At 47.6% G+C, this 71553-nt stretch overlaps 2 protein-coding genes across 9 annotated transcripts in view; both read left to right on the plus strand.

Moving 5' to 3' along the window:
• The window catches only part of brd4 (bromodomain containing 4), a 216360-nt gene extending 209115 nt beyond the window's left edge, over nucleotides 1-7245 (plus strand). For all 6 annotated transcript variants that reach the window (XM_038784571.1, XM_038784573.1, XM_038784572.1 and 3 more), the window contains 3 exons: nucleotides 3659-3885; nucleotides 4720-4906; nucleotides 6936-7245. In XM_038784571.1, the coding sequence (XP_038640499.1) occupies nucleotides 3659-3885; nucleotides 4720-4906; nucleotides 6936-7004 (483 nt within the window). In that variant the 3' untranslated portion in view covers nucleotides 7005-7245. The remainder of the gene's footprint in view (nucleotides 1-3658; nucleotides 3886-4719; nucleotides 4907-6935) is intronic.
• Nucleotides 7246-22641: 15396 nt separating this feature from the next.
• Nucleotides 22642-54087, plus strand: LOC119957043 (epoxide hydrolase 4-like). Of its 3 annotated transcripts, XM_038784637.1 has the most exons (8): nucleotides 22644-22918; nucleotides 24361-24446; nucleotides 28477-28634; nucleotides 29075-29203; nucleotides 31228-31325; nucleotides 32126-32274; nucleotides 37225-37489; nucleotides 42724-43871. In XM_038784637.1, the coding sequence occupies exons 1-7, from the start codon at nucleotides 22676-22678 to the stop codon at nucleotides 37445-37447; spliced, it is 1086 nt and encodes a 361-aa protein (XP_038640565.1). In that variant the 5' UTR covers nucleotides 22644-22675; the 3' UTR covers nucleotides 37448-37489; nucleotides 42724-43871. The 3 variants fall into 3 exon arrangements, with proteins under 3 accessions (XP_038640566.1, XP_038640565.1, XP_038640564.1); XM_038784638.1 differs by lacking the exons at nucleotides 37225-37489; nucleotides 42724-43871 and adding an exon at nucleotides 50886-54087 and having other exon boundaries at nucleotides 22642-22918; XM_038784636.1 differs by lacking the exon at nucleotides 42724-43871 and having other exon boundaries at nucleotides 37225-37712.
• The last annotated feature ends 17466 nt before the right edge of the window (nucleotides 54088-71553 follow it).

Raw genomic sequence — 71553 nt, forward strand, 5'->3', positions numbered from 1 at the left:
AAGTGATGGCTGACTTGACCATTCTTCAGACGAGTCTGGCCTGATTATGATCGCCCACAAAGGACTTTCTGACCCAGAATAGCATTACACTAAGATGCCTTTTGTCACTGCAATTTTCATTTACCTTCTGATATGCATTTTCATTTCTCATTTGTCTCGCTTGGTTTTCTTCTCCATCCCAACCAGTTAGATCTGTGCATTAATGAATGAAATACAGTAGTCCCCCTTTATAACACGGGTGTTGGGGTCCAAGACCCCAACCCGCGTTGTAACCGAGCCGCGGATATCCATGATGGGGGTTTTAAATTTATTTTAAAATCTATGCTAGCGCTTCCCATTGTGAGTCTAGGGGGGGGGGGGGGGGGCGGGGGCGGGGGGAGAGGTCAGACCCCCGTAGACTCTCAATGGGAAGCGCTAGCATAGATTTTAAAATAAATTTAAAACCCCCATTGTGGATCCAATTAAAATTTCAGCGGCCGGCTCACTTTGATCCGGAGAGGGAAGCTGTTCTCACTGAAATCAGCCGGCCGCTGAAATTGACACTGCCCGCTGCTCTCTCCCTCCAATCCAACTTTTAAGTTTTAATGTTTCTGATTGGAGGGAGAGAGCAGCCGGCAGTGTCAATTTCTTTTTTTTTCCTCCGGCTCGCCCCCTCTCCCCCCACATCCTCCAACTAGACCCCTCTCCCCGCACACCCTCCGACTCGCCCCCTCTCCCCCCCAACACCCTCCGGCTCGCCCCCTCTCCCCCCACACCCTCCGGCTCGCCCCCTCTCCCCCAACACCCACTGGGCTCTGTCTCCTCCTCCTCTCCCCCCCCCAACACCCGCCCCTCCCTCCTCTCCCCCCCAACACCCGCCCCCCCTCCTCCCCCCAACACCCGCCCCCCCTCCTCTCCCCCCAACACCCGCCCCCCCTCCTCTCCCCCCAACACCCGCCCCCCTCTTTTCCCCCCAACACCCCGCCCCCCTCTTCTCCCCCCCAACACCCGCCCCCCCTCTTCCCCCCAACACCCGCCCCCCCAACACCCGCCCCCCCTTCTCCCCCCAAACACCCGCCCCCCCCTCTTCTCCCCCCCTCCTCCCCCCCAAACACCCGCCCCCCTCTCTTCCCCCTCTCTTCCCCCCTCTTCTCCCCCCCTTCTCCCCCCCCTTCTTCTCCCCCCCCTCTTCTCCCCCCTCTTCTCCCCCCCCCCTCTTCTCTCCCCCCCCCTCTTCTCCTCCCCCCCTCTTCTCTCCCTCCCCCCCCTCTTCTCCCCCCCCCCCCTCTTCTCCCCCCCCCCCTCTTCTCCCCCCCCCTCTTCTCCCCTCCTCAACACCCGCCCCCCCTCGGCAGTGTCAATTTCAGCGGCCAGCTGATTGTTTCAATGAGAGAGCAGCTTCCCTCTCTGGATCAAAGTGAGCCGGCCGCTGAAATTGACACTGCCGGCTGTTCTCTCCCTCCAATCCAACTTTTAAGTTTTAATGTTTCTGATTGGAGGGAGAGAGCAGCCGGCAGTGTCAATATCAGCGGCCGGCTCACTTTGATCCGGAGAGGGAAGCTGCTCTCTCACTGAAACAATCAGCTGGCCGCTGAAATTGACACTGCCGGCTGCTCTCTCCATCTAATCAGAAACATTAAAACTTAAAAGTTGGATTGGAGGGAGAGAGCAGCGGGCAGTGTTAATTTCAGCGGCCGGCTGATTGTTTCAGTGAGAGAGCAGCTTCCTTCTCCGGATCAAAGTGAGCCGGCCGCTGAAATTGACACAACTGACAGTTGGGGTCCATCAGCCCCCCCGCGGTATATCGCGAACCGCGGTATTGCGGAGCGCGGTATAACGGGGGACTACTGTATATTGTTGTCGGAGTGAACGATTATTTCCTGATTTAAAAAAATATATAGATTTAGAGTAGTTTTTCTTTTGCAATTTAGCGTGGCCAATGAGAAGGTGACCAATCAGGTGGACGAGGGTAAAGCAGTTGATGTGGTGTATATGGATTTCAGTAAAGCGTTTGATAAGGTTCCCCACGATAGGCTATTGCAGAAAATACGGAGGCATGGGATTCGGGGTGATTTAGCAGTTTGGATCAGAAATTGGCTCGCTGTAAGAACACAGAGGGTGGTGGTTGATAGGAAATGTTCAGCCTGGAGTTCAGTAACTAGTGGTGTACCACAAGGATCTGTTGTGGGACCACTGCTGTTTCTCATTTTTATAAATGACCTGGAGGAGGGCGTAGAAGGAGGGGCTGGTTTAACTCACCAGGCTAAATCGCTGGCTTTTAAAGCAGACCAAGCAGGCCAGCAGCACGGTTCGATTCCCGTACCAGCCTCCCCGGACAGGCGCCGGAATGTGGCGACTAGGGGCTTTTCACAGTAACTTCATTGAAGCCTACTCGTGACAATAAGCAATTTTCATTTTCATAGAAGGATGGGTGAGTAAATTTGCAGATGACACTAAAGTCTGTGGAGTTGTGGACAGTGCGGAAGGATGTTGCAGGTTACAGAGGGACATCGATAAGCTGCAGAGCTGGGCTGAGAGGTGGCAAATAGAGTTTAATGCAGAAAAGTGTCAGGTGATTCATTTTGGAAGGAGTAACAGGAATACAGAGTACTGGGCTAATGGTAAGATTCTTGGTAGTATGGATGAGCAGAGAGATCTCCGTGTCCATGTACATAGATCCCTGAAAGTTGCCACCCAGGTTGATGGGGTTGTTAAGAAGACATACGGTGTGTTAGCGTTTATTGGCAGAGGGATTGAGTTTCGGCGCCATGAGGTCATGTTGCTGCTGTACAAAACACTGGTGCGGCCACATTTGGAGTATTGCGTGCAGTTCTGGTCGCTGCATTATAGGAAGGATGTGGAAGCATTGGAAAGGGTGCAGAGGAGATTTACCAGGATGGCTGGTATGGAGGGAAGATCTTATGAGGAAAGGCTGAGGGACTTGAGGCTGTTTTTGTTAGAGAGAAGAAGGTTAAGAGGTGACTTATTTGAGGCATACAAGATGATCAGAGGATTAGATAGGGTGGACAGTGAGAGCCTTTTTCCTCGGATGGTGATGGCTAGCACGAGGGGGCATAGCTTTAAATTGAGGGGAGATAGATATAGGACAGTTGTCAGAGGTAGGTTCTTTACTCAGAGTAGTAAGGGCGTGGAATAACCTGCCTGCAACAATAGTGGACTCGCCAACATTAAGGGCATTTAAATGGTCATTGGATAAACATATGGATGATAAAGGAATAGTGTAGATGGGCTTTAGTGGTTTCACAGGTCAGCGCAACATTGAGGGCCGAAGGGCCTGTACTGCGCTGTAATTTTCTATGATCTAATCCACCTAACCAGCACATCTTTGGGTTGTGGGAATGAAACCCATGCAGACATGGGGAGAATGTGCAAACTCCACACGGACAGTGACCCAGGGCCTGGATTCGAACCGGGTCCTCAGCACCACAGTCCCAGTGCTAACCACTGCGCCACATGCCGCCCTAGTGTTCCGATTTTTAAAGAAAAATGCTTGAAAACATAATTTCAGCTTTTTAGCATTTCTCCTCTTTAGTATATTTAAATTGAATAAAAACGCCTAGTTTTTCTTGCCTTTAGTTTTTCGTTACTGTTAGGTGCCTCTGGTTACTCATGAATGCTGCATGGGGTTCCATTTTCTTTGTTGGTCTCTGTGCTTTAGGATCTCAAGATCAAGAACATGGGCTCTTGGGCAAGTCTGGTTAAGAAGACTCCTTCTACCCCCTCATCCACAGCTAAATCATCGAGCGATAGCTTTGAGCAATTTAGACGGGCAGCACGCGAGAAGGAGGAACGGGAAAAAGCACTGAAAGCACAGGAGGAGTTCCGTAAAATGCAACAGGAGGCAGCTGAAAAAGAACGTGTCCGGATGGAGCAGGAGAGGCAAAGGCAAGTCTAGCTCTTGGTTTTGTCGAGTTATCAAACCTGTGTTTTGCAGCAGTGACGTTGCCAAATATAAACAATACCCGATGTGGTAGTGCCTACCGTTGGCCGTCAGTGCTTATTTCCAATGTTTGCGGCACCCAAATTTACACCTGTCACCTGCCTTGGGCACCTACTAGCGCACTCTGGTGAACAGATGAATCTTTAGCACTACCTAGTGCCAGGAAGGCTTACAGATCAGAAGGGAAAGTCTTGATGGTGCTGAGGGGCATCAAGCAACAGCAATTGAGAGGAAGAAAGATCGGTTTCATCAGCGTCCTTTCCTGCCATGTGCTAAGAAGTCCTCACTGACACCTTGAATTGCCCCTTCGAGTCCAGTGCTGACCTATATAGCCCTTTACCAGAGAGTGCAGCTGAGAGATTTGGAATATGTTGGCCCAGATTTTCCTGTCAAAATAACGGTGAGGCTAATGGTTCTCTAGGCACAAGGGGTACAGCAACTTCAGGCAAGGCGTCAGACGTATGGCTAAACTCAAAAGTGCTTCTCTGAGCTGTGCCACTGTTAGCTTAAGGAGCAATGCTGTTTGCCTTGCCATTGAATAGTACGAAGCTGCAGCATTTGTGGTATCAGCTCATGTTTTTAGTTGCCTGCCACACTGAAACGAAACCCAAATATGCTATGGCAAGTCTGACGGCAGGCCCTGTGGATCTCGCTGCAGCAAACCCTGGGCCGTTAGTTACACTGTTGGTTGGGTATGTGTTAATCTGATAGCCACAGCAACTGTTTCAACCAACATGAATGAGAACTCTGCTTTGACCAAGTTTCGCTCCTGATTGCAGAGGTCGAGATGAAGAAGATGCTTTGGAGTGCGCACGGAGAGCTCACGAGGAGGTGAGGAGGCAGCAGCAACATCAGCAACAGCAGCAGCAACAGCAACAGAGCTCTCAGCCGACCTCACAGTCTATGCTGGATCAGCAGCGAGAGCTAGCAAGGAAACGAGAGCAGGAACGAAGGCGGAAGGAAGCGGTAAGTTTCCAATGCATCTTCCTGCCATGCCTGACTTAGCTTTTTGGAGCCAGGTTTGATTGTTGTCAGTTTTTACGGACTTGGTTTCAGGGAGGGTGTAGTTAAGCCAACTGCAGTCAGGACATGTGCGCCTCTGGGCTAGGAAATGGGATAAAAATTGTCCTGCGTTCCTGTTCCTGATTATCTGTTGACCCCCCTCCTGTGAAGTGTGGAATCTGGACATTAGTCTGGAACAGGATTTGACTTTCCCACCATCTCCATTGCCAAATAGCTTTTCAGCACTGACCAGAACACTAACCACTGAGGAAAGGAACCTGATGGGCTCCTGGCACCCGGTGAAATAGTAACTTTGAGAGTGTCCGTACCTGTAAAAGGTGAAGAAAATTTTTCAAAGGTTAGTTTTTAAATTGGCTGTTGCTCTCACATATTCTTCATATGCATCAAAATCTAAATTTCAGCTTGGCCAAGCATAACCTGTTAATGTCTTTTGGGGTAGCATTTTTGAGTTTTAAAATGAAATATTAATCCTGTAGAACAATGTAGCCAAGCTTGGAGAATCTGGAGAAGGAAGGTGTGAAATTATTCTTTAGAATTGTGCCAAAGGCTTATGTCTTCCGTGACATAAAACCTTCATTCCATTTTCATGCAAGCTTGCAGTGGTTTCAAATTTCCACAATTTCCCCTTAATGGTTCATTTTCAAACTGGAGCTATAGGCAGAATGCGCGCACAATTTTTTTTCAGGGTGTGGAACAAATTACCACAACTTTATTTAACTGCAGCAGCCCCTCGGAGGCTCATTCTTGCACAGCAGCTGTAGCAACACCGTGAGCAATAGTGTGTGGTGGGAAGAGTTCACACCTGCACTATCCCATTAAATTAACCTGTCTAACCAAGAGTATGGATTACAAAGCTGTGCCTGATTTTAAAAATTGATCTGCATAGTAGGCCAGGAGTGCGATACATAAAATAAAAAATAATAATAATAATTCCAATTAAAGGGCAAATTAGCCAGTCCACATCCCCTGCACATCTTTGGGTTGTGGGGGATGAGATCCAGGCAGACACGGGGGAGAATGTGGAAATGCCACACGGACCCGTAGCCAGGATCGAACTCGGCGCCGTGAGGCCACTGAACCACCAAACCGTCCGCAGGAGTGTGATACTTCAATAGGCTGATGGTGTGAGGATTTAATTTTTAAGATGGATGGGATCGTGCTTCTATTCTAAGTCACCGACCGGGTTTGTGTTTATTATGTTCATTGAAATGAGCGGGCATATTTTTTCTTGCTAGAGTTAAGGAGGTTTTAATGGACATTATCTAGCAATCTGATTGCTTAATCTGTCACACTGACAAATCTGCATAAAATGTAGGACATTTGAGACCGTTTCATAATAAATGACTCATGTTAGCAAAAGAATTTGGTCTTCCCTGGAGCCATCAGTTGTGGTGTTATGTTGAGAAAATGACCATTGCTCAGGTTGTTGAAAGTACTTTTTGCATCTTGTCAGGAGTTTAACACCCCCCCCCCCCCCCCCCCCCCCCACCTCTTTCAGTCTCAATTCACCCAAATTATTCTCGGGTGGATTTCTTCCATTGGGTGCTCTTGAGCTTGCAACAGCAGTGTGGAGTAACCTGAATCACCTGCTCCTGGTGCACCTTCTCCCAAAAGCAACATGCCCCAGATTGTGGAATTGCTGCACGACTAGGTGACTCCTGCACCATTTAGGAACCAGTTATGTTGCCCCTTGACCATTCAGTGCGATCAAGTTGAATACTTGACCTAACCAGCCTCGAGGAGAATTGCCAATAAGCAATAGATGCTGGCCTTGCCACCAATATCCATGTCCCTAGAATTAATAAAACAATCTCTATATATCTGACTATAGCCATCATACTTGACAAAAAATTGGCTTTGGTGTACCATTGCAATATGCTATTGTATGAAATTTTGGGGAAAATGTTGGTTTTAAATTGAATGGAACAATGTAAACTAATGTTGGCTGTATATCTTCTTTACTGTGATCTAGATGGCGGCTACAATTGACATGAATTTTCAGAGCGACTTAATGGCAATATTTGAAGAGAATCTCTTCTGAGGAGGGCTCCAGATGCTAGATATCCTGACTCTTGAAAGTACTACGAAACTGTTTTCCATGAGTTACGTGGCACCGTAGTGTTTCGGCCAGGTTCTTGGTGCACGGTCTTTCTGCATGTGTGACCCAGTGAGTGAGCGAATCGTTCAGTCAATGCCTTGAATGGATGGACGAACACGGATGGACAGAAGTCTGCCTTACATTTAACCCACAATATAGGAATGAACAAATAGACAAAAAAAAACTTATCTATGTTGTTTAGAAAACACGTGCACAAGTGTGCGTCCAGCTTTCCGAATGATACTACTGTAAAGGGGGTGGGGGGTGGGTGGGGTGGGTGGGGTGGGTGGGGGGTGTGTGTACCCATTAGCTGCAAGGCTGTCCTCGCCAAACTCCTTCACTATGTAAGAAAAGACACAGTAACATTCTGATGTATCCGATCAAACAGGGTTTCACTGTTGCCGTGTGAGGGCCCTGTTTGCTGAACGGTTTCTCTGCGTTGGTTCTATAAATCTAGTGAGTCTCCTTCAGTGTTAATGAGGAGAACAGGGCGATGCCATGATAAATTAAACAAACATTGGGTGAATTCCCCTGTAACCGGGAAAACTGGGCCCTTCACTTAAGTCACAACAGTATAATCTGGATGGACTATTTAAGCAGTGCGACTTTGTGTTCATTACTTTTTTTTTTACAGTGCATAGTGCTGTCTGCGGATTTTGTTTATCTACAGAGTTTCCAGTTACTAGGCTCCGTGTGTTCTGAAAAGCCATGTGATGGTTATGACAATACAAAAAAAGGGAAAAAATAATCGTATGTCGGAGGTTATGAGTTTAAACAGCAGTCCCATCTAAAACGTTTTTGTTTTTTTTTCCTGTTTTAATTTCTTTTCTGCAGTGTTTGGGATCAAAGCTGGACTACCAACCAAAGTAGGTGAAATTGTTTGTCTCGTTACCTCAGGAGATACGAATGTTGAATGGCACTGCTGAAACTGTTTTTGTACTGTTGTCCCTCTGAATAGTAGAGATACGAGAGCTGACTTTCTTTTCTGCGAATAGCCAGAGGTCACAGCCGCCCTTGAATAGTGTTCGACCGATGCTGTATAGTGGGTATGGTTGGTGTGCGACACTTAAAACTTGTTGAATGTTTTCTGTAATTAAACACTCACTTTATTCATGTAGCAGACTTTTCAATACACTTCGGAGGCCCAGGTGCGTGAATTTTATCTTAAATGGTCGATTCCGGAACTTCCCGTTTTTTCTTCTTCAGAGGGGTGTACAAAATATACATGCTGTTTCTGTGCAAGTGTCTCATTCGTGTTTGCTAAAAGCACCAAGTGAAGTGCTGGCTCTCCTAGTTAAACTCCGCAGCAAGAATTAGACGAGTGATTGTTTTATTATTATATGGCAAGATTTAAATTAATATACCATTCCTCGTCTTTGCCTTTAAATATAATTTTATTTTTTCAGCTGTTTTTAACCCTTTTCCCCTTTTTTTTTTAAATGAACATTTTAATGTGCCAAAATACCCACTATACAGTACCAGCGATTCCAGTGTTGGCAATTACCTCGGGTTAAAGTCGGTTTTACTGAGAGGCAGAAAAATTGCATTTGGTCTGTATCGATTATTGAATAAACACACCTTTTATACAATACGCTGGTGTCTGTTCTTTAAACCAGAGATGGAATTCAGTGGTGTTGTAATTGTCACCATTGGAGTGCGTGTCGATGGTTGCTTGCCATAAGGATGGCACGTCTTGAATAAAGGCAAGAAGACGTTTTTGGGAGAAAAATACATTACCTAGAATTGAGTTTTTACGCAACTCCCTGCAAATAGTCTGGCCATGCACCTTTTGTTTGGCGACTGTGGCTTTCAGGTAATTGCCTGCGGAACAATCAGCTGTGAGTTGCTTGATTTGAATGGACAAAAAAAGCCAAATTGGCAGAAGAAAGAATAGAGTCACCCTGGACCCTGCAATATTTTCAAAAAATTATCTTTTGTTTACGGAATTTCTCTGCCTTCTGATGTGAAATACAGTGAGTATTGGAGTCAACTCAGCTATAGTAAACTGCAGATGCCTTTTTGGGGGGGAGGATCTTTGGGAGCTCTGTGGCTATAAGGACAAGGATGGTATGCTTTAAAATGGCCTGCTCCATTTCATAAAAGTAGATGGCACTCAAAAACTCCTGATTGCCTGTAGAGAAACAAGTAGAGAAAGATATGCTTGTCAAGGTGAGTGAGAAATTTAGAATTTGTTTTGGATTAGTCAAGAGTTAAATCAAATCATGATGGGCTGAGTGGCCACATTTCTACTCCTGAACTATGGTTCAGTGGATTCTGAGAAGAGGATAGTTAGTGAAATGAAGGCATTGGTCATCTGAATTCTCTTCCAATTGTCTGAATGCTATTGCAACAGATGTATGACAGTATCCAGTTGGAGAAGCGTAGTTTTTACTGGTGAAGGAACCAAAGAACCCACCCGAACATCCTGAGCAATTAAAAATAAAATCGCCATAGTCCCAGATGACCATGGGCTGCTTTCCCCTTTGAGAGGGGTGTGCTGACTGGTGGTGATTTTAATCTGAGGATCGCCACACGTTGATTGAGGGGAAAGGTTGAGAAGGCAGGCCCTTCACGAATAACCTGAGCAATTACCATTGCACCAGTCTCTCTTCAGGGCCTTGTATAATCCCTGTGCACCAATTTAACAATGTATTTCTGCATTGATAAACTGCCTTTTTCAATGATGTTCCTTGGGAGCAGTAAATAGACTTAGGGATTTGAAAGACTTGTTGAGTGGCTAACTACACAGGAGGTGGCACTAGTTTTTTCCAAACTCTTGGTCGTGTTTCGGCTGCTTCCATAGAATTGAATTATCAACTTTTTGGTTGCATTAGCTGTGTACGTAGCTTGGAGTTGAACTTGTATAGTGACAAAGTTTCCGGAATCCTTCATTTTAGGAACCGAGCATCAAAAGTTTGATCGAAGTATGTTTTGATGTTTTAAAAAAAAAAAGCTTGTTAACATTATCCCTTGATTCCCAACCACCACTCTTTCTCCTCCAGGAGTAGTGTTGACTCGCATTGGACCACTGCAAAGTAGCACAGTGGTTAGCACAGCTGCTTCACAGTGCCAGGGACCCGGGTTCGATTCCCGGCTTGGGTCATTGTCTGTGCGGAGTCTGCACGTTCTCCCCGTGTCTGCGTGTGTTTCCTCCCACAAGTCCCGAAAGACTTGCTTGTTAGGTGAATTGGACATTCTGAATTCTCCCTCAGTGTACCCGAACAGGCACCCTAATGCGGCAACTAGGGGCTTTTCACAGTAACCTCATTGCAGTGTTAATGTAAGCCTACTTGTGACACGAATAAAGATTGTTATTTACAATTGACCAAATTAGTGTTAATGGTGTGAAATAGGATTACTCTGTGGCAGACAAGTGAAATGAATGAAATGAAATGAAATTACTTATTGTCACAAGTAGGCTTCAAATGAAGTTACTGTGAAAAACCCTTAGTCGCCACATTCTGGCGCCTGTTCGGGAGGCTGGTATGGGAATTGAACCGTGCTGCTGTCCTGCCTTGGTCTGCTTTAAAAGCCAGCTATTTAGCCCAGTGTGCTAAACCAGCCCCTAGTTAAATATTGTGAAATAAGTGAAATATTGACCATAGTCAGTTATTGAAGCTACTTGATTCTGAATATTACCCACCTGTGAGATTAGATTACAACGTTTGCTGAAGTTAATTTGACTGGATTTGTGGGCTTTAGTTTTGTAAAACTTCAGAAGTGGCTACCCCCTTGCAAGGCATCATGTAAATATAAAAATGTATTTTTCCTCTGTCGCCTGAACACATTTTATACAATCTTCTCATCCGTGACTTATTATTTGTAACAGCCCTGCATGACCATCCATTCTTATTCAAAGGCCAACACACTAAAACAAGTAATTAGCACTTGTTGAGGTGGTGGTTTGCATTGCACTGTCAGTTATATTGCTTCAGTGGGTAAACCACAAAATAGAACAAGACCTATTATAACTTTCCATCTTGATGGCGAATCTAGCCTCCCCTTTCACCTCGCTCACAGTGGGGTCGGCCCAGAGCATTTCAAGAGTGGAATTAAATATCTGCGCCACTTTCTGGGGCCATCTGAGGAAGCTGAGGTGGTGGAGGAAATGAGGACTTGTGTGCTCGTCTCTGAGCAGCAGTTGCACATATTGCCAGAAGTCGCCAGTGATACTTGGGACTTCACGGGGCAATTAGTGAGCAAGCAGTTAGACTGCTACTGTTCGAAGTGGCTTCAGCCCTGATTACTGGAGCTGGCTGAATCCTATCTTAAGTTTCCAATTAGTTTGGTTTGAAAAAATATTATTGCCCGTTCTCTGTTTAACCAGTTATTGGCCAAACTGAGATGCTTCTTGTGTTTAAGCTGAATATTTTTGGTTTGTAAAACCTTTTGTGTTTTGGCTTTAAAAAAAAAAAGAAAAAAATCAAGTAGCTAATGAAAAATGGTTTGTAATTGCGGGTTCTGGAAACCTGGACTGGTCAACTGCAGCAATGTTGCATGTTAGCCCCTGTGCACCTATACACTTTGTGATGACGACGTCATTTCTCCAATGAAGGAATTTGTTTTGAGTACAGTATGCAGTGCCACTATTGCATTGCATGGTTAATGAATACCATCAAGTTCTGTGAAGCACTTCCAATTTATATTGCCTCTTCATTTTGTGAAATCCCTGAGACAACTTTGATGTTTTAAAAATTTTAGATTAAGAGTACCCAATTCATTTTTTCCAATTAAGGGGCGATTTTAGCGTGGCCAATCCACCTAGCCTGCAGATCTTTGGGTTGTGGGGGCGAAACCCACGCAAACACCGGGAGAATGTGCAAACTCCACACGGACAGTGACCCAGAGCCAGGATCGAACCTGTGACCTTGCCGCCGTGAGCCAGCAGTGCTAACCACTGCGCCACCGTGCTGCCCCCAAACATGCCTGATCTGAGGGCGCCTCTCACTAGCAGTTTCAAATATTGCTTGCAGACACAAGTAGTATTAAGGATTCCAGGGCAATCAGTAAGCTAACGGTTTTGAAAAATGAAGCAATCTCTTCTGCAAGCGATCCTTGCATACGCTACACACACTTATTTAGCAGGTAATTTGTGCACAGTGGTATTGTGAATATGCATATGTTTTTGACCCAGTTACCTCGAAATATCTCTCAATGGATTGCAAGTGGTTTTTAAAAAATTGCAAATCGCGTTGTGTGAAAAATATACAGTATGTACATAAAATCATTTATATATGTATGCAGAGAATAAAATATTTGTATTAAAATATTAGAAACAGTAGGCAAAGATTTGTTCCTCAGTGTTCTAACTTTGCTAAATATTACTCATTGTTTTATGTTAGCGTTTCAACCTCATTCTATTCTGATACACATCTAAAACTTAAATGTTGTACACAAATGTTTACAGATTGTACCCCAGTGCACCTATTTTTTTTCCCCAGCCCTGTGCTTTGATTTATATTTCGTTCCTCAGTTCTTATGTGAGTTTAAATCCCACAGAGTGCACGTTTGGAACCGGGAATAAATGAATTGTTCAGTGAATGCATTTTTGAATACCTGCCAGAGACATTTGCTGTCCTCCCTTCCCCCACCCCTCACGTTTGTGTGCTCTACGTGCAGGGCCTGTTTTACATTGTTTAATGTTTGTTTTGTGGACAACTGGACTTGCAAAGACTGAAAACATTACAGCTTGATGTAAACTAGTAATTAAATGATACAAGTCAGCTTTTTGTAATGTAAATCAAAATGACAATGCCACTCTTACTCGAGTGCCAAAGTTCTCTACTTATGTTGAATATGAAAATGCTTGTATTAAACTCAGATTTGTAGAAAGACATGACTAGATTTTGCCACTTGAATTTCAAAGGTTTTTGACATAAACATTTTTACTGAATATAGAACGAATGCAATTCCAGTTTGGAAAAGAAGCTTGGCAGGAGCTGATATTTGGGATTGCGGTCTCAATTCTACCATTGCGGAAGTGATGTTTGAAAGTTGTACACAGTGGTGGAAGTGGACATTTAATTTATTTCTACTATACATTCGTTCGTTTTCTTGATGGAAAGTTCTTGGTATCGTTGTACATGATTGTTGAATGTGGATGTGGACTATTACACAAAAGTTCTTTGGTTTAGAAATCACAGCTTTCAGTTTACTCCAGAAACGATGTCAGAAAATCCAAGCCTGCTCCTGAACACACTGCACTTCCAGCTGTTGCCACACTTTGTGCTAAAGCACTGACAGTCATTTTCTTCTGCTTCCCGCTGAGCAATTGACATAAAATGTAGGTCCTTCGCAGTTAATTTTTCACAATTTATATTGCTTGGTGTGAATGGATAAAAATCTTAGTGCACCCAAATTCTTCAGCTGCTTGCCTGAATTGAAAAATGAACTTGAGGTTGAATGTCTCCTCATCTAAAAGATATTTTTAAAAATCAAATGAAGGTGAGAGGAAAAGGAATGATGAGTTACATTCCATTGAATACATTATTTGTATTATTTTGAGTGTGGACCCCCCTTCTGTTCCTTCCTGCTGTTCTCCACTGCACTACTGAACTCTAATAAATGTACCTTAAATGCCCTCGGTCCTCGGGGCCTTTTCGTCTGTGAACTTTGACAGGCTATGTGGTTTGGGGACACTATCTAAAGCAAAGCTAGATTCTGGCCTGATTGTATATCTGCCCTGTGTGCAGCAGAGATCACGAGTGATGGGATGGGTTACCTGATTTCAGGACAAGGAAAGGCAGTATCCTCCAATGTTAATTCCCGAAAGACGTGCGTATTAGGTAATTTGGAAGTTCTGAATTCTCCCTCGGTGTACCTGAACAGGCCCCGTAGTGTAGCGACTGGGAATTTTCACAGTAACTGGATTGCAGTGTTTTTTTTCCAGAGTTACAAAGCCAGGGCTTAGGAGTGTGGACCGGGGTGAACCCCAAATCCAGCTTCTTGCCTGCTCCAGAAACCAACTCAAATTCAAATTGAATCCAATTCATGGTCACCACAGGAGAGACGTACCAGATCTGAGCCAAAAGACCGAGAAGCAATTTATTGCAGTGTTAATGTAAGCCTACTTGTGACACTAATAAAGATTATTATTACAATTCTTGAGTACTAGTTCAGGCCTGTACACTTGTGAGAACAGGATCAACTTTGCTCTGATATTCAAGAGTTTTAACTGTCCACTGGTCAGTGTCTAGAGGTGCATGTTAAGCACTGGCCACTTGGACTATGTACTGGAGAGCTGCAACCACCTGTGAAACTTACTCCAGCATGGCCGAGTGTTTAGAGGAGAAAATATACTTGGCGTTGAACCAAGAACAACAACATTGCATGGAAATGTTCAGTACAGATACAAGCTATTTGGCCCAACAGATCTACCCTCGTATACGTGCTCCACACCGACCTGCCTCCACTTGCCTTTGGTTCCATGATCCTGACATTTCTGGTCAAATTCTTGAATTCCTTAACTAATGAGGGTGAGAGGAAAAAGAGGTTGTCAAGAGTAGCATCATTGCCAGAGATGCGAGGGGCAGACCCATCTAGCCCTCTCAGGTAAGTAATACATAAAGCCGATTTAATTAACCATCAAGGATGGGATACGGACAAACTCCCATGAGATATATTCGTAGAGGGGGAGTCGCTGCTAAAGATGATTATGTACAACTGATTGTGAAAATCTCTCCTTCCTCCCTGAAGACTTAAGTTACTATGTATGTAATCTGTTGCAGGTTGTCACTCCTACTCGGGAACTTTGCTCTGGCTTCACTGGTTGTTAATTATTCACATTGATTATAGCATTTGTAGCATTTGATGTATCCTATTATATGTGTCTCCTTTAAGGAAAAATAGAACTTTGAGACTGCAAGTCACAATACTTAGCATGGGGTGATTTTTTTCTTAAATATTTATTGTACAGACTGTAACTTGCATAACCTTGGGCTGCAAAATGTAAACGGAAAATAGCTTTGCCGTTTGAAGGTCTTTGATAAGAATGACTCCATGTTGCTGGCTGTCTGTATCTATGAACTTCATGACTGTTTAAGGCTCCTTGTGATGGCTGAGATCCTCAAACAGGGCAAATGAATGAGATTGAGAAATACGATAAGGTTTTGATTTGTGGATAAAGATGCACCGAGATCCAGATGGGAGGAGAATAAAAGGGGAAGTATAAAGTTTTATTTGCTGACATCCAGGACACCGTATAACAGTGAAGATGCACAAATGATCACGGACAGGAAAAATGAAGACTTTTATCATGTTATCACCCTCAAGAAACAAACAAATATTCAACGTTTTTATCTGTGGTCTCTTCGGAGTGCAACTACCCTCACCTAGGAATGGTTCCATGGGCACTTGGCCGTGCCTAAGTGGCTACTCATGAGCCTAGACAGGATATGGACAGGGCCCCAATACACATGTATGTTACTGCTGGATTTGCAGAAATAGAGATTATTTTCATCCTCTCCCAAGTTCAAGGATTCCAAGGTTAATTATATGGCTGCAGTTGAAGTTGTCAAAATGAGCCGTGAGCGATTCTCCCTGTGTCTGGGTGGGTCTCACCCCCACAATTCAAATATGTGCAAGGTTGGTGGATTGGCCACGCTACATTGCCCCTTAATTCAAAAACAAAAGCTGTTAACAAAGATTGAATCTGGGGCCTATTGATCAAAAGTGTCTTCGTATTATAACAGACAGTGCCAGTAATCTTTTTCCACCTTTTCATTTTCCTCTATTCTCTTGATGGGGGCGTGAAGTCATAGGTCCCTTACCCAGTGTGCAAGTGAAGACCGATGTGCAGCCTGACCAACTGAAGGGGCAATCTTGCTTGACATTGGGGAGGGGCAGGAATGTTGCTGTCCAGTAGGAGGGGGGGGGGGGGGGGGGGGGGGGGGGGGCAGGAGAGCGGGTTAAGCACTGCAAGATCCCAGTGCACCAATGAGGAGGGAGCACGTACTGTGCATGCAAGTGATTTAAAGAATAGAATTAGGGGAGAAAACGCATCCTGGCAGCATTCAATACTGGCACAGGACAATAAAGTAAAATAAGGGAAGGCTGGTCACCCTTCGGTATGTGTGGTTGTCCACATCGTACCTACACATTCCAGAAGGATGATTTTTGCTATAATGACTGGCAAGAACTCAATTAGCTATCCTCAAATGGCTACTATAAGCCCACCGTCTCCTATGGCCACATTGATTATACGGTGTAACACTCACTTTTGTGTTCTCAGTTTCTCCAGCTCTATATCACAAACAACCCCATCAATGGAACCTAAAACTTTAACTTTGTTTTTCTCTTTCCACAGATGCTGCCAGACGAACATTTCCTGGTTTCACTTCAGAAAGCAAAGCTATATTATTCCCCACCTCATGATACTGAGATTATTGTGCTGAGTTTACCTTAGGAATCCAATATGCTCAGCTACCTTCTCAAAGGTCTGTCCCTTGAGTTTGGCAATAAAATCATGCAGTATTACTCTGTGGTCTTGCAAAGGCCAGATATAATTTTAGTTAATTCCTTAGAATCATAGAATTTAGAGAGCAGAAGGAGGCCATTCAGCCCATCAGGTCTGCACCGGCCCTTGGAAAGAGCACCCTACCCAAGCCCAGACCACCCTTCCCCACACCTCCACCCCCTCCCCCACACGACCTCCACCCCCTCCCCCACATGACCTCCACCCCCTCCCCCACACCACCCCCTCCCCCACACCTCCTCCACCCCCTCCCCCACACCTCCTCCACCCCCTCCCCCACACCACCTCCACACCTCCTCCACCCCCTCCCCCACACCTCCTCCACCCCCTCCCCACACCTCCTCCACCCCCTCCCCACACCTCCTCCACCCCCTCCCCCACACCTCCTCCACCCCCTCCCCCACACCTCCTCCACCCCCTCCCCCACACCTCCTCCACCCCCTCCCCCACACCTCCTCCACCCCCTCCCCCACACCTCCTCCACCCCTCCCCCACACCACCTCCACCCCTCCCCCACACCACCTCCACCCCCTCCCCCACACCACCTCCACCCCCTCCCCCACACCTCCACCCCCTCCCCCCACACCTCCACCCCCTCCCCCACACCTCCACCCCCTCCCCCACACCTCCCCCCCCTCCCCCACACCTCCACCCCCCCCCCCCCCACACCTCCTCCTCCACACCTCCTCCACCCCCTCCCCCACACCTCCCCTCCCCCACACCTCCTCCACCCCCTCGCCCACACCTCCTCCTCCACCCCCTCCCCCACACCCCCTCCTCCACCCCCTCCCCCACACCCCCTCCTCCACCCCCTCCCCCACACCTCCACCCCCTCCCCCACACCACCTCCACCCCCTCCCCCACACCTCCTCCACCCCCTCCCCCACACCTCCTCCACCCCGTCCCCCACACCTCTCTCCACCCCCTCCCCCACACCTCCTCCACCCCCTCCCCCACACCTCCTCCACCCCCTCCCCCACACCTCCTCCTCCACCCCCCCCTCCACCCCCTCCCCCACACCCCCTCCTCCACCCCCTCCCCCACACCCCCCTCCACCCCCTCCCCCACACCTCCACCCCCACACCTCCACCCCCTCCCCCACACCACCCCCCTCCCCCACACCACCTCCACCCCCACACCACCTCCACCCCCTCCCCCACTCCACCCCCTCCCCCACACCTCCTCCACCCCCTCCCCCACACCTCCTCCACCCCCTCCCCCACACCTCCTCCACCCCCTCCCCCACACCTCCTCCACCCCCTCCCCCACACCTCCTCCACCCCCTCCCCCACACCTCCTCCACCCCCTCCCCCACACCTCCTCCACCCCCTCCCCCACACCTCCTCCACCCCCTCCCCCACACCTCCTCCACCCCCTCCCCCACCCCCTCCCCCACACCTCCTCCACCCCCTCCCCCACACCCCCCCCTCCCCCACACCTCCTCCACCCCCTCCCCTACACCTCCTCCACCCCCTCCCCCACACCTCCTCCACCCCCTCCCCCACACCTCCTCCTCCACCCCCTCCCCCACACCACCTCCTCCCCCTCCCCTACACCTCCTCCACCCCCTCCCCTACACCTCCTCCACCCCCTCCCCCACACCTCCTCCACCCCCTCCCCCACACCTCCTCCTCCACCCCCTCCCCCACACCACCTCCTCCCCCTCCCCCACACCTCCACCCCCTCCCCCGCACCTCCTCCCCCGCACCTCCACCCCCTCCCCCGCACCTCCACCCCCTCCCCCACACCTCCACCCCCTCCCCCACACCTCCACCCCCTCCCCCACACCTCCACCCCCTCCCCCACACCTCCACCTCCTCCACCCCCTCCCCCACACCTCCTCCACCCCCTCCCCCACACCTCCTCCACCCCCTCCCCCACACCTCCTCCACCCCCTCCCCCACACCTCCTCCACCCCCTCCCCCACACCTCCTCCACCCCCTCCCCCACACCTCCTCCACCCCCTCCCCCACACCTCCTCCACCCCCTCCCCCACACCTCCTCCACCCCCTCCCCCACACCTCCTCCACCCCCTCCCCCACACCTCCTCCACCCCCTCCCCCACACCTTCCCTACCCCCTCCCCCACACCTTCCCTACCTAACCTTTTTTGAACACTAAGGGCAATTTAGCTTAGCCAATTCACCTAACCTGCACATCTTTGGGCTGTGGGAGGAAACCGGAGCACCTGGACATGGGCAGAACGTACGGACTCCACAGACAATGACCCAAGCATGGATTCGAACCTGGGACCTTGGAGCGGTGAAGCAACTATTTCCAAACTCCACGAACATTGCCAATTGTTTTCACCAAGCTATCAAAACTCCCCAAATGTTTCCATTGTGACACTTAAAAGCACATTTCCATTTTAGATGCAATTCACACTTGAAACTCATAATTGGTTTTACCTTGTGTCTGCCACTTTCCTGACCGCAACTCTCCACCCCCCCCCCCCCCCCCCCCTTGATTTGATTACCCATCATTTGCTCTGATTTTGAAGTAATTTGCAGAAACTGTGCCTAACCTCTCAATATCCATCGCTTTGTTCTCTGACCGTTATACAGGCTTTTGGCTGTTTATATCAGCACCCATGTTTTGTTCATGTTCTCCAAAATATGCCTTCCTTTACATTTCCCCCTCTTTTTTTAAATAACTCACTTCTGAACATCGACTCGCACAACTTTCTTGATAATTCACTCCCTAAATGTTTATTTCAGGGGTAAACTGAGCTTGCAACTTCAGTCAGCTTTTTTCGAACATCCCATGATCGTTTCTCATTCTCTGCCCTAATTCCTTTCCTCCCATTTCACTGTGTTTATTCACTAATACTGTCAGCTTTTTTATTTCATCTCTGGAAGGAATGCCACTTGTCACTAGATCCCAGTTGTACTACTTCCTGATGTATTATTCCATGCAATAAGTTGTATATCTATGTAGTACTATCCATCACAGTGACCCTTCTGGGTTGTGAGTGCGGCCCAGACACATTTTGTTGACCATGGCCCACGTGCATTCTACTGATTTCCGTCAGCTGTTGTATTTTTGCTGCTCTGACTGAAGTGATTGGCAGGTGAAGCAAGGGGGCAGTGAGGGGAGTGCTGATTGCTCACAGTGACAGCCGTGATCCTCTCTGGTCAGTGTAAATATTTCTTTTATTTTTCCCATTTGCTTTTTGCCTCAGGACCCTCTCTTCCCCCCCCCCCCCCCCCCTCGCTGTTTTCCTCAGGACCCTCTCTTCCCCCCCCCCCCCCCGGCTGTTTGCATGAGGACCCTCTTCTCCACCCCCTTGCTGTTTGCCTCAGGACCCGACCTGACCCCCCCGTTTGCCTCGGGACCCTCCACCCTCTCTGCTGTTTGCCTCAGGACCCTCCCTCCCCCTGTTGTTTGCCTCAGGACCCTCCCCCCCCCCCGTTTGCCTCAGGATCCTTCCCCCTGTTTACCTCAGGACCCTCCCTCCCCCCGTTTGCCTCAGGACCCGACCCTCCCTCTCTTCCCCCCCTGTTTGCCTCAGGACCCTCCCTCCCCCCTGTTTGCCTCAGGACCTTCCCTCCCCCTGTTTGCCTCAGGACCCTCCCTCCCCCCTGTTTGCCTCAGGACCCTCCCTCCCCCCTTGTTTGCCTCAGGACCCTCCCTCCCCCCCCGTTTGCCTCAGGACCTTCCCCCCCGTTTGCCTCAGGACCCTCCCCCCCCCCCCTCCGTTTGCCTCAGGACCCGACCCTCCCTCTCTCCCCCCCCCCCTGTTTGCCTCAGGACCCTCCCTCCCCCCCTGTTTGCCTCAGGACCTTCCCTCCCCCTGTTTGCCTCAGGACCCTCCCTCCCCCCCTGTTTGCCTCAGGACCCTCCCTCCCCCCCTGTTTGCCTCAGGACCCTCCCTCCCCCCTGTTTGCCTCAGGACCCTCCCTCCCCCCCTGTTTGCCTCAGGACCCTCCCTCCCCCCCCTGTTTGCCTCAGGACCTTCCCCCCCGTTTGCCTCAGGACCCTCCCTCCCCCCTGTTTGCCTCAGGACCTTCCCTCCCCCTGTTTGCCTCAGGACCCTCCCTCCCCCCTGTTTGCCTCAGGACCCTCCCTCCCCCCTTGTTTGCCTCAGGACCCTCCCTCCCCCCCGTTTGCCTCAGGACCTTCCCCCCCCTTTGCCTCAGGACCCTCCCCCCCCCCCCCCGTTTGCCTCAGGACCCGACCCTCCCTCTCCCCCCCCCCCCCCTGTTTGCCTCAGGACCCTCCCTCCCCCCCTGTTTGCCTCAGGACCTTCCCTCCCCCTGTTTGCCTCAGGACCCTCCCTCCCCCCTGTTTGCCTCAGGACCCTCCCTCCCCCCCCTGTTTGCCTCAGGACCCTCCCTCCCCCCCCCCTGTTTGCCTCAGGACCTTCCCCCCCGTTTGCCTCAGGACCCTCCCCCCCCCCTCCGTTTGCCTCAGGACCCGACCCTCCCTCTCTTCCCCCCCCCCCCTGTTTGCCTCAGGACCCTCCCTCCCCCCCTGTTTGCCTCAGGACCTTCCCTCCCCCTGTTTGCCTCAGGACCCTCCCTCCCCCCTGTTTGCCTCAGGACCCTCCCTCCCCCTGTTTGCCTCAGGACCCTCCCCCCCCCCCCTGTTTGCCTCAGGACCCTCCCTCCCCCCCTGTTTGCCTCAGGACCCTCCCTCCCCCCCTGTTTGCCTCAGGACCCTCCCTCCCCCCCCTGTTTGCCTCAGGACCCTCCCTCCCCCCCTGTTTGCCTCAGGACCCTCCCTCCTGTTGTTTGCCTCAGGACCCTCCCCCCTGTTTGCCTCAGGACCCTCCCTCTCCTCCCCCCCGTTTGCCTCAGGACCCTCCCTCCTGTTGTTTGCCTCAGGACCATTCCCCCCTCCCCCTGTTTGCCTCAGGACCCTCCCCCCGTTTGCCTCAGGACCCTTCCCACCCCCTGTTTACCTCAGGACCCTCCCTCCCCCCGTTTGCTTCAGGACCCTCCCTCCCCCCGTTTGCTTCAGGACCCGACCCCCCCTCTACCCCCCCCCCTCCCTCCCCCCGTTTGCCTCAGGACCCTCCCTCTCCCCCTGTTTGCCTCAGGACCCTCCCTCCCCCCCTGTTTGCCTCAGGTCCCTCCCTCCCCCCTCCCCCCCCCCTGTTTGCCTCAGGACCTTTCCTTCCTCCCCCCCTGTTTGCCTCAGGACCTTTCCTTCCTCCCCTCCTGTTTGCCTCAGGACCCTCCCTCTTCCTCCCCCCCGTTTGCCTCAGGACCCTCCCTCTTCCTCCCCCCGTTTGCCTCAGGACCCTCCCTCCCCCCTGTTTGCCTCAGGACCCTCCCTCCCCCCTGTTTGCCTCAGGACCCTCCCTCCCCCCTGTTTGCCTCAGGACCCTCCCTCTCCTCCCCCCCGTTTGCCTCAGGACCCTCCCTCTCCTCCCCCCCGTTTGCCTCAGGACCCTCCCTCCTGTTGTTTGCCTCGGGACCCTCCCCCCGTTTGCTTCAGGACCCTTCCCACCCCCTGTTTACCTCAGGACCCTCCCTCCCCCCGTTTGCTTCAGGACCCGACCCCCCCCCCAACTCTCTTTCCCCCCCCTCTCTCCTCTCCCCCCCCCCCCTGTTTGCCTCAGGACCCTCCCTCCCCCCCTGTTTGCCTCAGGACCCTCCCTCCCCCCCTGTTTGCCTCAGGACCCTCCCTCCCCCCCTGTTTGCCTCAGGACCCTCCCTCCCTCCCCCCCCCTGTTTGCCTCAGGACCCTCCCTCCCCCCCCTGTTTGCCTCAGGACCCTCCCTCCCTCCCCCCCCTGTTTGCCTCAGGTCCCTCCCTCCCCCCCCCCCCCCTGTTTGCCTCAGGACCTTTCCTTCCTCCCCCCCTGTTTGCCTCAGGACCTTTCCTTCCTCCCCTCCTGTTTGCCTCAGGACCCTCCCTCTTCCTCCCCCCCCCCCCCTGTTTGCCTCAGGACCCTCCCTCCCCCCTGTTTGCCTCAGGACCCTCCCTCCCCCCTGTTTGCCTCAGGACCCTCCCTCCCCCCTGTTTGCCTCAGGACCCTCCCCTCGCGCGCGCGTCGCATGTCACACCTGCACCGCCCACGCACCCTTGACCGACAGCCTGGCCACCCAATCGCAGCTCGAGGGCCGTCATTGGCCGAAGCCCATTGGAGTGAGGGGGAAGGGGCGTGGCTTCAGCCGCCGCACCTCCTCGGCCAAGATGGCGAAGCTAGGCTCCCGCCTGCTGGTGCTGCCCAGCCGCCTGGCGCTGGCCGCCGGCGCCGTCGCTTACTGGACTGCCGTCTACTCCCTGACGGTGCTGGCCACCAGCGTGTTCGTGCTGCGGATGGCCTGGGTCGCCGTCAGGAAGCGAGGCCGAGCCTTCCAGTGGCGGCGTCGGGACAGCCCGCCCGCCTGCCTCAGCGACCCGTCCTTGGGGACTCACTGCTTCGTGAGGGTGAAGGTACAGCGCCGCGCGCCGGAGCCGTTGGCTCACCTGCCGGCTTTGAAAATCAATCGGGGTGCGCCCCTCTTGAGTCCGCGCGCGGCGCCCCCTGGGATTTGTAGTCCACTGGCGCATATTGCGCATGCGAACTCCGGAGTGGCAGTGGATCTGTGCCATGTAATGGGACTGGTTCCCCGGTTGTTGGAGAAACGTTTCACCCCATCCATCACTGTTAGGTCTGTGATATCCTCTCCAGTTATTCAGTCTGGATCTGTAAAGACTTACCTGCAAAGACTCGCATTCAAAGTATCGTCTTGCATCATTGACTTTATATATATATATATATATATACATATATATATGTTTCTGGAACCAAAGTCTTCACTCACCTGAGGAAGGAGTGGTGCTCTGAAAGCTAGTGATTCGAAATTAACCTATTGGACTTTAACCTGGTGCTGTAAGACTTCTTACTGTGCTCACCCCCGTCAAACTCTGGCATCTCCACATCGGGTCGGGGGTAGGGTGCGCTTTCGGAGGGTCAGTGCAGACTCGTTGGACCGAAAAGCCTCCTCCTGCACTATGGGGATTCAGTGGAGGTTTTTTTCAACTCATCTAATTCTTGTTTTGATTTATTTTTTTCACAAATGGGTTTATGGGATGCACACATTGCTGGCAAGGCCAACCTTTGGTGCCCATTCCTTTTATAAATTTATTTTTTCTTACAATTTTAAAGTGACCCTGAGTTTGAAAATGACTGATTTAAGATCTCACTGCATCCGTTGAAAAAAAATCAAGACGTTTGTCCTCAAACTTGGTGTGCTGTGTCTTCAAATGCGTCTGAAGTTTAGAGGGTTTTAATCTTTCATCTGCCGGAATATAACACACGTGAAGTTTGCATCCTGATTCGCATAGGCACAATTTATAAACCCGTACCTCAAGAAATCATCTTTATAATGCTTTGTTCCTGTTTTCAGCTTCTCCATGGGTTGACCAGAGGCCCAGGAGTTCACACCAGTACTGCTGGCAGCTACAAAATGGCAGAATCTCTCCCGTGCCCAGAGCATGTGACGTCAATGTGCGGGATGTGTGACCTGCTCTGTATCGCTGCTTCTGGAGAGAAGACTGCATCAATTAAAAAAAAAACAGAATCTGCTCCTGCGTCAGTGCTCTGATGTCAGGAGGAGGCAGTCTGCCTCGCTGGGCTCCGGGCCTGTGCACTGCTGAGGGGGCACTGGTGTGCGGGATGGCGGGCATTCTGAAAGCCAGACATGGCCATTGGGCACTTCTTCCCGTAATTGGGAATGCCGTGACAGATGGCCCGCGAACCTCCCGACAACCACCCATGATCCACCATGTTTACTGGTATTCTCTCAAATTAAGTTGTCAGAGGTGCCGACCTCGCTTTGTAAACCATGACAATGGTACTCCCTTACACTCTGTTTCTCACTCTCGCTCCCCAGGATTCAGGGCTGCGGTTTCATTATGTGGCAGCTGGAGAGAGGAACAAACAATTGATGTTGCTACTTCATGGCTTTCCTGAGTTTTGGTAAATACTGCCCCTTCAGTAGTTTTACTTGAACAATATTTTCTGCCTGTGGTAGGCTACACTGAAGCCAAGTGCTAAACTGGACACTTGTGTGTTTTTTAAACTTTTCTGTAGCTTTAATTTTGTTATTGGCATTCCCATTGATGAAAGCAACTAACTTGAATTGATACAACACCTTTCACATCCTTGGGATGCACTATGGAGTGAGAGGGGCTTGTGTGAGCTTCTCTTGGCTATATTTGTGTTAGTGGGGCACAAAGTGTTGTTTCATCCTTGCCCAATGCTCCCCTTCTGTGCCCAATCTCAATAGTCACACTCTCACCCTCAAGTCAGCAGGCTCAAGTCCAACTCCAGGGTATCAAAGAGACAATTTAGGCTGGCACTCGGCTGGCATTGGGTTGATACTGCACTCTCCAAGGTGGCCCCTTTCGTATGAAAAGTTAAACCCAATCCTTGTCTACCCTCTCAGGTGGACATAAAAGTTCCCTTGCCAACTTTTATCAGAAGAGCAGGGGCGCTCTTCCTGGTGTCCTACCAATATTTATCCCTCAACGAACATTACAAAGCAGTTGGGAGTTCTTTGTCACATAGAAACAAATTAGCTGCCTTGTTTCCTTCACTAGTGTTACACTTCAAAGGTTCCTGCCTGTAAAGTGCTTTGAGATATCTTGAGATTGAAGGGTTCTATATAAATGCAAGTCTTTGTACCATCTTCCTCCTTGTGCAGCCGTATACACACATTCATGCATATATTCCAATCTCAGTCATAGCACGATCAGGGATTGATGCAAATCTGCAGATGACTGCTCATCTGGTTGTTATACTGTTCCTTAACAGTAGGCTATGCCTGGAGATGCCTGTGTCTTGGCTTCAGTTGATGAGAAGCATCATAAACCAGGTGAATAAGCATAGGGTGTTAAATGATGCATATGTTGGTGTCACATTCAGCAAGACAATTCCTGCTGAATGCAGCTCCTTAGTTGCAGGACTGGTTACACTGTCGTTATATTCAAAGCTTGTGCACAGAGGGAGAGTTGGGTGTGATTCACGTGGGGCTGTGCTTGGCAACTGGTGCTGGACCCCAGTCGACCGTTCTATTCGGTCTAGACAACTAGCATTTGCTTTAAATGCTGTTGCTAATGCAGCAAACCACAGTCCCAGAGAACAAAGGAGTTAAGCAGTTCTGATGAAACGTTAACTCTGTTTCTCTCTCCACAGATGTTGCCTGACCTGTTGAACAATGTTCCCTATGCTTACGTACACCGCCTCGCAGCAATCACTAAGGTACTGCGCAGGCCGCTCACAAACTGCCCCCATTAACGTCAAGTGCAAAAAAAAAAGACACAGAGCACTTAGATAGTAAATAAACTGTGCCCACCCACAAATATATACAGGAATAATCACTGCTCAGTCATTCTACCGTTTCCTCTGTTTTGATTCCACTTTCCCAGCTGCAGCTGAATTTTACTTTTGTTAAAGAGCCAAACTTTAGCCAACTACACACACTGGGTGGCACTGCTGTTCAACCAGTTAAAACCACGTGACAGATTATCCCCGAAGCCTTGGGCACCCCACCTGTAGGGGACACTGGTTGGTTGCCAAGTGGGAAGAATCCCAGGTTAGTGAACCAGGCTGGCAGGTCAATCTTCGTTTAAGAATGTTAGCATTCATGTCAGGAGGGGTAGAATACAAGACCAGGGATGTACTTCTGAGGCTGTATAAGGCTCTGGTCAGACCCCATTTAGAGTGTTGTGAGCAGTTTTGGGTCCCATATCCAAGGAAGAATATGCTGGCCTTGGAAAGGGTCTAGCGGAGGTTCACAAGAATGACGCCCTGGAATGAAAAGCTTGTCGTATGAGGAACGGTTGACGACTCTGGGTCTGTACTCATTGGAGTTTAGAAGGATGAGGGGGGATCTTATTGCAACTTAAAGGATATTGAGAGGTCTGGATAGAGTTGACGCGGAGAAGATGTTTCCACTAGTAGGGAAAACTAGATCCAGGGAAACTGAAGGGACGATCCTTTAAAACAGAAATAAGGAGAGATTTCTTCAGCCAGAGGGTGGTGAATCTGTGGAAATCTTTGCCGCAGAAGGCTGTGGAGGCCAAATCACTGAGTGTCTTTAAGACAGAGATCGATAGGTTCTTGATTAATAAGGGGATCAGGGGTTCTGGGAAGAAGGCAGGAGAATGGGGATGAGAAACATATCAGCCATGATTGAATGGTGGAGCAGACTCAATGGGCCGAATGGCTTAATTCTGCTGCTCAGTCTTGTGGTCTTAATGCAGTGCCTTAAGAGTACCAACTCAGAGATAAATGGCCAAGCCTCCCTCTGCTCTACGAGGAGCATAGGTAGCCCAAAAGAGATGAATTTATTTTGTTATAATTTTGACCTTGGATGCTGATGTAAAATGAGCAAGATCGACAGCCTGCTGGACACACCTTTTCCATTAGAATATGATAAAAGGAAATCAGAGGAGGTGTTTAATGAGCAACCAAGCCGATTTTGGGCCTTTGATGTCCAAAAGTCAACGGTAACCCTTTTGAGTCCAGTTTGCACTTTGGAAGCTTCCCTGAGGCTTGACCTAGAAATTAATGGGTTACAACCTTAAAAAAAGAATGCTGGCAATCTTAATTAAAAACAGTAAACTGTTGCATTTGTGGAGAGAAACGTAGAGTTAATGTTTCAGATGTTAATAAAAATCATGATGGAGTAGTAACAATATGATCATTCCCCTGAAACGTTATCTTGTTTCTCTCTCCACAGATCCTGCCTGTACTGCTGAGTGTTTCCAGCATTTCATGATTTTTTGTGGGTTAAATTAGTTGAAAATAAAAACTAAAAAATCTTGGTTAGCTGCAGCCTATTACACAGTATTTCCAGCAGAGGAAACAGCCTAACAGATCCATTGCTGGTGATTATGCTCCACAACGAACCTGTCCTGTACGTTCTCCTGATAAAGAGCAGATAACATTGAAAGTAAATGAAAACCTTCAGTACATCAAGTTAAAATTGAGAAATCAACAGCTGTAAAACCACACTTGGACTTATTGACTGTCTCTGAGTCAATCCAGGGACAACGACAATTCAAAGTCCGAACTCCAGCCTGTGCTGATTACCTAATTGGTTTGAGCTGAAGTGCTCTCATTAAAGTTGACCTTTGAGCGGAGTAGGATTTGGAGAGAATCAGTAAAGTCCCTTGCTCCTGATTGCTGTCTAATGACATTTTCTAGGAATCTGAATTTTGGAAGTTGGATGAAGCTAGAAACACAATAGACTTTGATCACAATGCCCCTCCCCTTGCTATCTAATGACATTTTCTAGGAATCTCTGAGTTTTGGATGTTGGATGAAGCTAGAAACACAATAGACTTTGATCACAGTGCCCCTCCCCACCCCTCATCCAACTGTCAGATGGATCCATCAAGGCTCACTGGTGAATAACACCATCTCATCACCTTTTGTACAAGAGGTTAAATGTTGGCCCCCAAGTGTCTCCCCCAGGTGGACCTGAGTGATCCCTTAGTCACTGTATGGAATCAGAGAAGGTGTGCTCTACCCGATGCCATGGCCAATATTTATCTCTTCAGCAACATCACAAAAACAGATCAACTGGTCATTATTACATTGCGGTTTTTGGGAACTTGTGCGCAAATTGGCTGCCGCGTTTCTGGCACTGCAACTGTGACTACACTTCAAAAGTATTTAATTTGCTGGAAAGCACGTAGGGGTACCCTGATGTTGTGAGGTTCTTCCTTTCTTTGTTTTTAAGCAGCCACTTGTTCAGCAGCAGGGAGCCGTGAACTTCAGGACAGGAGTCTCTGGTGAAAGCAAAAGACTAGCTTGTTTGCAGGGGCGTGGGAATTTCACTTAGTTCTTTACTGCACTTTTATGTGTGACTGCAGGTACATTGTCACAGAATGCGGTAACTGAAACTGTGCGGTAACTGCTAGTCCGAAATGTGGAGCGTGCCGTCTCCTCTCACAGCCCTTGCATCAGCAGTGATGTCAAATGTTTTCTTGTGTCACAGGTATTCATGGCGTTACCAGCTGCGGGAGTTCAAGAGTGAGTACCGAGTGGTGGCGATAGATTTACGTGGTTATGGGGATTCTGATGCACCCTCTGGTCGAGGTGACTACAAGCTGGAGTGTTTGGTGACGGATGTCAAAGATGTTATTGAAGCTCTAGGTATGCTGATTGTGACAGACCCACAGCAATGTGGTTGACTCTTAAATGGCCTCGCAAGTTCCTCAATTTAAGGGCAATTAGGGATGGGCAACATAGCCTTGCCAGCGAAGCCAACATCATGAATTTTAAACAAACCCCGACTCGTGCCATTGAACTATCATGCCAAGAGCTGATCATGGATATATAATGGGATTGAGCTTTGGCTGCCATCCCCTTCCTTGATCCCTGGGTGCTGAGGCCAATTCTATCCCCCTTATTTCTTCTCTGGCTCAAATCAGGCAACGTTGAGTCTTCAGTGACTTATCAGTACAGCGCTTTAACCCTGTTGACGTGGTGCAAAGTCTGTGAATACAATCCGTGTAATGCTGGTTGGGCGGACACCTTGTCCTACAAATAGCCTCCCTGGCCAGTCTGATGGCGCTGTTTTGTGATGTTCCTAGGTTACAGCAGTTGTATTCTGGTGGGGCATGACTGGGGCGGCATCCTGGCTTGGAACTTGGCGATTTGCAATCCGGAGATGGTGGAGAGGTTGATAATCCTGAATGCGCCACATCCAAAATCGTTCCAAGGTGAGCTGACGGCTTTTGTTTATTTGCAGCTCATGGTGTTCAGGGTAAGGTCCTGGCATGGATGGAGGATTGGCTGACTGGCAGAAGGCAAAGAGTGGGGACAAAGGGTTCTTTTTCAGGATGGCAGCCGGTGACTAGTGGTGTGGCTCAGGGGTCTGTGTTGGGACCACAACTTTTTACAATATGCATAAATGATCTGGAAGAAGGTACTGAAGGCACTGTTGCTAAGTTTGCAGATGATACAAAGATCTGTCGAGGGACAAGTAGTATTGAGGAAGCAAGGGGGCTACAGAAGGACTTGGACAAGCTAGGAGAGTGGACAATGAAGTGGTAAATGAAATACAATGTGGAAAAGTATGAGGTTATGCATTTTGGAAGAGGGAATCTAGGCATAGACTATTTTCTAAATGGGGAAATGCTTCGGAAAGCAGAAGCATAAAGGGACTTGGGAGTCCTTGTTCACGATTCTCTTAAGGTTAATGTGCAGATTCAGTCGGCAGTTAAGAAGGCAAATGCAATGTTAGCATTCATGTCAAGAGGGGTAGAATACAAGACCAGGGATGTACGTCTGGCGCTGTATAAGGCTCTGGTCAGACCGTATTTGGAGTATTGTGAGCAGTTTTGGGCCCCATATCTAAGGAAGGATGTGCTGGCCTTGGAAAGGTTCCAGAGGAGGTTCACAAGAATGATCTCTGGAATGAAAAACTTGTCGTATGAAGAACGTTTGAGGACTCTGGGTCTGTACTCGTTGGAGTTTAGAAGGATGAGAGGGGATCTTATTGAACCGTACAAGATACTGTGAGGCCTGGATAGAGTGGACGTGGAGAGGATGTTTCCACTAGTAGGAAAAACTAGAATCAGAGGACACCATCTCAGATTAAGGGGACGATCCTTTAAAACCGAGATGAGGAGGAAATTCTTCAGCCAGAGGGTGGTGAATCTGTGGAATTCTTTGCCGCAGAAGGCTGTGGAGGCCAATTCATTGAGTGTCTTTAAGACAGAGATAGATAGGTTCTTGATTAATAAGGGGATCAGGGATTATGGGGAGAAGGCAGGAGAAGGGGGATGAGAAAATATCAGCCATGATTGAATGGCGGAGCAGACTCGATGGGCCAAGTGGCCTAATTCTGCTCCTATGTCTTATGGTCTTGTTATCTAATAAAGCAGTGCAGACTTGTCTGAGAACGGGGGAGCTGAAACAAGCCAGTTGAAACAGTTTTTGAAGACATTCAGCTAGAGTTTCTACAGGGTTTTGGACTGGAGTCCGATCTGTTCTGTAAATAAGTATCAAGCAACCTCTTAAAGATAGTATTTAACAAAAACCCAATAAAAACATTTATTTAAAAAAAAAGATAGTATTTAAGGTGGACTGAGAGTTGAGGTGGTCTATTTTGTTGTTTAAGTGGGAATATAAATCGCAAGTTAGGGTATTATATTCACTCTATTGAGTAGTATTCTTTAAGGGGTAATTGTAAGCTATTTTCTAGTGTGATGTTAAAGATCTTAATACTGTGTTCGTAATTTAAAAAAAAATTTAGTGTACCCAATTAATTTTTTTCCAATTAAGGGGCAATTTAGTGTGTTCAATCCACCTAGCCTGCTCATCTTTGGGTTGTGGGGGCGAAACCCAAGCAAACACTGGGAGAATGTGCAAACTCCACACAGACAGTGACCCAGAGCCGGGATCGAACCTGGCACCTCAGCGCCGTGAGACAACAGGGCTTACCCACTGCGCCACCGTGTTGCCCATACTGTGTTAGTAATAATGTTTGTTTTAATATCCGGTATCCCTATTTCTTAGTTTATTTTGCAATTACTTCTGGAGCAAAAGTATCTTTCCCTCACAATCTTACAAAAGTAAAATAAAATATTTGGGTTTCTGTCCAGTGTCCTACCAACTGTTGGGGTCTGTTCTGAGATCGTAATAAGCTCTTTATGTGGATCAGCGTCAGATTTTGTTTAATAATAATCTTGTGAAGCATTTGGGATGTTTTACTACGATAAAGATGCAAGTTTCTTTTTAGATTTCCTGAACTTATCCCAGCTGCTGAAGTCCAGCTATATATTCTTCTTCCAAGTGCCAAAGCTTCCTGAGCTTCTCTTATGTATGGATGACTTCAAGGTAAACTGCTCACCTCCTCGGCTGAAAGCATTGCTGACTTTCTCCACGTTTCTGTGTGGTTTTCCTTCGGGTGCTACCACAGTCCCATAATGTGCAAGTTAGGTGGACTGGCCATGCTAAATTTCCCCTTAGTGCCCAAAGGTGTGCAGATTAGGTTATGGGTATAGGCGGGGAGGGCGGGTGAATGGGCCTAGGTAGAGTGCTCTTTCCGAGGGTCAATGCAGACTTGATGGGCCGAATGACACTGCAGTGATTCTATGGACTCAGTTTGCCATCTGGAGTGTGTGGGATGGCCAGTCTGTCATGGAGGCAGCTCAAGGCCATGCCCTATCCTGTCAACAATAGACTCGACCGCCTGAAATCAAAGGCGACAGATTCAATAGTAACCTTCAAAGGGGACTTGCAAAGGAAAGATTTTCTGGAGTACTAACTAATGTTGTGGGGGCGAGGATGGGGAAGTATGTGGGACGAATTGGATAGCTCTGACAAAGAACCAGTGCAGGCATAATGCGCCAAATGGCCTTCTATGCTGTAAGGTTCTGCAGGTCTGCATTACCGTGGGTTGTTGGATATTAATCAGAAGGCTTGTGTGGTCCCTCCCAGCAGTCGAAGCACGCTGAGTCCAACTGCTCTCTCTCCCCTAACTACCCCAACTCAGACCAGTTACTGAGCCCAGGATTACCAGCTGGTCAGGTCACCAACTGCACCTTGGTTAATTCTGTTGAATATGCTTCATCTTCCTCTCGATTTAAGAAAAAATAGATGTTGCATAAAATCTTTTTCTGCACTATACTTTCTAGGCCATGAAGAGCATGTACATGAGTAAATGGATGGGAATCCAGAATAAAAGCAGCAGGTTGACTGAGGAAGAGTTAGAGGCTTATGTTTACAACTTCTCTCGGCCTGGAGCACTGGTGGGCCCCCTCAACTATTACAGGAACATCTTCAGGTAGGAAATTCAAGATTGTACCTTTTGTGGCATAATCTGATTTCAGATGGCTTCTGTGACTCATGCTGTTGCAGTTTGGCGGTTATTGTGTGTTTTTGTTGCCATTCCGTTCAGTATGTATATACAACCAATTTGTGTTCAATGTTTTCTCCCTTTTCCTGCCATTTTTTTCTGTTGCGATCATCATCCTTCCTCTCTCCGTTATTGTTCATTGTCTTCCTCTTCTTCCACTTCCTCTTCCACTTCCTCTTCCTCCTCCTTCACCTCCTCTTCCACTTCCTTCTCCTTCTCCTCATCAGTTTTACACTCCATTTTATAATATTCCCCCTCACCAGAGGTGTTGGTTTGGTTTTGCGCACACATTCCAACAAAGGAATCTCCAAGCAAGTTCTACCTGCGAGATGCCTTTGCGAGACTGAAATACCCTGGTTATCTTCCTCCTCCTCCGACTGGTTACCTCGCTCCGCTCAATCTGCTGTCTTTGTTTTACACGAACAGCGCGGTTGGGAGGAGGGGCTGCGAGTGCCATATGATAGAACCATGGACCCTTACAGCACAGAAGGGGGCCATTCAGCCCATTGTGCCTGTGTTGACTACCCAATCAGTCCCTCTCCCGTGCTCTTCCCTGTAGATGTGCAAATTATTTTTCCTTTCTAGTACTTACTCAATTCCCTTTTGAAATTGAACCTACTTCCATTGCATTCTAGATCACAGTAAGAAGCCTTGCAACACCAGGTTAAGTCCAACAGTTTATTTGGAATCATTAGCTTTTGGTGCGCAGTTCCTTCATCAGGTGAGTGTGCACCGAAAGCTAGTGATTCCAAACAAACCTGTTGGACTTTAACCTGGTGTTGTAAGACTTCTTACTGTGCCCACCCCAGCCCAACGGCAGCATCTCTACATAATTCTCGATCACTGCAGCTTGCTACATAAAATAAAAATCCCATTGGCGCGATTATCCGCCCACCACGCCGGGTGGGAGAATAGCGGGAGAGCCTCCCGACATTTTTCACGCCCTCCCGCTATCCCCCCCCCAACGCCCGACCCACGCCACGAATCGCCGCTCGCCGTTCTTCGAGGCCGATGGGCCGGGCCTTCACGCCCGTTTCAACACGGCAGCAAACACACCTGCTCGCTGCCGTCGTGAAACGGGCATCTGGGGGCTCGATTGGCACGGCAGTACCACGGCCGTGCCAAGGGGGGCATAGACCCGTGATCGGTACCCACGTCTTGCGGGGCGGCTGAGGGAAAAGACGGCAACTGCGCATGCGCGGCTGACCGTCGTCAAGGCCGCGCCGCCGTGACGCATGGGGGCCGCACTCCTAGCCCCGCCCCGGGGGGGGGGGAGAGAATCGGCCCCGGAAGTGGGCGTGAAGGCTGCCGTGGGTCACGGCCTGTCCCACGGCAGCCTTTACGATTCTCCGCATTTGCGGAGAATCTCACCCCATATCTTTCCCCAGTTCATTTGCCAGTTATCTTGAGTCTGTACCACCTGGTATATCCCATAGAATCCCAACAGTGCAGAGGGCGGCCATTCGACCCATCGAGTCTGCACCCATTCCGGCCATTTTTCTCTGTTGCGATCGTCATCTTTCCTCTGTTATTGTCATCGTCTTCCTTTTCCTCCTCCATTTCTTCTTCCTCCTCCACTCTACATCCCAGCCACATCTCCCTATCCCCATAACCTAACTTGCACATCCCTGGAAACTTGGAGGCAATTTTGCATGGCCAATCGACCTCTCACATTAGGTGTGACGATGCTGCTTTTAAATGACTACCAAAATTGGCTGCCTCGTTTCTTGAATTACAACAGCGGCTACACCTCAAAATACTTAATTGGCTGTAAAGCATTTTCAGATGCTCTTAGATCATGTAAGTCGCTGTATAAATGCAGGCCTGTCTGCAGGTTACAATTCGTAAACTAGCCCAGTAGTGGCCTTTGATCGGATAAATGTGGAGAAAATGTCAGTCAAAACACGGGGCCGTAAATGTAAGCAAATTCCTAATAAATTGAATTGGGAATTCGGGAGAAACGTCTTTACTCAGACTGGCGAGAATACGCAACACACTACCACAGGAGTTAGGCAAGGTGACTGACATTTAAGGGGAAACTAGATAAACACAGGGGGGAGAAATGAGTAGAACTTTATGCTGATTGGGTGAGTGGAGGCTCATGTTGAGCATAGACTATTTGGCAGGACTGTCCTGTTTCTGTGCTGTAAAATTCAATAGCCCATAACTTTCTGCTTGCCCAGGTCGCATTTAGGGGGAACTCCAATAATGCGGTGGGGAATCCCTCCAGCAAGTTTCCACGTAAGGGTTGACCCGGCAATTGCCTAGAAGTGTTAATTTCCTCTGGATCCCCCCTTTCACGGTCTCCTCCTAATTGTCTGAACCACTTACATTTAGAACTTACCTTCTTCCTTTAAATTGTCCCTTTGAGCATCTCCTTTATGGCAGCTAGTGTCGTAAAAGGGGCATTCCTATGTTCCCTGCGCGCAGTTACTCTTCGACAATGCAACCGGAGGCACGCTTCACTGCTCCTGTCTCACCCAGCCTGAGTGAGGAAGGTTGGAAGTTTGGACGAGTCGGGGCTTCGTAATTTCAACGTGGTTAATTCATTTCGGACTGGCAATCCGCCGGAGATTACCACTCTGCGGAAGTTGTGGGCATGTAAGCTGTTTTCTTCCCAACTAGATTTTCAACTTGCCCCTGCTGCAGGATCAGGTTTGTGCCACTAGAGGCTCTCAGTCAGCTTTGAACCCTGGCCCTGCGCAGCAGCCATTCAAAGGCCTAACTTCACACTGAGTTGGGGGAATCCAGATATTTCACCCCTGCCGTCTATCTCTGCAACATATTTGTTCGAGTGTTTCACCAGTTACTGTGGTTGGCCTGGAATACAGTTGCACCCATCAAGTGTGGGAATACATTTTGGCCTGCAGTGACAGATACAGGCCAGATATGTTATCCACATGTCAGATGTCCTCTGGTTTTCATTCCTCATGTAAGAATGACCGCAATTTCCAGCACTTTATTGTATTTTGAGGGGGTAAAATGTAGGGGAATGGAAGTCATAGCTCAGTCTTGCCCTGCCCATACATATAGTGGGGATCGCTGAGTAAGCAGTCAGGAGCATGGCTTTTTCTGTAGCTTGCCAAGACAGGAGTGCTGAGAGCTGATTGTGATTCATTGAAATGCTGGGACTAGGGATAGAAGGAAAAACTCAAGTTACTTGGCATGCATGACCCTGGCGCCCACAGGGCTTGTGGCTTCAAATAGCTTCAATGGGGTCATGATGATCTCTGTCCACCTGTTGCCTCTCCAGGATGGAGCGCATGGCAAGCGTGTGAGGGGTGCACAAATATAAAAGCGGCAGGCTTCAGAGGGGAGAGATGGAAATGAAGGAAGAATAAAATATTGAAGCATGCATGGCTGCTCCCTTTCCAATCTTAAGAACATGATAACATAAGGAGCAGCAGGAGTAGGCAATTCAGCCCCTCCAACCTGCTCTTCCATTCAATCTGATCATGGCTGATCTCCTTGCGGTCTCGACTCCAATTTCTCCATAAGCCTTCACCCCATTATTAATTAAAAATCGGACTATCTCCTTAAATTTACTCAATGTCCCAGCATCCACCGTACTCTGGGGTAGTGAATTCCACAGACCTTTAGAGAAGTAATTTCTTCTAATCTCTGTTTTAAATTGCTCCTCCTTATCCTAAAACCATGACCTGTCATTCTAGATTGCCCCACAAGAGGAATCATCCGCTCTACATCTACTTTGTCAATACCTTTTGTCTTATAGATCTCAATGAGATCTCCTCCCATTCTTCTAAACTCGAGCGAGTATAGGCCTAAAATAACCAATCGCTCTTCATAAGTCAAGCTCCTCATCTCTGGAATCCATCCAGTGAACCTCCTCTGAACTGTCTCTAATTCTCTGAGTAAGCATGGCTTCTCTCCCCTTTGTTTTAGCTCCCTTCACAATCTCCGGATGTCCCAGTACACTTTTTGTGGTGTTATTACTGTTGCAGCGAAGGAATTGCATGAAGGAAGCATATCAAGCTCCCACTCGACAGAATAAGCATCATTTGTTTTTATAAACAGGAAACGCTGAATAAACCCAGCATGTCTGGCGGCATCTGTGGAGAAACAGAGAGACAGGAGTTTTAAGGCTAAATTACCCTTCTGAAGCTAGAACTGATTTCCAGCAATCCTGTTTCTCTTCCCGCAGATGCTGAATTTTTACAACATTTTATTTCAGATTTCCAGCATCCGTAGCATTGTGCCTTTATCGTCACCTGTTTTAGTTGTGTTGGTTGAGGGATAAATGCTGGCCACTTGAGAAAGAAAGATTGCCTCGATTTAATCAGTTCTGTGGGTGGAGCAGAAGGGAGGAAAGAAGTTAATACTGGAATAAAGAAATTGCCTGCCTTGGGAAAGAAATACACAATTGTGCTTGTTGAATGGCCACAACTGGTGTTCACTAATTTCACCTTTATCACACCTATGTTAGTATCTTGTTAATGGAAATGAATTGTTACTTCATTACTTCTGGGGTATGAAAGACTATTATTTTTTAAAAAGCTTTTGGCTGCAACATGGTATAACAGCATCTATCCTATTGCATGTCAGGCAATAAGCTCTGGTATTCTCTCTTTAAGCCTCTTGCCTCAATATCCTTAAGACATTTCTTCAGGCCTATCTCTTTCACCATGCTTTTGATCACATGTCCTCATCTCTTATGTGGTTTGGTGTCAAATCTTTCTTCTTAACGCTGCTTTGAAGCACTTTGGCATATTTAACTTCGTTAAAGGCACTGTGTAAATACTGGATTTTGCCGCCTAGTGAAATATGAACTGGCTGCCCTCTGATCTGAAGGTGAGACGCCGACCTACCAGCTGAGCCAGGCTGGCCCTCGCTGACTGTATGTGCTTACTTCTGTTGCAGCAACCACCCGGCAACGTGCCACGATGTGACCGTGCCCACCCTGGTGATCTGGGGAGACAAGGACGGAGCTCTGGAGGTTGGCATGACTTCCCATATGGAGCAGTACATAAAGAACGTGTTCCGGTTGAAGGTGGTGCCTGGGGCCAGTCACTGGGTCCAGCAGGACCAACCCGATGTAGTCAACAAACTCATCTGGACGTTCCTGAAGGAAAGCAACAAGTAGACTCTCGAATCCACACGATGTGTGCATGATGCATCCTTACATGTGTGTGAAACATAATTTATATACAATCTTCCTATAAGGAAAAATAACTTCACAAATTTATAACTGAAATTTTTTTATAGTATCCTAATTGAATGTTATTAAATGCAGCAAATGCTGAGGTTTATAATAGCACAATGGCTACGGGTGACAGAGCAAGTGCTCTTTCATTATGTTCTCCTCGCCAGTCCACTTGTGCATAGTGCTGTCAAATGATTGAACAAAAGGGAGGAGAAAAGCTGCAAATCATGGGGGGTATACCTCACCAAGTGAGAAACAGATTCAAGTTATAGGTGACTGGCGACCAGGACTAGCGACCAACTATTCTCATCCTTTAATGGACAGTCATGGACTAATGGGGTAGCACCAGAGATGTGGGTTCGATTCTGACCTCAGGTGACTATCTGTGCGGAGTTTGCATATTCTCCCCGTGTCTACGCGGGTTTCCTCTGGTGCTCTTGTTTCCTCCCACAGTCCAAAGATGTGCAGGTTAGGTGGAGTGGCCACGTTAAATTGCCCCTTAGTGTCCAACGGTTAGATGGGGTTATAGGGATAGGGTGGGGGAATTGGGCCTGGATCGGGTGTTCTTTTGGAAGGTCGGTGCAGGCGCGATGGGCCGGGTGACCTCCTCCTGCACTCTAGGGATTCTATGGAAGTCAGTTTACAGAACCTCCTTTTCCGGCATTGCTAGTTTGGTGCTGGCTGTGGCTTGTAGGATAAGCTACCGGGAAGAATGGAAGAGTCTACCCAGAATTATGTTTTCTCTGCACATTGCCTGGATAACGGGGGACACTGGTTGATGTCTCATCCCAAATAAAGTCACCACCAACAGTGCAGCCGGCCCTACATTGGAGAATCAGCCTGGGCAATGGTTCAAGTGTCCAGAGTGGGACTTGAACCCACTTTTGAGTTTAAAGTGAGCGTATTATCCACTGAGTTAACAGTCAGCTGAATGGAGGGGAGTGTGGGAGGCAGTGAAAGTGCTGCAATCCTGTCTCCAAACTACATAGAATCACCCTTAACTTTTCAAACAACTGGGAGCAGCTCGGTGACACAGTGGTTAGCACTGCTGTCTCACAGTGCCGAGGTCCCAGGTTTGATCCTGCCTTTGGGTCACGGTCTGTGTGGAGTTTGCACATTCTTCCATGTTTGCGTGGATTTCGCCCCCACAACCCAAAGATGTGCAGGTTAGGTGGATTGGCCACGCTAATTTTCCCCTTAATTGGAAAAAAGCAACTTTTCAAACAACACTTTTCTACTTCCTTTTTTCTTCTGAGGGGGGGGGGGAATTGCAAGTGACATTCACGCCACACAAGTGCCAGGCAATGGCTGTCTTCAACAAAAGAGAATCTAACCACCTTCTCTTGACATTTAGCAAGATTACCATTTCTGAATCCCCTAACATGAAATAGACCAGCCGTATAGATACAAGAGTCAGCCAGATGTTGGGAATTATGCAGCAGGTGTTTCACCTCCCAACTCTCCAAATCCTGCCCACTATCAGCAAGGAACAAATCAGGAATGTGATGGAATACTCCTTCACTTGCTTGGATGAGTGCAGCTCCAGTAACACTCGAGATGCTCAACACCATCCAGGACAAAGCAGTCCGCTTGATTTACCCCCCATCTGCCACCTTAAACATTAACTTGCCCCACCACCGATTCACACTGGTAGCAGTGTGTATCATCTCTCCTTTCTCCCTTTTGCTCTGTCTCTATCCCTTCCTTTTATTCTTTCTTTCTCTCCACCGCTTTCTTTCTCTCATTATTTTCTTCTTTCCCCCACTCTTTATCCTCCGCTGCAGCATTTCATCAAGGTTCCTACTACAATGCTCTTTCAAACCTGTGACCTATATAATCTACAATGACAAGGGGACACTACAACCTGCCAGTTCTCCCTCAGGTGGCCCACCATGCTGACTTGAAAATATATCACTGTCCCTTCATTAACACTGGGTCAGAATCCTGGGACTTGTGCTCCAACAACATAGTGGGTGCAGCACCTCCACTAGATGGGCTGCAGCAGCTTAAGAAGGCAGCTCACCACAACCTTCTTAAGGGCAATTAGGGATGGGCAATGAATGTTGGCCAGCAATGCTCACAACACAAGAACAAATAAAAACAAAAAGCGGTATGTCATTGCATAATCTTAGAAAAATTTAGTTACGGAGTGTTTTTAAAAAAACAATGGAGTGATAATGAGCTTTGGCTATTGAGGGTTGGAGTGATGGTTGTATGGAGGACATACGGTATTAAGGTAATAGTAATGGTTTGAAATAACGGCTAATGCTAGTATAGTTCGTGGGCACTGTGTGCATGTCTGGCCATTTAACACCCAGTGACTTAATCCCCTGCTGTCCATTGCTGGAGATGATCAGTGATGCGAACTAATGATTGTGTGTTAGGGCACCACAGTGGCGCAGTGGTTAGCACTGCTGCCTCACGGCGGCGAAGTCCCTGGTTCGATCCCGGCTCTGGGTCACTGTCCGTGTGGAGTTTGCACATTCTCCCCGTGTTGCGTGGGTTTCGCCCCCACAACCCAAAGATGTGCAGGGTAGGTGGATTGGCCATACTAAATAGCCCCTTAATTGGAAAAAATGAATTGGGTACTTTAAATTTATAGAAGAAACTAATGATTGTGTGTTAATGTTGAGCTAAACGGCATTAACTTTTACTTTTAAGTCTGTCTCATCTTTGTGGAGCATGCTCATTGGGCGAATTGGACATTCTGAATTCTCCCTCCGTGTACCCGAACAGGCGCCGAAGTGTGGATTTCCACAGTAACTTCTTTGCAGTGTTAATGTAAGCCTACTTGTGACAATAATAAAGATTATTATTGTGTCATAATGGCCATGAAGTAGACAATTTCATCCTTAAGTCCATGCTGACGTGCTAGAGCAATCCAGTAAATTCCATTCCCCTCACCCTGGCCCCATTGCCATGCAAGTTTATGTCTCGCTAGTGCCCATCCAATTTCATTTTGAAATCATTGATCGTTTCCACTTCCACCACCTTTATTGGCAGTGGGTCTCAGGATACTGCTGTACGTCTTGATCTTATTCAACCAAATTGGCCCTAACTATTTGGATACCCCTGGTCTGGGGGCTCTTCATCTGTCCTGTTCAGCAGCCTCAGGAGTTGAGAGGGGAATGGATAGGCAATTGGTTCCCTCTGCTTATCACACACATGCTGAACTTGCTGTTTTGAAAAGACTTGTCTTCCTTTTCTCTCTTCCTCATTCTTTCTCTCCTTTCTCCCTTTTGCTCTGTCTCTACCTCTTTTTTTATTCTTGCTTACTCTCCACCCCTTTATGTCTCTCTCGTTCTTTTTCTCTTTCCCACTCTTCTTCCTCTGCTGCCAAGCACAGGTAAACTCCGGATCTAGAGTCTAGAGTTGCCTGTCCTGAACATTGCTACCAGGACGATGTGCGATTATCAGCCACCGGTTTGGGCTTTAACTCAGTGGTGCTAAAGTGCATATGCAGTGATGAATGAGCACAGCAGGAAGAAATGTTGCTCCCGTTCAATTATCCAAACTTGATGGATTCTGGTGGCTCCCTCTTGGAGCATGTCCGATCCCAGATCCTTGCTACTCGGACCCTCAAAGCCTTAGCGACGCTCATCTAATTGTGCTTTCACTCCCTTTTCACTGGTCTGTCCTCTTTGAAGTTTTGTGAGCCTGGAGGTTTAGTCATTGATGGATGAATCCTAAATCAGAACACCCAAGATCTGGATGTCAGCGGATAGGGTACAGTGCAAGTTTAAAACCTTTATTTCACTGAGGCAAAAAGCCCCTGAACTTTTCCAACCTAAACTCGCTGCTGTTAAGATTAAACAACTCAATTTTTATTTATTGCCGGTATTACGGCAGACAGTGGCGCAATGGGACTATGGGACTAGTAATTCAGAGACCCAGGGTAAAACTCTGGGAACCCGGGTTCGAATCCCACCACTGCAGATCACAAAATAACTCTGGAATTAAATGCCTAATAATGACCGTGTAACTATTGTCGATTGTCGTTTAAAAAAAAAAAACCCTCTGGTTCGCTAATGTCCTTTAGGGAAGGAAATTGTCTGGCCCAAATCACCCCAGACCCATAGCAATGTGGTTAACTCTTAACTGCCCCTTAAAGGGCAATAAATGCTGGGCCACACCCATATCCCATGAATGAATGAATTTAAAAAAATCAGATGAACCTGTCCACATTTGTGATGACTTCTACTTTATTTGCGCTGAGAATGGCTTCCTGAAGCTGCAGCATGGTTTCACATTGCAAGCAGATTCAGAGAAGGTTTCCCTCATGAAGAACAGTTGAGCAGGTTGGACCTATACTCATTGGAGCTTAGAAGAATGAGATATGATTTTATTGAAACATATTAAGGTTCTGAGGGAGCTTGACAGGGTAGGTACTGGGAAGATGTTGCCTCTTGTGGCAGAATCTAGACCGACAGGGCATGAGTTAGAAGTAAGGGATCTCTATTTAACATCTCACCCGAATGATAACGGGCTGGATTCTCTGCCATGCCGCACCACATTTCTGCCTCGACCCACCGGCGGGATTCTCCGTTATGCCGGCTGGTCAATGGGGATTTCCCATTATGGGGCAGCCCCATGCTGTCGGGAAACCCCCGGGCGCCGGCAAAACGGAGACTTGCCGGCGGAGAATCCCACCCAACATTTCTGGTTCAGTACTGAATTGGAGTCAGTCCAGTTTCTGCTGTTGTCTTTGGAGAGAGTCTCGAGGTGGGAGTGATACCCACTAAACCTCAGCTGACCTCGGCAGTGAACCAAGTTGAGGGACAGGTTGATGATGTAAGCTTCCCTCCGCCGATCACTTATCTATGGACCTAATTACTGAATCATAGAATCATAGAATTTACAGTGCAGAAGGAGGCCATTCGGCCCATCGAGTCTACACCGACTCTTGGAAAGAGCACCCTACCCAAGTCCACACCTCTGCCCTATCCCCATAACCCAGTAACCCCACCCAACACTAAGAGCAATTTAGCATGGCCAATCCACCTATGGCACATCTTTGGACTGTGGGAGGAATCCGGAGCACCCGGAGGAAACCCACACACACACGGGGAGAACATGCAGAATCCGCACAGACAAGCTGGGAATAGAACCTGGGACCCTGGAGCTGTGAAGCAATTGTGCTAACCACTGTGCTACCGTGCTGGCCCCAAGTCCTCCTCTTTTCTGATACCTATACATGTGTGTTTTTCAATTTGTAGCTCTCTGTCACAAGTACAGCCCAGCATTCCAACCAACAGCAATTTGTATTTATGGATTGCTGATAAAATGTGCAACAGTGCGGCACGAAATTTGACACCGAGCCAAGAACAAAAGCTTGATCAAAGAAGTATGTTTTAAGCAGTGTTTTAAAGGAGGAGAGAAAGGAAGAGCGTTTTAGGAATGAAGGAAGTGGGAAACGTGCAAGAGGGCAGATTGGAGGAACACAAGATGCATAGAAGATAGGAGGAGGCCTTTTGGTCCTTTGAGTCTGATCTTCCATTTCTCACGATCATGGCTGATCCAACTCAATAGCCTAATCCTGCTTTCTTCCCATAACCTTTCATCCTATTCGCCCCAAATGCTGTATCTAGCTGCCTCTTGAATATATTCAATGTTTTAGCATCAACTACTTCCTGTGGTAATGAATTCCACAGGCTCATCACTCTGGGTGAAGAAATGTCGTCTCATCTTTGTCCGAAATGGTTTACCCTAAATCCTCAGACTGTGACTCCCAGTTCTGGACTCATCCACCATCAGGAACATCTTCCCTGCATCTATCCTGTCTAGTCTTGTTTGAATTTTGTAAGTCCCTACGTGATCCCCTGTCATTCTTCTGAACTCCAGCGAGGGTTTCCAGTATTCGTGTAACAGCTTCTCCTCATTCATGTTTCACTCAAATGTGTCGCTGAGTTGGGCATATGAACTGCACAAGCCACCATGGATGCTGACGTTCCGTGCTCACCTACTGTCTCGATGGCTCAGCGAGGTTGGTAAGGGCCTTGGCAACAGGCACACGGTTACTTTTCAAAAACCCCTGCTGAGCTGGTACCGGGAACTCTGCATCGTTCAAAGTAACCAAAGAGGAATCAACCTCTGGAGCCTGTTGACTGAATCTGTGCAGTAGATGGATCGATCTACCAGCTCGATGCTCCAAAGACTTTGATGACCATTTCAGCATTGAACATTGTTTGATTATTGTAACAATGATAGATGTTATAATACAGGCATCTGATGATAGGACCTATGGAAATTAACAATTTATTCACATCGGGGAATGTGCAATTTACTGACACAAAAGCTAATTTTGTATCTAATGTATGTAAAAATGTTATGCTAAGTCTTCCCATTAAAAGCTTCTATAAACTGACTTGGGGATTTCCCCTCTGATAGATGCCAGTGTTGCAGCTGTACTGGGACAGCTTGGCTAGGGGCATGGCTAATTCTGGAGCACAAGTCTTGTCGCAATATTGTCATATTAACTAACTTGAGAGAGACTACAGCACTCTGAGGTACAGAGGGATCTGCGTGTCTTGGTACATGAATCGCAAAAAAGTTAGTCTTGTACTGATTCAGGTACAGCAAGTGATTAGGAAGGCAAATGAAACGTTGACCTTTATTGCGAGGGAAATGGTATATAAAAGTAGAAATGTTTTGCTGCAGATGTGCAGCGTGCGGGTGAGACCACATCTGCAGTAGTTTGTGAAGTTTTGGTCTTATTTAAGGAAGGGCATATTTACATTGCTCATTTAACTGGTTCCTGAGATGAGGGTGGTATCGTATCTGGAAAATTTGTATAAGTTGGAGTTTAGTAGAATAGGAGGCGATCTTACTGAAACACATAAGATCCTGAGTGGTCTTGACAGGGTGGATGATGAATGGATGTTTGCCTTTGTAGGAGAGACCGGTAGTTGGGAACACAGTTTACAAATAAGGGGTCCCCCATTTAAGGTTTTTTTCTCCCAAGAGTTGAGAGTCTGTGGAAGTCTCTTCCACAGCGAGTAGTTAAGGCAGTGTCATTGAACATTTTAAAGCAGAGGTAGATAGATTCTTGACTACAAGGGAGTCAACTGGCATTGTAGGCAGGAGAGTGGCAGTGAGGTCACAATCAGATCAGCCATGATTTCATTGAATTGCGGAGCAGGCTCGAAGGGCCAGATGGTCTCCTCTTAATTTGTATGTTTGTATGTATAAGGAGCCTGCTTAATCCATAACCAGCTTTCGAGGGTGCGAGTCTTGTATGTGTGATCCTCCCTAAATGAAAGAAAGACCACTTCTATCCTGCCTTTCCCGACCTTGGGACATGGCAAACTGCTTTACAGCCAAATTGCAATGTAGTAAAAATAGAAAATGCTGGATAACCTCAGCAGGTCTGGCAGCATCTGTGTAGAGGGAAACAGAGTTACTGTTTCGTGTCTAAATGACCCTTCTACAGATGTAGTCACTGATATAATGTGGGGAACACACCAGCCAATTTGCATGCAACATGGTTCCATAATCTGCAATGAGATATGGACCAGGTAAGCTTTTGTTTATGTTGGCTGAGGGATACAAATTGGTCAGGACAGTGGCGAAAACTCTCCTGCTGTTTGAATTAGTGCATTCAATCTTTTATGCCTACCTGACAGGAATTGAAGTCGTGGATTAATATCTCCTCCCAAGCACAACCACAGGATTGGAATGGAGCGTTAGCCTGGGGTTTGTCCTCAAATCTCTGGAGTGGGATTTGAACCCATAGCCTTGTACATCAGAGGCAAGAGTGATCCCCACTGAACCAATAGCTATGAAGCTATGAGTAAAAGTTGTTCCATGGAAGCTCCTGCTATGGTTCAGTTGATTATATATAATTTTGATGTAAACCACACTAATTCATCCTATTCTTCAAGAAAATACGATTTGTAAAAAGAAGTTTGCAGTTGCTAGCTATTCAGAAGGCACCCAAGGCACTTTTCAGCCAAAGAAGTAATTCTGCTTTTCAAGCATAGTTACTGTTGGAGGTAACCGGAGTTTATAATGCAGCCGATACGAGACAGAACTTGCATAGCAGCCTCCGGGTGTCTCGCAAAGTTGCTGTTCTTGATGCCCCCATTTTCCAAAATGCTTCTAGTACAAGGGGTTATATTTAAACTAAAGCAAAACATTACATGTGCTGGAAAACTTAAAATGAGGCTGAAAATGCTGGAAACATCTAGTAGGTTTGTCTGGCAGAACCTGTGAAGAGAGAAGCCAAGTTTACCTTTCAGGCCGATGACAGGCTGGAGGCGATTCACCAAAATGGAGCGCAAGTGTTTGCACCGTCGTGAATGCCGTCGCGTTTCATGACGGCGCAAAACGGGCATGGGGATGACTGATTCTGTCCCCCATAAGGGGCCAGCACGGCGCTGGAGCGGTTCACGCTGCGCCAACCTGCGCAGGCGCAGTTGGGCCGATCCAACCTGCGCACGTGCGGGGGACTTCTGCGCACTGGCCCCGACTCAACATGGCGTCGGTGTTCAGGGGCCGGCTGCGCAGGAAAGTAGGACGGCGGGGGGAAAGAGGCCAGTCCGCCGATTGGTGGGCCCCGATCGTGGACCAGACCTCATCGGAGGCCTTCCCGGTGAAGGATCGCTTTTCCCCGCCCCACAGGCTGCCCCCACCCCGGGCCCTTCGTGCAGAGTTCCCGCTGGTAGCGACATGGGGTGAGCGGCGCCTGTGGGACTCTGTCGTATCCGCTCAGCCCATCCAGCCCAGTAACAAAAGGAAACATTCAATTACTCGACATAATCCCAATAGGTCCTTTTTCAAGTAATTGTTGGTCGTGCAGTCTGTTGCTTGAAGGAAAATTATTTTTTGTCAATAAGGGCATTTTAATCTTCGAGTACAGTGGCAGGTGGTGGGCTAGCAGATTTAACCTGGCACTGAGAAGAGTATGAACACACATAGGGGCACACCGGGCAGGGGAAGAAGATTGTCATTTGGGCCTGTTGCCTATCATCAAGGTGTGACTGATATCTTGGCCATCTCCTCACCACCACCCACACATTTCTCTTTACTCTCTTTGACCCTCCTCCCACTGGGACAGGTTATTATCCCATCTGGGCACAACTTTTCTCACGCACTCAATGTTAGCGAAACGGTTAGGCCCACTCAAACTGAGAGTTACATATATTCTAGAAGGACTCTGGCATTAATCAGTGAACCCTATACCCTCGCCCCTAATCCCCATCCACTGTTACAAAACAAATGGATCTAGTCCCAAATCTCACTTGCACATGAGCCAGGGGGTCAGTGTGCTGGCAGCAGTCAGACATAAACAGAAGCTGAGGGACATTATAGAGCTTTCCTCACTGCGATCTGTCATCACCATCCTGCATTGATGGGCTAAGGAGACACAAGGACCCCTCCCTCCCCCCCAGACCCAGCACTGTGAAGACTTATTTTCAAATGGACCTCCTCCCTTGGTTGCAAAGAGGTTGCAAGGCTTGGGGAGAGTGGGATACTGTAGAGCTGTCGGATAGCATGATGGTGTTATTGTGCGAAGCGGGAAGGGATGAGGCCATCCCTGGTCCTCCTGCCCATGCAATCCCTTTCCTCTGCCTGGCTTCCATCCTCTGGCTCATATTCAACCTCTCCTTCCACTCCCTCCTCATTAAAGGAGACGTTCCACCCTTCCTGGCCAACGTCAAGGACATCATCCCGCTGCTGCGCCAACTTATGGAGGGCAGAGCAGACCACTAAGATGCGGGAGACCCTCTGGGGACTACTACAGAGTCTCAATGCACCTGTCAAGAGCCTATTGAAATTTATGTAGTCCGATGCTCTGGCATAGAGTGCATCCGTGACCTCATTTGTGGGCAGATGACTGCGAAATGTCACACAGGTCACCTGTTGAATCTTGGAATGAATCCATGGCATTGACGTTTAGGGCTGCTGTCACCTATACGGCAACAGTGTGTGGATGCCCTCCTCCTCCAAGTTGGCTAGAATGTTGCATAGGTGCTGCACCTCCCTGTTGAAGTAGAGTCTCCTGCAACACTTGTCCGACAGCTCCATGAAGGACACCTGGGTCCTGTAAACTTCGGCCTCCTTCACCTTAAGTCCCCTGGCCGGCTCATGCTGTGTGCAGCCCTCAAGCCTGCCCTGTGTCCCCCAGGGCACCTGGGGCTGGGTTTCCCCTAGTTGCGGCAGCTCGCTCCTGCTAGAGTCTGATGAGCAGAATTGCCAGTTCCATTGGTTCCAGTCCGAGATCTCTCGGAAAGCTGTGAGCGATAAGAGACAGTGAGAGACAGAGACAGTCAGGTGGGTGTCCAACCTCAGACCCTTTCCTTCACTCTTTGTCCTTTGTCAGGGATAGGCAAGACTAAGAGGCATTGTTTTCACTCGGGCTGCATCATCCCGAGATCTCATTGCTGTCAGGTCTTTAAACTTAAGACTCCTGGGAGTAGCCATTCCTACACCTTATCCTGCAGCTTTTGCTCACTCACATGTCTGGCCCCCTCCCGATTACATCACTTGACTGACCCTGGTAAATGCCATTTACCCTTCAGAGCTGCCTGTGGCATCCCATCTAGTTGTCCCCTCCCTTGATATGTACAACACTAGGGTTCTAACAGGCTGTTTAAATGGTTGCCCGTTCCTCGTGGGAAGGGTCAAGTGGATACTTAGGTATACCCTGAAGGCTAATGGATACTCCATGACAGGCGCAGAGGTGCAGCAATTATGCTTACATATTCCCCCTCGGTCTCCTGCACCCAACCTTTTATCCTTGAAACATGAATTTTCACCCATATCCTTGACTTTGAGAATGTGGACAGCTGATATTGTTAAAGGTTAATTCTTGATGGCCAATTAGTTTGACGAGCATGACTCTCAGGATGTTAGAGGGTACACTTACTCTCCGAATCAGGGACATGCAGGAGGAAGAAGCTACACTCTTACTCGGGCTACATCATATCGAGATCTGCAGACTGACGGAACACTCTGAAAATTAAAAAAAACACTTGGCCTGCAGGCTTCAGGGCAACTGACACCAGCCGTGACCCCCATCCCGGAGGAGGCCCCCAAACATCCTTGAACCATTCTCCCTTGGAGCTGACCAGCAGGAACTATCCCCTTGTACACCCTAGTACTCCCCTCCTTCCTCCCTCTTGGAGGTACAGTGCCTGGTTCCTGTTTTAAAAAAACAGTTGTAATTCACGCCCTTTTTACATCACGCTGGTTGGTGGGAAGATTCACTGAAGTCAATTTTGAACTCGCTAATAAAATATATTCAAATTCTCGCTCTTCCTGGACATGAATCTGATTGCGTCATTTATTGGAGCCCAGGAAGATCACGTTTTAATATCTCACTGGCGCACATCCCGTTTTTGGCCTCTCACGATATTTTGCAGCCATTACAGGATTTGCACCCGCAGTTAATGGATCAGTAGAATTGTGCCCAGTGCCTTTCAGTTGGGATGTTAAACCAACGCCATGTCTGCCTTTTTGGATGACTGTAAAAAAATTCAAAGCACTATTTTGAAGAAGAGCGGGAGAGTTTGTTTTCCGCAGTATCGTGGCCAGAAGCGGACTTACAATGAAACAGACCATGCCTAGGCACAGGGCCCCAACCAATGGGATGCCCTGTGCTGGCCTGTGTCTGTGTGCACCAATCAGAGCTTGATAGGCTCAAATGGAGAGCTATCAGTGGGCAATGCAGAGCAACATCAGACTGATTGGTTGGGTACCCAAAGAGCATTTTTTTCAATCCCTAATTAAAGCCCTGGGGCTTAGATTACGGTGTGTATTGGGAACAGATGGGAAGGTGTGGATAGTGGATGTTAAAAACTCCCAGCGAGATTTCGGAAGGACAAAACCAGCAACCCAGGCGGCAAGAAGGTGCAGACCATCCATTGCCAATTCTGTCCCTGATTTCCAAACCCCTATCCAACCTGTTCTGGGATGCACTGGTCGGCTCCCAGACCCTCCTGCGCCGCGTTGTCCTCCTGAGTCACCGAGCTGGGATGGCTGAGAGTGTGCATCTTCTGCCCAGCTCCGACACCCTGTCGATGAACCGCGCTGGGTGTGGGTGAGTGACCACAGGTCACCATGAAGCCGTGGCTCCGTGATGAGAAGGGACAGCTCTTTCACTCCTTGGCTTTTTGCATGGCGGACGGGCAGGGCGAGCTGGACCTGGCTCATTCCCTGACCCTGGGGAGACACTACACCAGCACACAGAAAATAAGGATCCCCAACATGTGAAAGTAAAAGTCGCCATAGTCCCCAAGGACCATGGGCTGCTCTTCCCCTTTATCCTTTGCGAAAGAGCTGACTAGTGGTGATTTAAGCTTGAGGGTCACCACACCTCGGGTGAGGTTGAGAAGACCGGGCTTTCATGAATAACCTCAGCCTGTATGAGGAATGAACCCGTACTGTTGGCCCCAGTCTGCATCATGAACCAGCCATCCAGCAACTGAGCTAACCGACGCCCAACATGTACCAACGTATAACTAGGATGGAACCACTGGAGCAGTGAAGCTTATTTAAACAGCTGCTTGTCTAGCTGGGGCATAGGTACACATTTTCGTATTATGCAATTATTAAATACATATGCAATTACTAAATACAAATTGTAACCATGCTTACAATATTTTTGTTTAAGATATTTTATTGTATATTGAATGTGGGTTGTCTTTTCAACGTGCACTGGTCAGATAGGTATGAATGGTGCACGAGTAGTGAGGGATAGCATTTACCTAACTTGGACAGGTGATGTCAGCTTTTCAGTCCTTCCCCTTCTACATTTTGTCCCTTTCCTTTTTCTAACTCTTTTCCACATAGGCACATACACGTATTCTTGCCTTTTGGTCAGTTTCCAACATTCTTCAGGTGGATGAGCTCTGGTTCAAAAGTATTCAATCCTTTATTTGTAATGGTTATCCTGTGGGGACCTTGTGCTTTGACACACTTTCGTTATCATGATGTTCATCAATAATAAGGCCCCACAGGGTGGTTGCCCAATCAATTTTATCACCTGAAATCTACTAGCTCTAAACTACACAGTTAAAAGAAATAAAGTTTTCTCTTGTTTTGTGCGCAAAAGGATTGCTCAATTTCCAATATTGGCCCTAAATTAGCGATAGATATTATATTGGAACTAAATTCTTTTGTTAGGCAGTTCATTTCCAAATTATATTTTCCAATATTTTTACCACACTGCCCTTCGCTTTCTACCCTAAAAGCTCTTTGGGAGCAAGATTTTGGTCAAAATACTCCAGCCGTTAGCTGGCGGTGGGATTCTCTGGTCCCAGTGGCAGTGCACTCCCCGCCTGTGGGTTTCCCAGCAATGTGGGGTGGCTTCAATGGAAATTCCTATTGACAGCCGCGGAAGTTTGGGCTATTTCCAAATACCTGTTTTCATGACCAGGTTTCGGTGGCCAGAAGCAGCTTGAGTCTCCGATCATCCAAATGTTGGGTCTTTATTTTGTGAAAGGCGAGTGCAGTTCAGGCTTAACCCTGCATCACTCACTCAAATGCCACGGATGCTCATCGACATCACATCAGCTCAGAAGATACACAAGTCTGAAGACCCGCACATCAAGACAAAGGAACAGCTTCTTCCCCACAACTACTCGACTCCTCAACGACTCTTCCTCGACAAATCTGCTCCCTGTAAGAACACTATTCACGACGTCCTATGCTGCTCTTGCTCATGTATTGCTTGTTTGGCCCTTGTTCTGCACTGTAACAATCACTATTTGTTGATGTACCATTTGTCAATGTACTCTGTCAATTATTCTTTTGTCTACTACGTGCGTATTGTGTACGTTCCCTTGGCCGCAGAAAATACTTTTCACTGTACGTGTGATAATAAATATCAATAACACACCGTTGTAACAGTGCTAAGACATCACTATTTTTATTGTGCATATATATGTATCTACAAGGCTAATTTACAACATTTTAAAAGCTGGACATAGACTTTAAAATTACAAACCACGCCGGGCACTGACTTTTAAACAAAAGGAACTTTCTGACAGTATCAGAGAAGCTAACAACTTGTTACCTATGAAGAAATGCTAATGACCCTGTGAGCTGCGAAGACCAAATTCCCAGGGAATTATACAAAGGCCATCTACATTTCCTACGCCAGGCCTGGCTAAGAGAGGCTACAAGACCGGTAGGACAAAGGACCCTGCAACCTCCTATCAAATTCTTAATGGTTGTAGCATTAACAATCTGGGGGAATCTGATATTGCCTAGTGGGGTCACAATGCAGTGTGCCACCTTCTACCTCGCAGCTCAGAATAAGGGCTCGATCCTGATGAATGCCTGTTTCCCCCTTCTACACTGTTTCTGCTGGGACTTCTGAACTTTTATACAAGACTAATTCATCTCTACCTGCTCATCCCATTGTGGAAGTTGTCTCTACTGGAAAAGTGAATTATCCAGCATAAGTCAGCATCCTGCCGACCTCTGTGAAGGAATATACCATTGGCTTTGATTCTAGATTCCAGAATCTAGACTCACGTGAAACAATTCTTCTGTGGTCTTTACCCTGTGAATCTTCCTTTCTCTATCTCCCCGCTCCTTTTATTATATGAATGAGAAAGGAGGCTATATTGTTACCCTCATCTTGTGTCTGAGTGTATGCAAATAAACTACCCCTTTAAGTTTACCCTATCTCGAATTTGCCGTGGGGCCAATAATAGAAATTGGATCATACCAAAACTGAGGGGCTGGGAAGTACGCCATTGCTTATAAAGGGGGAAATCAGAAATTGAAACATCTTTCTGGTTGCGGATGAGTGGCAAGAGGAAGCGTCAAAGCTGTTTAACTTAACTCAGAAACTAATTAACTCAGCACCTTTCTCTCATGCCCACATGTCTGTCCTTGGACTGCTGCAATGTTCCAGTGAAGCCCGTCTCCAACTGGAGGAGCAGCACCTCATCTTCCGGTTGGAAACATTACAGCCCACGGAACTCAACGTTGAGTTCAGCAACTTTAGGCTGTGACCTTTCTCCTCCATCTTAAAATATCTCATACATCTTTGTCTCAATGGAAAAACACTCCCCCCCGTCCCCTGGTCACCCATTTCTTGTTCTTAAGGTTGCTGCACTTTTGTGGCAATCTCTCCCAGCTACAGTATAGTGTCTAACCAATTTTCCCCCTCAGTTCTGATGAAGAGCAAAACAAACTCAAAACATTAACACTGTTCTCTCTCCCAACAGATGCTGCCAGTCCTGCTGAGTTTTTGCAGCATCCTCAATTCTGATTCCAGCCTCTGCAGTATTTTGCTTATTTTACTGTTTAAATTAAACCCCTTTCGTGTCTGTAACATAATCTAAACACATTGTGCGGCTAAACTACATAATCGCTTAATTTATTTGGAACATAAACAAGCAAAATATAAAACCTTGGCACAGCACTAATGCAATGCAACCTAACCATTGAAAAATACACAGCAAAAGACACCTTTTCTGAGCTGCTCCTTGGGCACACTGCCTCTGGTGGTGTCTGTAACAGATAATTTCTCAAGTCCTTCTGCCTTGCTCCTCATAAAAAGGAGAATCCTAATAATGAACCCGGAGAAAATATCTTATTTATATATAAATGTATATATAGGTAGGGACTTCTGGTGGCAACAGGTAGGAAAAGGTTGCACATAAGGTGGCTCCTGCCATAGTCATTGTTTTTTTGCAGAGAAGGAATTTGTCGGTGAAAATATGTTGAAATCTATGAAGAGGGTTGATGGTAAGAAGATTACAGGGGGTAATCCTTTGATGGACCCGCCAGTAAGCTCGCAAAGTCCAGCAGGAGGCAAGGCGGCGGACCCGGCCTTGGATGGGGCCGTCCATATCACCGTGGAAACGCTGACATGGGGTGATGCCGCAGGTATTTGAAAAACAGTTTGCAAATAATTTTGAAGAGCAGGGCAGGGCAGTCAATTGAGGAGGCACTTGGCCCGATTAGGGAGAAGCTAGAAAAAACTTTGGTGACAGAGCGTGGAGAGATGCTGAAGAATGTGGAGGCGATCAAATCACCTTGTTGGAAGCTGAGATGGGCTTGATTGAATGGATTCGATTGGGATTTTAATAGGGATGGTGGGGAGCGGTTGGTTTGAGATGTTTTGTAGTTTGTATCTGGTGTACGTTTGGAATTGAGGGGGCTACTGTTGTTGGAGGGGTAGTGGTCAGGGTAACAGTATGGGGAATATATGGCCCCCTGGGGGGGACCTCGCGTATTGCAAGGGTGTTGGGCTTTGGTAACACATCCGCAGTTGGAACAGGTTGGGGAGTGTTGTTTTTTTTCTTCGTTCTTTGAGCATGTATCCTGGGTGGGGGGGTTACCTTTGCTAGCTGTAAAGTTTCAGCTGCACGGGAGTTGCATGGGTGGAGGGGCTGCAGCTTGTTGGACCCGCTTCAACAAGATTCAGTGAGCCTAGCTTATTTGTTTGGTAGGGAGAATGGGAGAGGGGATGGTGTGTCTCTAGAAAGCTTTTTCTCAGGTTTATGGGGGATGGGGTAGGGATCTGACTAGGACTGAGAGTTTTTCTGTGCCTCGTCTAAGGGGTGGGATTGGTGGCTGTCTTGGGTGGGCCCTGGGCTCGGGCCTTCTGGCTGTGGCGACCTTTGTCTTTTATCTTTAGGAACTGGACACAATCAGTGGGCCCAGTGGAGCCGGTGGTGATAAGTTGGGGGGGGGGGGGGGGGGGTTCCAAGAGTAGGGGTTTGTTAATGGTAATTTGTTTGTTTGGATTCACTTAATTTGTGATTTATAAATTGAAAACCTTAATAAAAATATTTTCAAAAAATATATATAGTTAGTGATGGACTCTAATGATTTGTCCTCCACAGCAACACATCATAGCAAAGTACAGGAAATTATAGAAATTAATCTCATCTCAGAGTGGGAATTTCTTGGCTTCCCATCCCGGCATGTTTTCTGGCAGCAGAGGCAGCTCGCCATTAGCCGTGAGCCGGATCTTCCAGCTGTGCCAGTGCTTTGTGTGCCTTGCCCGTTCTGTCGCCAGGAAGTACGAAATGGGGTTTACCTTCAGAGGGACTGGAAGATCCCACTGGTGGGAAGGATCAGAAAATCCTGTCCTCAGTGTTGTTCACACCTACTTGAAGCTAATGGAAAAAATAAATCACACGTTTAATTTCTATATGCAACCTAAGATCAGGGACCATTAATATCAATTTGAGACAATAAGCAGCTTAAGAAATCAGCATTTAAAATATCTTCTTCAAATAACTTATTATTTGCTTGATCCTGGACTAAAAGTGGTTGAATCTTGAAGCAACTTGCCATTCAATAACTCATACTGTATCTTCCCTCTGGAAAAAAATTAAATAAAAATTAATGTGACGATCTTCGCTCTGCTTAGTTTCACAGATATGGATGCAGCAACAGATGAAATGCCAAGACAAGTAGGACAATTAGGTCTGCTCTGGGACCTCTCATTGTGCCAGACTGCGATATGTGGGGAAGGGAAAGGGAAAGCGGCAGGGAGTAGGGAGTTAAATGGAAGGATAAGCAGCAGGTTAGCATATGTGCAGGTGGGTTTAAGTTCAAGGCAGACTAGGAATGAAGCAAAAAGGAAGGATAATTTAGGACATCTCATGATGTCCAATTTCTCTAATAATGATAAGAAAGTCAACATTAAGGCACTTTACCTGAATGCTCGTAGCATTCGTAACAAAGTTGATGAATTAACGGCAGAAATCATCGCAAATGAATATGACTTGATAGCCATTATGGAGACATGGTTGCAGGATGGTCACGACTGGGAGTTAAATATCATGGGGTACCAGACGTTTCGGAGGGGTAGACAGGTATGTAAGGGAGGTGGAGTAGCACTAATAATGAAGGACGACATCAGGGTGGCATTGAGGGATGATATAGGTTCTATGGAGAATGAGGTTGAATCCATTTGGGTAGAAATTAGAAATTCTAAGAAGAAAAAGACACTGATAGGCGTAGTCTATAGGCCACCAAATAATAGCATCACACTGGGACGGGCAGTAAATGAAGAGATAACAAATGCCTGTGAAAAGGGTACAGCAGTTATCATGGGAGATTTTAATCTGCATATAGATTGGTCAAATCAGCTCGGTCAGTGTTGCCTTGAAGAGTTTGTTGAATGTATCCGGGATAGTTTTCTGGAACAATATGTAATGGAACCGACGAGAGAGAAAGCTATCCTAGATCTGGTCCTGTGTAATGAGGCAGGAATAATTAATGACCTCGTCGTTAGGGATCCTCTTGGGAGGAGTGATCACAGCATGGTTGAATTTAGTATACAGATGGAGAGTGTGATGATAGAATCCAATACCAGGGTCCTATGCGTGAACAAAGGGGACTACGATAGAATGAGGAAGGACCTCGCTAAAGTAGACTGGAAAAAAATATTTTATGGTAGGACAGTTGAGGAGCAGTGGAGTACTTTCAAATAAATCTTTCATAGTGCTCAACAAAAGTATATTCCAGTGAGAAGGAAGAATTGTAAGAAAAGAGGTAATCTACCATGGGTGTCTAAGGAGATACATGAGGCTGTCAAATTGAAAGAGAAGGCTTACAAAGTGGCCAAGATCAGCGGGAAACTAGAAGATTGGGAAAACTTTAAAGGTCAGCAGAAAGCCATGAAAAGAGCCATAAAGAAAAGTAAGATCGAACACGAAAAAAAACTGGCACAGAATATAAGGACAGATAGCAAAAGTTTTTATAATTATATAAAACTAAAAAGAGTGGCTAAAGTAAACATTGGTCCATTAGAGGATGAGAGTAGTCATTTAGTTATGGGATATTATGAAATGGCGGAGGCATTGAACAAATATTTTGTATCGGTCTTCACAGTGGAGGACACTAATAACATGCCAGCAATTGACCGAGAGAAGAAGGTAGGTGAGGACCTGGAAACCATTACTATCACGAAAGAGCAAGTGTTGGGCAAGCTAATGGAGCTCAGGATAGATAAGTTTCCTGGCCCTGATGGAATGCATCCTAGGGTATTGAAAGAGATGGCTGGAGTAATAGCAGATGCACTGGTGGTAATTTTCCAAAATTCGCTGAACACTGGGGCAGTCCCAGAGGATTGGAAAACAGCAAATGTGACGCCACTGTTTAAAAAGGGAAGTAGACAAAAGATGGGTAATTATAGACCGGTTAGCTTAACCTCTGTCGTGGGGAAGATGCTCGAGTCTATTATCAAGAAAGAGATAGGAGGGCACCTCGATAGAAATTGTCCCATTGAACGGACGCAGCATGGATTCATGAAGGGCAGGTCATGCTTGACGAATCTCTTGGAATTCTATGAAGACATTTCAAGCAAGGTAGACAAAAGCGACCCAGTGGATGTGGTGTACCTAGATTTCCAAAAGGCCTTTGACAAGGTACCGCATAAGAGCGTGCGGATCCTCCGCTTTTGCCATTATACGTAGTCTGACTTATCCCGATGCGCCGGACACGAAAACTTTCCAAGAAGTAACGGAATTGGTGAAAGAGCATTACGACCCAAAACCATCCCTCATTTTGCGTAGGTACAGATTCTACACAGTGAAGCGGGAAGACAGGGAGTCAGTCACAAATTTCTTGACCCGCCTGAGAAGGCTGGCGGAAAAATGTGAGTTCGGCCCGACGCTAAATGAAATGCTTCGGGACCGGTTAGTGTGTGGTATAAACGACCTCACAATACAGAAACGCCTGTTGGCGTTCAACGGAGCTAGACTGCAGGCAGGCGTTACAGCTCGCACTGTCCCTAGAAAAGGCAGCAAGTGGGGCGCAGGAACTACAGGGCACGCCAATGGAGGTAGATACCTGTGAGAGGGACTACCACAACGGGTCCTGCTACCAGATAGCCGCTCTCAGGAAAAACCTGAGGAATAGAGGAAAAAAGGAAAACCCCAGAACTGCCCCCAAGTCTGCCAGGACTAACTGGAGACAGAGGGAAGTACCGGCTGAGGCTCCCCCAACAGAGAAGGACCGTTTCTGGCACCAGACAGAGTGGGGTAACAACGACAGAAACCCTAGAAGAAGGTGGCAAAAGAGGAATAGCAGGTGGGGACGCAGGGAAGTACACAACCTAGACGCCCCATCCTCCTCCGAAGGGGAACAATTATATAATATTACAACGAAGAAAGCAGAACCCATTAGGATTACCCCACGGGTGAACGGGCGGCCGACAATAATGGAAATAGACACGGGTGCGGCCGTATCAGTAATGGGAGTGGCAGCATTTAGAAAAATCAAAGATGGACTCCAGCCACTAACCCTAACAAAAACATCGACGAAACTTAAAACCTACACGGGGGAACCCCTGGAAGTTCTAGGCACGACTCATGTACCTGTGCAATATGAGAAACAATTGCTCAGATTACCGTTGACGATAGTAGAGGGCTCCGGACCGAGCTTAATTGGACGGAACTGGCTGAAAGACCTAAAATTAGATTGGATGAAAATTTTCCAGAGTGGAAGCGGGCAGTTGAGTGGAGTACTCCAAAAATACCCGGAGGTCTTCCAGGAAGGTTTGGGGGAAATCATAGGCGCCAAAGCAACTTTGCACGTGGACCCAGAAGCCCTTCCGAAATTTTGTAAGGCCAGGCCGGTACCTTTTGCATTAAGGAAGAAAGTAGATGATGAAATAGAAAGGTTACGGCGCGACGGCATTATCAGACCAGTACAGTTTTCGGAATGGGCAGCGCCGGTGGTACCAATTTTGAAGCCAGACGGCTCGATACGTCTCTGTGGAGATTTCAAACAGATAGTAAACAAATACGCACTGCTGGACAAATACCCAATCCCGAAAATAGACGACCTATATGCCAAATTGGCAGGTGGGCTTTTGTTCACGAAACTAGACATGAGCCACGCCTACCTGCAGTTAAAACTGGACAAGGGCTCCCAGAAGTTCGCTACGATCAACACCCTGAAGGGCCTTTTTCGTTATACTAGGCTACCTTTTGGAGTGTCATCAGCCTGCGCTATATTCCAGCGTACGATGGAAAATATTCTGCAGGGACTACCGCAGGTGGCGATTTATTTGGACGATGTCTTAATCACGGGTAGGACAAACAGGGAACACTTAAGGAACTTGGAGGAAGTGCTCAGGCGTTTCGCAAAGGCAGGCGTACGGCTAAAAAGGGAAAAATGTGTTTTTCTGGCCCCACGAGTGACGTACCTGGGATATAAAGTAGACGAGTCAGGCTTACATCCATTAGAAGACAGAGTAAGGGCAATAAAAGAAGCCCCAGCTCCCACCACGGTCCAGGAGTTACAATCATTTCTAGGGTTGGTAACCTATTATGGAAAATTTATTGAAAATAGGGCATCCATCCTAGAACCCCTCCACCAGCTACTAAAAAAGGGGCAAGAATGGAAATTGTCCACCCGCCAAAACCGAGCATTTAGGGACATTAAGGAACAGCTGTCATCCGAAAATGTCCTAGAGCATTATGACCCAAGGAAGGAGTTGGTGGTCACTTGTGATGCATCCCCCTACGGCGTAGGAGCCATCTTAGCCCATAGAGGAAGGAATGGGGAAGAACGGCCAATAGCCTATGCTTCGAGGACCTTGGCGATGGCTGAGAGGAAGTACGCCCAAATCGAGATAGAAGGACTGGCGGTGATATTCGCAGTAAAAAAATTTCACCAGTATCTGTACGGGCGGAAATTCACCATAGTGACGGACCATAAGCCGTTATTAGGGTTATTAAAAGAAGACAAGTCAATACCCCTGATTGCATCAGCTAGAATCCAACGCTGGGCGTTGCTACTGGCGGCATATAGATACGTTCTGGAGCACAGACCGGGAACGTGAGTAGCACATGCAGATGCTTTGAGCAGACTTTGCCTCCCGGACACTCCGCCACAAATACCAAAAGTAGAGGAGACAGTAATGACTCTAAATTTTTTGGACACCCTACCAGTAGACGCACAACATATTCGGTTGTGGACGCAAAAAGACCCAGTTTTAGCCAAGATGAAGCATTTACTGCTAACAGGGGAACTGGAAAGACCAGTGGAGCCCCAGATGCACCCACACTGGAGCAGAAGGGACCAAATAACCGTAGAAGACGGTATCCTATTATGGGGAGCCCGGGTAATCGTCCCAGTTCAGGGCCGTCAGGCAATCTTAACTGAGTTACATCACGGACACCCAGGGGTGTCTAAAATGAAGATGCTAGCTCAAAGCTACGTTTGGTGGCCAGGTTTGGACACAGACATAGCAGCCTTGGTACGTCGGTGCCAGGAGTGCCAACAGGGACAAAGAGTGCCACCAGCGGCGCCATTGCACCCGTGGGAATGGCCAGGCAAACCGTGGACCCGCCTGCATATTGACCACGCCGGCCCTTTCATGGGCTCAATGTTTTTGGTGAAAGTGGGTGCCCACTCCAAATGGTTGGACGTCCACCGGGTAAACACGGCAAGCACAGCATCGACAATTGAAAAGCGCAGGGCCTCGTTTGCAACACATGGACTTCCGGAGGTATTGGTGTCGGACAACGGAACGGCATTCCCAAGTGGGGAATTTGGAAAATTCCTGAAGGAAAACGGAGTCCGTCACATCAAAACGGCCCCTTACCATCCAGCGACCAACGTCCTGGCAGAGAGAGCGGTCCAGACACTTAAAGCGGGACTCAAGAAGCAGCCGGCAGCGTCAATAGACACAAAGCTCTCCCGCTGGCTGTTTGATTACAGGACCACACCGCATTCCACAACGGGCATACCGCCAGCTGAACTCTTAATGGGAAGGCGGCTGCGAACGAGGCTGAGTCTCCTTTTCCCAAATTTAACGGGGAAAGTGGAGAAACAACAGGAGGCCCAATGCAGGGGGCATGATAATAGTCGGCAGCAAAGACATTTCCAGGTGGGGGCACCGGTTTGGGTCAAGAATTATGGGAATGGACCAACGTGGGTCAAAGGCACGTGAGTCCCAAACAGGGCCCATATCCTATGAGGTTTCAATAGGAGGTAAGGTGCTGAAGAAACACCTAGACCAAATAAGGGCAGCGGAACCACACCTGGAGGCAGGCGAAGCAGGACCGCCTCAAGCTGAGATAGCCCAGACGGAAAGGATACCCACACCCCAGCCCCGAGCAATTTCTCCAGACCCCGTCATCCAGTCATCAGAGTCGGAGATGGACACACTCAACGAGGCCGCCGCGACACCTCTCCCCGAGGAGGAGGAAGAACAACTTCCAAGGAGGTCGTCAAGGAAAAGACGGGCACCTATAAGGTACACCCCGCCCACTTCGGAGAACGACCCGGCGGACGACACAGAGGTGACAGACCCAGACATGAGGAGCAGGAAGAAGCTCAGAGGAATGCCAGCTGGCAGGAATTCCTCGGACCTTGGGGGAGAGGGGTGTAATGAACTCCAATTGGCTTTATTGGTTGGCCAATTGGAGTATGAGCTCCCTCAATGATAGCTCATTGAGGGGGCCCATATAATCACCTGTGTAGGCTTTGTGAGCAGTCTTAAGTTGACTGGACTGCTAGCAGCACTGTTTGTAGCTGCTCCTGTAATATTGTTATTGTAAATAAATATTGGAGTGGTGACGGAACTCCTGCCTCCCGTGGATTACTACACCTACCGAAAGGAGTAGTAGACGCTACTTCATTGAATATATTTAAAGATAGGGTAGATGTTTTTTTTGAAAATAAAGGAATTACGGGATATGGCGAGAATGCGGGTAAGTGGTTCTGAGACCATGAAAAGATCAGCCATGATCTTATAGAATGGCGGAGCAGGCTCGAAGGGCCGGACGGTCTACTTCTGCTCCTAGTTATTATGTTTTTATGTGGGCAGTGTATCTTACTTACACAAAGGTCTGTCTCGTTGTCTGTAGGCTATGTTTCAAGAAGATCCTTTAATGGATGTTTGCAGCCTTTAAGCCATTCAGTACTCACAATTTTTACAGTGCAGAAGGAGGCCATTCGGCCCATCGAGTCTGCACCGGCTCTTGGAAAGAGCACCCTACCCAAGGTCAACACCTCCACCCTATCCCCATAACCCAACACTAAGGGCAATTTTGGACACTAAGGGCAATTTATCATGGCCAATCCACCTAACCTGCACATCTTTGGACTGTGGGAGGAAACCGGAGCACCCGGAGGAAACCCACGCACACACAGGGAGGATGTGCAGACTCCGCACAGACAGTGACCCAAGCCGGAATCGAACCTGGAACCCTGGAGCTGTGAAGCGATTGTGCTATCCACAATGCTACCGTGCTGCCCGTATCTTACTTACTCAAATCCAGTGCAGCTGGAACTGCTGAAAAGACTTACCCACACAACGGACTCAGTATTGTTGGGAGCAGGGCAAACTGATGAGATGGCTGTGTCGTGTCTCTGTGCAGTTCTTATAAACCATTTCTTGCACTCCTGCCTTACCTTTGGGGGGGAAAAAAAACAAGCAGATTTTCAGAGTGATGCTCCCACTGCTAACTAGTAAAGTTCCACTTTGCTGCTGAGTAGTATATTTATGAATCCGAAATTATACTTTCTTTTTTCCTCACCTACTCCTCTTTAAGTTGGAAGGATGCTAATGCTGAGAATGAAATACTCCCCGTTTCAGGCACTCTGTCAACTTAAAAGCACTCCAATGGCAGGCATAATATGGCTGCCTTTAAAGTAAAGTTCGGCTGAGAATCAGACTCAGAAAAACAGCTCCTGCCTACCCTCCGCACAACTGCACATATTTACATCTCCTAGCTATGGTATCGTCACAAATGGAAACATCTCCACGTCTACCTCTTGAACCCCAAAGATCTCTGAAGTGATCACCTCTCAGTCTTCTATTTTGTAGAAAATGGAGCCCGAGCCTTAACTTCATTGTTGTAAGCAACAACTTTTGCACTTTCTTCAGTGTCCTTTGTGATACATGACATTTTGTAATACGTGCACAGTGGTTAGCACTGCTACCCCACAGCGCCAGGAACTCGGATTCGATCCCAGCCTTGGGTGACTGTGGAGTTTGCACTTTCTCCCCCATGTCTGCATAGATTTCCTCCGGATGCTCTGGTTTCCTCCCACAGTCCAAAGATGAGCAGGTCAGGTGGATTGGCTATGCTTAGTGTCCAAAGATGTGCAAGTTAGGAGGGGTTACAGGGATAGGGTGGGGGAGTGGGACTAAGTAAGACGCTGTTTCAGAGGGTCACCCAAATGGCCTTCTTCTGCATTATAGGGATTCTATGGATGTAATCTCACACTACTCCGAGCATAGTTTAATTTAACATTACACTGGCACATGCAATACCCACAATCTTATATAATTGTACCTCAGCATTAAAAACACATAGGATAAGAAAAATTAGGAAGCCCTGGAGGGATACGAGTATATCAAATACATATTCCAGTATTTCGTCGTTGTTAAAATATCCAATAATCCAGGGACATCCCAGGATAAGCACTTGTACGAGGATTTTAAATGTTAGTATTCTGCAAGAAAGCAAAAGCATATCTATTAAGGATTTTATTGCAATATGAATCCATTAAATAACGTATACTCATGAGTTTGAATCTTAAATATTAATAATTTCAGTCTCACAAATCATCCTGTCCGATAATCCAGACCCACCACTTGACTTCTCCGATATTACCTTCTATTCATCATTGCTCCTGTACTCTAATACCGGTGATGAAAATTTTAAGTTACATTGATCCTGCACTCTGTATAGTAACTTGTAATTCTTGTGATAGGTTACCTAGGTCACAGATCTAATATATTTGATGCAAAAATGCTAGTGAGGGACGAGTATATGGTGTTGTAATGCAGCAAGTTTCAGTGATCTAGAATGCACAGCCTGAAAGGGCGGTGGGAGCAGATTCAGCAATAACTTTAAAAAAGGGAATTGAATAAATACTTTAAAAAGGGATGAAAATAACTTTCTGGGCTTTGGGGAAAGAGCAGTGGATTAGGACTAACAGGATCGCTCTTAACAGAGATCCAGCGCAGACATGATGGACCAAATAGTGACCTCCTATGTTGTATGGTTCGATAAACGGCTGTCATGTGAGAGTATCTTTAAGAAATGGGCTTTTATAAACGGGTGTGTATATAAATAGCTGTAGTGAGAGTACCTTTAAGAAATGGGTGTTTATTACTGCAGTGATGTCAGAGTGGGTAGAGCTGGGCTGTCTGTCAGATTTTTACTTTCGCTTTAGGCTTTTTGCTGCAGGGTGGGTTTGGTTTCATTTTAGTTTGGGAGAAGCTGCAATCATAGCAGGATGTGTGTGAATCTCTGCAAGCTTATGAATGTCCATTTGCTGATTTCAACGTGGTAACTTCTCAGTAGTGAAGTTAAACCTGAGGTGCTTCTGTTAAAGGTTTTGTTTTTAAGTCTTATGGATGTTAAAAGGAAAGCTTAAAGGATTACTTAGTGCTGTAGTCTTTGGGAGTTGTATTTGAATTAATGGTTGCGAAGATGTTCACTGTATTTTTTTAAAAGGTTAATTTGAGTTCATAGAATAAATATTGTTTTGCTTGAAAAAATACTTTTCCATTTCTGCTGTACCACACCTGTAGAGTGGGCCGTGTGCTCCCCATACCACAATCTATTAAAAGTTGTGGGTCAGGTGAACTCCATGATACACTTTGGGGTTCTCTAAACCCTGGCCCATAACACAGCACATTTAAAATTTCATAGGAAAATCAACTTGAAATGAATGCTTTGCTTTGGGAAAAGTAACAAGACACTTTTTGGAAAAGAGAGCATACGAAGTGCAAAAGGGTATCTCCTCGAGGTGAATTTCTTTCTTATTTTTATAAAAAATTTAGAATACCGAATTATTATTTTTCCAATTAAGGGGCAATTTTAGCATGTTCAATCCACCTACCCTGCACATCTTTTGGGTTGTAGGGGTGAAACCCATGCAGACGCGGGGAGAATGTGCAAACTCCACACGACAGTGACCCAGGGCTGGGATTCGAACCCAGGTCCTCAATGCCGCATTCCCAGTGCTAACCACTGCGCCAATGTGCTGCCCTTGAATTTCCTTGTTAGACTTGGGACAATTTATTTTATTGCAGTACAACACTCACCTGGTGTCTTTGATCTTTGAGACTTCAACATTGCGCTCAGAAAGTTGTTCATTCAATATCCAGAATGTTTTAGCGAACAGGATCATATTGACCTGCAGGGCAATTGAAAACTCTTGATTTTAGTATCAGCAGCCAACTTTTCCAGCATACATGAAATACCAGGGGCAGGATTCTCCGAGCATCCGCGCAGAAATCGCAATCGGCACGGGGGCGGTCTATGCGGTATGGGTAGGGGGCCATTGACAGAAGCCCCCGCAGCGATTCTCCAAGTGTAACTGGCCGAGTTCCCGACGGTGTGGTTCTCTCATGGTCCTACCTGTTGGGAACTTGGTGTGGTGGCTGCGGATTCAGTCTATGGCTGCCCTGGTGGGGGGCGGGGTGGGGATCTTTCACCCGGGGGGGGGGGGGGGGGGGGGGGGGTGCTCACAGACGGCCAGGCTATCGATCGGGAGCCACCGATTCGTGGGCGTGCGCGATATCGGGGGGGCCTATCTTTATGGTACCGGTCCGCGGGGCAGGTGTGCCATATCGCGCCGGCCGCCGCCATGCGCACGCGCGTACCCCTGACTGGAAGTGCAGGGCCCCATTTCAGCAGCCGGAGCTGCGAGGACTACTCCGGGGACCTGCTAGCCCCCTTCAGGAAGGAGAATCGCCCGTGTTTTCACGCTGGAGTGGGGACACAGCCCCATTATTGGAGAATCCTGCCCCAGAGAACTGACATGTGGAGCAAACCTAAAATACAGTGGGAATATAGCAACGCAAAATGCCTAGTAGGAAGACTTTGAAATTAGTGTGAAATTTTGTTTGGTCTCAAGCTAGTTCCTGTTGGAGGCAAATAGTTTTTTTATTCATTCATTTGTGGCATCACAGTCCAAGCCAGTATTTATTGCTCTTGAGAAGGGCATGGTGAGTCACCTTCCTAAATACGACTGAATGGTTTGCTATGCAATTTCAGAGGACTGTCTGAAGTCACATATAGGCCACTATCGGTAAAGATGGCAGATTTCCTTCTCTATAAGAGCATTATTGAAACAGATGGATTACAACAATCCAGGAGATTCACAGTCACTGTTACTAGTTTTTAAAATTCCAGGTATATCTAATTCATTTAATTTATATTCGCCACTGAGCTTTGGACTCATGTCACCAGGATCTTGGTCCAAAATTGTAGCTTGCTACCCCATTAACATAACTGCTTGCTACCATATCCTGAAATGCTATGTACAGAATGACTTGTAAATAATAATAGCTTATTGTCACAAGTAGGCTTCAATAGATTGAAGTTACTGTGAAAAACCCCTATCAGACAAAGTTAGCGCTGATTTGCGAATCCTAATCAGAAATAGCATACCCCAGGGCAGCACGGTGGCGCAGTGGGTTAGCCCTGCTGCCTCACGGCGCCGAGGTCCCAGGTTCAATTTCGGCTCTGGGTCACTGTCCGTGTAGAGTTTGCACATTCTTCCCTTATTTGCCTGGGTTTCGCCCCACAACCCAAAGATGTGCAGGATAGGTGAATTGGCCAGGCTCAATTGCCCCTTAATTGGAAAAATGAATTCGGTATTCTAAATTTATTTAAAAAAAGAAATAGCATACCCTCACCAATGCTTTCTAGCAGCATTAGTGTGCTCTCAGAGACCATCTTTATTTCCCCCATTAACCATTTACATGCTACCTCTTGGGTGTCATCATCTACAAAGAAGGGGTCACATCAAAGACACCAAACTCTTTCTCTCCACCTCCAGGTTGTCTCAGGTTTTCTGACAGCTGACATAAATTTCTTCCAACTCAACACTAGCCCATCCAAAACCCATTTTTGGCTCACCTCCTTGAAATGGTAGTGTTTCTGATGGAGTGCAACATGTTTCACTCTTGTGCTGAGTTTATCAACTCACATTTTCATGGTTGATTTATGCCCTTATCGCTCTTCACCCCCCCCTGCCCCCATCATTGCCGAAACCATTCATCAATGTCTTCATTATGTTCACGATTGAGTCATCCAGCATTCTCCTGCCCCTTTTTTTGCCTAAATTAACCTCTCATATACTGCAATGACATCCATCATCTCTGGAAAAACTAGATTTGTTTACAATTTTAAAAAATTTGTTCATGGGATGTGGGTGTCGCTGTCTGGGCCAGCATTTATTGCCTATCCTAATTACCCTTGAACTGAATGGCTTGCTATGCCAGTTCAGAGGGTATTTAAGAGTCAACCACATTGCTGTGGTTGCGGAGTCACATGTAGGCCAGACCCAGGCAAGGACGACAGATTTCCTTCCCTAAAGGATATTACTGAACCAGATGGGTTTTTTATGACAATGGTTTCATGGTTATCATTAGACTTTGAATTCAAGATATTTATTGAATTCCAGTTTCACCATCTGTCACAGTGGGATTCAAACCCGAGTTCCCAGAGCATTACCAAAGGCCTCTACATTACTTGTCCAGCGACAGTACCACTGTGTCACCACTTCCCTGGATGGTGACATAACAGGATATCCACAGCATACAATGAAAAAAAGAAAGACTTGCATTTATGTAACCAAAGCACTTTACAGCCAAGTACTTTCGAATCACTATTATACAGTTGGAAACAGGGCTGCCAATTTGCATGCAGCAAGGTACCACATTAATAACAGTCCAATCTGTTTTATTTGCATTGGTTAAGGGACAAATATTGTTGAGGACACCAGAGAAAACTCCACTGCTCCTCATTGAGGTCGAAGCCACAGGATCTTTTACATCCATCGGAGGCGGCTTTGGTTTAATACCTCATCTGGGAGACAGCATTTCTGACATTGAAGCTCTTTCTCAGTACTGCACTGGAGTGTCAGCCTTGCTTTTTGTGTTCAAGTCCTGGCGTGGGACTTGAACTCTGGACTCGGACTCAAGCACAACTGATTAAGCCACAGCACATAACTGAGCAGCGGTTGGAGGAACATCAGTCTGATAGCTGCATCCATGTTCAGCTTGGTTGTTAAAAGAGTAAAAGATGAGAGAGAACAATGCCAAAGAATTAAAAATTGGAATGAGACTTTAACGGTTACCAGAATTATCAGTAACACCACCGCAGAGAAGTACCACTGATTTTCTTCCTGTAGCCAGCAGCTGTAATGAAAGGAACACGATAGGCAGATTTTAACAGCAGCCTATAACATAAGACAATAAGACGTAGGAGCAGAAGTAGGACATTTGGTCCATCGAGTCCACCATTCGATGAGATTACAGTTGATCTGATATAATCCTCAGCCGCAATTCTTTGGCCGTACACTGTGTACCCCCACCTGTGGTTATCTGGGCAGCGTGGGGTGGCTTCAATAGGATAACCCCATTGACAGCGGCGGGCCCAGAGATTCCCACCGCCAGGGAACGATGCGCCTCTTCCTGCTGACAGGGAATATACAACTGGGAGGCTGGAGAATCCCTCCCCTCAACTCCACTTTCCCACCTTATCCCCATAAACCTTGATTCCCTTACTGATTAAAAATCTGTCTATCTCAGCCTTGAACATACTTAGCGACCCAGCCTCCACAGATTTCTGAGTAAAGAATTCCACAGCTTCACTACCCTCTAAAAGAAGAAATTTCTTTTCATCTATGTCGTAAATGGGCGACCCCTTACTCTGAGATTATGCCCTCTTGACCTAGAGTCTCCCACAAGGAGAAACAACCTCTCAGCTTCTACCCTGTCCAGCCCCCTGGGAGAATCCAGGTTGATAAAGCTCCCGAAATGCACTGCTTCAATGGCTTAGAAGCAGTTCAGCCCCAACTTTCAAAAGGGAAATTGGATATGTACTTTGTTCCCACATATCGGCGCTCTCAACGACGCCTACTCCAGTTTACAAATGTTACCCAAACTGGTTCCATAATATTAAGGATGCCATTACCACAGGACTGTTAGAGTACCTGGAAGAGGAGCCGTCACCAACATTATGGGCCATTTTTAAAAGAAAGGACATCAATTTATCTGGGCACATTTCGCAACCGCAGGATTTCCCAAAATACTTAAGACTAGTCTTGAAGTGTAGTCACTTTTTATTAAGTAGGAAACAGGGTAGCCAATTTGCACACAGCAAGCTCCCACAAACAACAAGTGTAATAATGACCAGAACAATCTGTTTTTAGTGATGTTCTGGAGAAGGTAAAAAAAAGAGAAAGAATGGGACATGGAGAATTATTACACAGAGACTTCAGATCAGTATTCTGGTTTCCCTATTTAACTGTTTTTTTCCCCTTCTGGGTTGAGAATCCAATACTCACTGAACGGGTGGAGACCCATATCCACTGGGCTGCGTCACTGCACAAACTGCCACTATCACCACAGGGGTCAAATAACAAAACGGAATCTTGTATTTCTGCACAATGGCAGAGCTGGACACCCTCATTTTCCTCAGGTTAATAGACATGAGGTAGAGTTGCACTCCTTCCACAAACATCCAGGCGAACACCGTTAAATAGAAGTAATGTAACCACCCAGCAGTGATCGCACACAATGTCTAAAAAATCAAGAAAAGGTACGACATGTCAGCTGCACATTGCTGGATTACTTGCCTTTTCGTTAACATTGTTTGGTACAATTAATCAACAGAGGATGATGTTAGGAATTGCCCAGATGGAGATGCTTTGTATACTAGGGCTAATTATCCTGGAGCACTGTGTGGCGATATAGCAGAGATTATTAATATGAAAGTGCAGAGTTGTGTTTCTGTAACACTTCTCACAACCTCCAGGCCTCCCAATGTGCTTAACAGCCAATTAGGTGCTTTTTGGAATGTGATCTCACTATTGTTGCGATGCAGAAGGAGATCATTTGGCCCATCATGTTCTGCACTGGCTCTCCAAACGAATTTTCTGACTTAGTGCTTTTCCCCTGCCTTTCACCCCCTGTACTCCTGCACATTGTTTCTATTCAAGTAATATTTTGATTTGATTTATTATTGTCACATGTATACAGTGAAAAGTATTGTTTCCTGCATGCTATACAGACAACACATACCGTACATCGGGAAGGAAGGAGAGACTGCAGAATATAGTGTTACAGTCATAGCTAGGGTGTAGAGAAAAGATCAATTTAATACGAGGTAGGTCCATTCAAAAGTCTGATGGCAGCAGGGAAGAAACTGTTCTTGAGTTGGTTGGTACGTGACCTCAAACGTTTGTATCTTTTTCCTGCCAGAAGAAGGTGGAAGAGAGTATGTCCAGGGTGCGTGGGGTCCTTAATTATGCAGGCTGCCTTTCCGAGGCAGTGGGAATTGTAGTCCGAGTCAATGGATGGGAGGCTGGTTTGTGTAATGGACTGGGCTACATTCATGACCTTTTGTAGTTTCCTGCGATCTTGGGCAGAGAAGGATCCATACCAAGCTGTGATACGAGAAAGAATGCTTTCTGTGGTGCATCTATATGTTCTCGGGGGACTTCCGGTTGCGGTGATGCGGAGCTAAGCCGCACGTTCGGTGGCTCAAGCTATTTTCGGACTTTGGGGCTCTTTTAAGGGGCCGTATTGGTGCTGTTTGGACTTTTCCCCGTGTGGGAACACTCCTTCTCAGATTCTCCACCGGTGGATGGTCTGGACTAGGAGTGGAGCGGTCAGAAAATCGGCTTTGGAGCAGAAAAAGGTGCGAGGCAGGAAAGGCAAGATGGCGGCGGGCGGGGAAGCAGCAGGAGCTGCTTCAGCGCTCCTTTAAGGAGCTGAAGGCAGAGATTCTGGAGCCGTTTAAGGCCTCCCTGGACAAGCTCATGGCAACCCAGACGGCTCAGGGTGCCGAGATCCGAGAGCTTCGACAAAAGGCCTCGGAGAAGGAGGATGAACTTCTGGGCCTGGCAGTGAAGGTGGTCGCACGAGGCGCTCCATAAGAAGCGGTCAGCGAGGCTGGAGGAGATGGAGAACCCGGCCCGTCGGAAGAACCTGCGGATTCTGGGCCTCCCAGAGGGGCTGCAAGGTTCGGATTTGGGGGCCTATGTGGCTATGATGCTGAACACGCTAATGGGTGCGAGGTCGTTCCAGGGACCCTTAGAGCTGGAGGATGCCCATCGGGTGCTGCTGAGGAAACCCAGGCCAAATGAGCCGCCTCGGGCGGCGCTGGTCCGTTTTCACCGCTTCGTTGACCGCAAGTGTGTGCTGCGTTGGGCGAAGAAGGAGAGGAGTAGCAAGTGGGAGAATACAGTGATCAGGATCTATCAGGACTGGAGTGCGGAGGTGGCGAAGAGAAGGGCTGGTTTTAACCGGGCGAAGGCAGTGCTCCACAAGAAAGGGGTCAAGTTTGGCCTGCTACAGCCAGCACGCCTGTGGGTCACTTATAAAGACCGCCAGCTATATTTCGACTCCCCGGAGGAGGCCTGGTCTTTTGTCCAGGCAGAGAAGCTGGACTTGAACTGAGGACTGGGGGCTGGGGAACATTGTACACAGCCCGGAGGTTTTGTCCTCCTTGGTATCCTTTCGTTTTATCGGTTCTGTTGGATGATGTTGGTTTTTTGCCATTCTGCTTTTTGTTTTTGCTTTTTTGGACTGTTATCTGTTTACTTAGGCGTTTGTTTTGTTTGGATTTTTATTTTCCTTCACCGGTTGGGAGGTTGGGTGGGGTTCGCGGTCCTGTTGGGTCATGTGCCCGCCTTTTCCCGCGTTTTGGGTCGGGGGGGTGTTTGGGAGGGAAGCGCGGGTTTTTTTTTCCCGCGCTAGAGGAGTAGTGGGCGGGACCGTCACTGGGGGGGGGGGGGTGGTTGTGTTGCAATGGGGAGGGTCTTTGGGGTGGCGGGAGCAGCCGCGGTCAGCAGGAGTCGGCTGGCTTACGGAAGTACAATAGAAGGGGTTACGCAGCTAGGGGGGCCCTAGCTTGGGGGGGGGGGGGGTGGGGGTGGGAAGGTTTGGGGGGGGAATGTAGGGGGGAAAGGGGGGGGGGTTACCGGGTTGCTGCTGAAGTGGCGAAGGAGCTGGAGCAGGTAGAGGGGGTCGGGATGGGGGTTTGCCGCTGTGGGGAACAGGCTGAGCGGGGGGCGCGGGCACGTGGCGGATTACGGAAGGGTGATGGCTAGTCGACGGGAAGGGGGGTAGGTGG

Source organism: Scyliorhinus canicula, chromosome 25, assembly GCF_902713615.1.
Source record: "Scyliorhinus canicula chromosome 25, sScyCan1.1, whole genome shotgun sequence".
In the NCBI taxonomy this organism is placed as follows: domain Eukaryota; kingdom Metazoa; phylum Chordata; class Chondrichthyes; order Carcharhiniformes; family Scyliorhinidae; genus Scyliorhinus; species Scyliorhinus canicula.

Bases quoted from the DNA above. Each gene is read 5' to 3' on its own strand.
- LOC119957043 (XM_038784637.1), top strand. From the start codon at position 22,676: ATGGCGAAGCTAGGCTCCCGCCTGCTGGTGCTGCCCAGCCGCCTGGCG. The intron at 28,635-29,074 runs GTATGCTGATTG...TGATGTTCCTAG, and splicing joins AGATGTTATTGAAGCTCTAG to GTTACAGCAGTTGTATTCTG. The intron at 32,275-37,224 runs GTAGGAAATTCA...CTTCTGTTGCAG, and splicing joins TATTACAGGAACATCTTCAG to CAACCACCCGGCAACGTGCC.